Raw genomic sequence first — 72,089 nt, 5'->3', positions numbered from 1 at the left:
ACAGTCAGAAGCAGTCTCCTTATATCTGTGAGGAAATCTGTACAGACAGACTGCTAGACCACAGAAGACAGGCAATGCACCCTCGTGGGTTCTTGTGTTTTGGTTACAGCATGTGCCTCCACCAGAAATACTCATCTAGTTCTCAGGTCCTGAATTAAGCTTAAACATTAATTGTACTTGCTGCAATGTCACAAATAAATGCAGCAAGTTCCAAAACTGAATCACTCCATGTTGAACCCAGTCCTGGCAGATGCTCGTGTTTTCCTGGAACAGAAGCAAAACTGGCAGAATGAGGCACAGGCTGGACTTTGTGTCTCTACACCCAGTAGTAGAACTGAACTGGTATATTTAGAAATGAACAGTGATGAGACACAGATCCAATTCCAGGATGCCCAGAATCCTTCTCAGACCAGTGATCCTCATACAGGACTAATCTTAATTACTAGAGTTACCACATTATGGTCATAATTTGATAGGAAAATGGGATACCGAAGGTATGCCAGTAAAACCAGTTGGTTTCCACACTGTCCATTTAGACAACTGCAAATAAGCTTTGCAAATATGGGCAGTGAATGAATTTTTTCCACTGAATTCAGCAAGGATTTTTTTACCTCATACCTTTTTCGTTTACCAGTCCCATAAGCTAAATTTACTGACATGCTACAGAGAGTAGGACTAAAGCAGCAGGTATATGCTCATTGCTTTAATTCATTTAGTGAGTCCAGGTATAATAGAGATTTTCTATTACAGCCAAGCCTTTGTGACAGAGGCAAAACAATCTTACGGTAACACTAAAAATTATTATCACTTTCATTATCATAGCACATGGGAGCCTTCACTGACAACTGGAACCCATCACAGACAAATACAAAAGGGAGAGCAAGAAAGGAGTTTTCAGAATGCAGCATCTTCTATTTCAAGTGTCAGAGATAGCCCTCGAAAAATTAAATCTGCAAGGAACATGAGAGACAAGTTTTGCCTGAGATCTGTTTCATATTCTTATTGGCATCATTCCCCAGGGGCAAGTAATTTTGAGTGCAATACAAAGTTGATAATATGCTGAGTATAATTATAATGAGGACTGATTAAGTTGGTAGCCAAAGTAGAGTAGCTTTATATCTGAGAAAGCATCATAAAAGAAAACCACATTAAAAGTTCTAGGAAAAAAAAAAAAAATCCCTGCACACAGGGATTGACAACTAGTTCCCCAGTGAAATAACATCAAAGCTGATATATATTGTATGAAAAACAACCCACAAACAGAGAAAATATTCTAATTCTTTTAAGGTTTCCATGTCAAAAACTTAAAATCTGAATACATTAGATGCTGCAAAAGAGAAGAAAGTATTGACAGCTGTAGCTATTCCATGCAATTAAGTTCAACGTGCCCCATTTTTCAGTGGCTGTTGAACAACTATATTTGCCTTTGGAATTTTCTTCTCGGTTTCTCAGGAACATTTGGCAACAGAAACAATTTTTGAAGAAATCTTTTCAGGAACTGATTCATCCCTGATTCTAGGGGAATTACAAGAGCTAACTGGTATAAGGGCTGATTAAGCCAGTCCACTGTTTGAAAGTATTTCCTCCTTTTGTTTTCTGTTTTTATTTCACATTTTCCTGTAGTCTTTCTCTGGGTCTAACATCTTATTGTTTTGAATTTGGAAGAGTAAATTCAGCTGGATAAAATCACACAAAATCTGAATGTTTCTCATGTCTGAGTCGTGGTTCCTTGACAGGCAGAACTCATGGATACAAATTTTAATAATTATTTTTACATCATGCTCACTTAAACTACGAAAGAAAGAAAAGACAACCTGTACCCAATGTTGCAAAGTGGAATAATCACACAGGCTCTTGAGCCTAATTCTGTGATGGGCTGAAATAGCGACCCCAAAGCAGCAGTGAACTTTTTAAGTACCTCCCTTTGTATGGAGTCATTACAGTAAGTGCAATTATGGATGCTAAACTTAATAGAATGATTTAAATGCTGAATTTAAAGCATTTGCTTTGAAAAACCATCATTATCACACCAGCATGCTCCAGGTCCAAAATCATTCTAGTCAAAAGTATGAAATGCATGGGGTTTTTCTTTCCATTTTAACTGCATGGCAGATATGGTACCTGGCTGTAAAAATTCAGCACTCTGTAGGAGCCCAGGACCTTCTGGTTCAGCAAAGTCATGTCCCAGTTACTGCAGGCAACTCTGTCTGTCATTAAAAACAATTTAAAAGTAGCTCACATTCCATCTTTACACTACCAAAGCATTTTAGCCCTATTGCTTCATCGCTGAACAGCTGCTCTTCTGATTTCCAGCCTCATTGTATTTGTAGTTTATCCTGTCCACTCTGTCCAGCTGTTCTTTCCCTGATCTAATATTATCCTGGGTTACAAAGACCTTGGATAATGGCTAAATTTTTTAAGAAATATGCAAGAATGTATCTTCATGGTCTACCCAAAACGCAGAGGCTTTAATGAACAGGATACAGCCCCATGAAAAAAAAATTCCTGGGGCAGAAGAGATGCTAAGCATCATTGAACTGGGTATTAGAGAGCTGATGTATAAATACAGCACAAAAAAGGGTAATGCTGTCTTGTGCAGCAAAATGATACCAACACAATTAGTTCAATGCTGTTTTTAGAGTTTACTGAATATGACCTCTGCATTTTTCATCTTCAAAGGTTACTCCTAATTAGCATCCAGTGATAACATGTTAGAGATGCTTCTTTAAAAGATATCACAGCTCCAGCAATGAGTACTGACATGGTATCTATCAAAGTCTCATGGTGCCTGCAATTCTGACAAAAGGCACTCAAAAGGACTGGCACGTATCACCTTATTTGCATTTTTGCATTTCATTATGCTCATAATTGCATACCACCACAGCAATTCTTCCCCACTATCTCAGAAAACATTATCAGCAACGTCTGAAATAAATGCTTAAATGTCAACAATTGACGAGCAAGAAAAGCTGACCTTTGCAGGATCTCATTCTTCTGAGAATTGCCCTGGTATGACTCACTCCTTAACTTTCTGTTTGCGTTTGATAACACCAAAAGCACAGAGTTTCTGTAAGGAATGGTTCTGTGTGTTGGAAATAGAGGGGAAGTCAAAGAGCTGCAAAAATACCATCCATTTACACCACCAGTCAGCTGGGATAGACTGAACTGTTGCAAAACCAACTCTTAAGGTCACCAAAACATTAAAGTGGACATTAAAATTAGGCTACAATGGAATTTCTGCAGAATTGCTATACCCACATCAGAATTAAAGAGAATTTATCCATGATCAATATTATGCCAATGGACAAAACAATCTTTCTTCCACAATAAATGTTTGACACTTATAAATCACTCATCTAAACCCAAGGAAAACCAATCCCAGCCATCCACATATATTGAGTTAAAATTTTACTATCATTTTTGTTTCCACCATCATTTTGTGGCTCCATTTACCTTGATTTGCATAGCAATTTTGGTGCACATTAAAAAAACAATAAATAAAAAAAAGAAAAACCCCACTAATCAATTTTAGCTTAAAATAAATTACACCACCACAGAAATTGCTGCCACTGTCCAAAAATGCTAATCAATTTTGAAAATCTACACCATGGCTTGCATCCCAGATTTTTTCCATCCAATCCACATCAAAAAGAAATGATAGAAAATTATGTTCACATGTTCGACTGCTTGTTTGCTTGTTTTAGTTGAGGCATTGGTTATGCTTCAATGGCAAACTAATCGCCTGTTTGGACTCTCATCCAGTTTGTGTAACTTTTTTTAATGGCAGTATGGAGATGCTGCAGAAGATTTCAACTTGGTCCACAGTGAAAGATCGAGGTTCTCTAACAGAGGAAATTTTTAACATCACCTTTAGAGGTATTAGCAAAAAGAAAATTTAATTGTTTCGACCAGTATTGCATGCTTCTGTTGAAGGACTTCATTTCCCTATATTGTTTGTTCTAATGAGGCAAATACAACAAAACAGTCTGAAAAAAAGAAAAGCCCCTGAAGAGTATCAATTTTTCCAAGGCCTATAAAAAATCAGTACCCACAAATCTAGAAAGAAATAAATGTACCTCTTGTTCTCTGCAATTAAAACCACCTTGCAAAGATTCCTTGTCATAATCCATGAACTGGTCAATCTGAGTGTTCATACACAGTGTATACACAGGTATATGATGGCCCAGGATATCATCCAAGGTGACTGGAAGGATTAGACCTGCAGGTAAATTCCTATCTGAGATTTTCCTGTTGTTACCAGGAAAAGTGCCTCTACCTTTAGAAATAATTGACAAAAACCATACTGGAGAAAATACGAGATAGTTAACAAAAACACGCTTTCAGATTTCATTTATAAGTTCTATTTTGCACATTCTACAACACATGAAAGAGAATTGTTCTTCCAGAGCAAATCACTGTGTTGCATCAAGTCCTGAGGAGCTTCCTAACTTCACCTTGCTTGAACCACACATCTTTGCAATTGTTATAATAAATTACACAGTGTCCACATCTCTTTAAAGGCAGCTCATGTGAAATAAGGATGCACTGTATGTTGCATCACCCTTTCCTTGCTTAAATAAGAAAAAAATAAATGGGAAAATAATAGCAGTGGACTTGGATCTACCAACTATATCCATCATCCTTATGCACCTTGACAAATTTTAGTAGTACTGACGAGCATTTTCTGAAAAAAACTCCCAATGTATTACTCTCCCCAGTTTAGGCATTTAAAACATCACTTCTAAAAAGCACTTCAACATTATTTCCATTTTAAAATCTCCTAGACCTCATTAAGATCACAGTCTTTGTTTCTGGCTATTGAGACAACTAAAATAAAGCTGGGACTCCTCATTATAAAATATTCTGCCAAACGATTTAAAACCAGGCATGAAAAACTATCTATAAAAACAACTTCCCACATGGATATGATTAACAACCAAGATGGAAGTGTTTCTTGTTGTCAATAACAACTTCTAGTAATGATAAAGATGGGCCAATATAAATGGGAAAAAAAACCCTTGGAGCATTCTCCACATAAAAATATATCTATAAATCAATCCTTTATATGAAAAATAGTACTGGAATAATTTTAAGCCACTCTTAGGTTTATGTCTTTTTTGTCCAAAGTTGGAAAATGAATCTTTTTTTTTATTATGGTGTGTTTACTATAAAAACATTTGTCACTGTTCTTCATTGAGAGATAAAATGCTGGAAATACACGGTGCACTTATTGGACAATTTAACATGCTCAGGTCAGGCACTCTGAGACTTCACAGTAGCACAACAAGAGCAGATATTTGAGATGCTGGAAATCCAGATTATGGCTTTCAGAAGACATGGTGTATTGTTCACCCAGGTTGAAAGCAGATGTATGTTTATATACTTTAATCTTGGCTCAGATGTGAGCTACCATGTTAACAATTTTGTTGCCCAGGCTGCCCTGGCTTGGGATTTAAATAAAAACAAATTACAGGTCTTAACAGTGATAGATGGACTTCTCTTACATTTGTGTAGAGTATTTTTGCCTTAAGATTAAAGGCTTACGCATTTATCTGCATAAACTAACCCCTGGAGTAGGGTACTGCTGACATTTTCCAAGAAAAATGAATATCCTAACTTATTCCAAAGAGAAGACTTGGTATTTGTATGGCCAGAGTGACCTTTGCAAGTGCCCTTTCAGATTAGGTGCACTACATGGAAAATTGTGCTCTTACAGTACTCCATAAATCATACCTACCAATTTTCTTTAAAGGGGTATGTAAATATCAGTGTACCAGGTGGGTAAACAACACTAACCTCGTACAAATGGCTTGAAAATTGAAGAAAAGCACCTTATTTTGCTGCTGAAATTGCTTTTGAAGCCCAGCATCGTGGCTTGGGTTGTAGAATGCATGAAATGATTTGTGCACTGGGAATAGAAAATGGGTTGATGATAACCACACTCGACACAGTTCCTATGTTTCTGAGTTCTTTCGATGATCAAAGATATCATTGCTGTATATTACTTTTCTTTGCTGATCCCAAATGCATGTGAATTTCAAGTGACACACACATTATCTGCATGTTTCCAAAATGGACAGACAGCTTTTTAGTTTGTATTTCTCATTTGAGCTAGTTAATGCTTCTGGTCCAGATTCAGTCTGAGTCTCCTTGCAGTAGTTATGTAGCATTTCTATTTAATAAAACCAAGGCAGAGAAGTTCATGTGCAAAAGATGAAAAAATAATGTGAAGGTACAGCCTTTGAAACTGTCAGAAGAGTTATTTGGGTAAGTACTGAGTATGGAAGTAGGAAGATGTGTTAATTGTTGCTAAGCTGTAACAGATAATAGATGAGATTCTGAATCAAGAAAAGAGCCCTGGCTTTGGGCACACCAGTAGGGTAACAAATACACCACAGATAATAAAGCACCTGGGTGAAGAGCCAACTTCAGATGTGATCCCAACTGCAGTTTAACTCTTAGCATTTGTGACTTTTATTAATTCTGAAAGTGTCATTTCCACAAACGTGGTGGTGTTGTGCTGCTTCTCTCATAATGTCCCAGTGATGTAGCATAAATACCTACAAGAAAATTTCATAACTCCTTTTGGAATGTGCATTGTCAAAGCAAAATGTACAGTGTTCTCTGAAAGATCTCTAATCCCAGCCTTACCTTTAAGTGCCTGAAGAAACCAACTATTTGATTTATTGAAGAATTGCTTTGTTGACTATGAACCACAGTTGATATAAAGATGTGATTTGTATTCAAAAAATGTCCATGTCCTATGATCTAAGAATTGTTTGGGTTAAAAGGGGCCTTAAAGATCATTTGATTCCACTCTGCTGCCATGGGCAGGGACACCTTCCACTAGACCAGGTTATTTCCATGTTTTCCACTTTCAAAGTGGTGAAGAATGTAGCAGGGCAAACCTGCTGGCAGTTCACCTTAAATACTTTTCTAATAATTTTTTAGCCCTAATTCACCTGTGTCAATAAAATTATTTGGGATCCTTCTTTATCCTGGTGAATGGGAACACCAGGAATGAAGAGATTTCCATTTCCAGAAATTTCCATCAATTTTTGCTTTATTTTTACCGTTGAAATGGAGATACTTGATACTTTGCACTAGACAGGGTTTAAAATGCTCTGAGAAGAAGCTGTAATGTCACTAAAGCACAGCATGGGAAAACTCTGGAAAGAATTCCATTGTGTCAGGGTTAACAGAGGTGCCAGAAGTCCTCCACTCCATCTAGAATATAATGTTGAATATTTTTGGGTCCTGGGTTCATTCAGCTTCAGTTCATTTGTTGATGCTCAAACATTCTACATGTGACACCCTGGCTTCCAAAACCCAGCCCAGCTTCCAGATAGTTCTCAAGTATGGACCTTAACAGTGGGATCACAAGTGTATTGTAAGGATTAGAAGATGGGAGCAGGAACAGGATGTGTATTTCTTCCTCTTACCCACTAAATGATGTTGAAATAAGCAGCTGAAAATCGTAATCAGCCATTTGGAAAGATGAAGTGTGAGTAAGGAATAAAAACCATAATCCATTTTTAGCATCTGCTTAAGAAGATGCCTTAGAGTTATATGGTATATCAACATTCCCAGTGTCTTCCTTTAAAATCCTTAAATCAGCTCAGCTCAGAGTGCCTTTAGGGCATGAGGCAGAAGATAGAATTGCTCACAGGGAAGTATCTGAAGCATTTCTGAAAACAGATTTACTTTTCACAAGGGGAAATAAACCAAACAGAGGAGGGATATCATCTACCTCCCAAAGAAAAACAACACTGGAGGGAGAAGAGAGCTGCAAATGCTGTAAAACCAAGGCTTGAAGCATTTCTGGTAAATCTGTTCTCACTGAGAAGGGAAAAGAGGTCATGGAGGGGATGACAGTGTGTGAGGACATTCCCAGCCCACAGACCTCCCAAAATATCAGTGTCTATATCCCAGAGCTGCCTCCCTACCATCACTCAGTCATTTTACCACTGGTCCACCCAATAACTTTTTCAGCAGGGAGAGTTTACAGAGGAGATCCAACAGCAAATCCAATGTGCTTGAGGCAAGATTTAAAAGCAGCTTGAAACACTCCTGAAGTTTCAAGTCACAAAAGGCCACACAAACACCCCAGGGACACAAACTGCCTTGTTGGGATGTGCCATAGGTTTATTAGCTGTTATCTCCTTGCAGCCCTGGACTTGGTGTGCTCAGAAGCACTCTCAACTTCCCAAAGCTTGCTCTTAGCTTGGAGAAACAGTGAGACTCAATTTCTGCTCTCTACAGCCAATATCTGAAAGGCATTTGCTTCTTGCTGCAATTCTTTTGGTTCTTTTCCTCTATTTCCCTTGATACTTTGCACTAGACAGGGTTTAAAATGCTCTGAGAAGAAGCTGTAATGTCACTAAAGCACAGCACGGGAAAACTCTGGAAAGAATTCCATTGTGTCAGGGTTAACAGAGGTGCCAGAAGTCATCCACTCCATCAATAATATCAGGATGTTGAATTTCTTTCCTTTACAATTAAATCAGAGACAAACAAATATTTCAATGAGAGAGAGCACAGCCCAATTTTGTTATGATAAAAGTATGTGATACACTTAAAAAAATTATTTAATCCTCAGAACTTTTATTAATGGTTATTATTTATCAGTTCTCATCTATGTGTTGCACTGATACTGATTTAAGACAAGACCAGGAAGAATTAAATTCTGTACAAAGACTCATGTTACCATGTGGAAACTTGCACCATTTCATCTCAACCCAAAAAGATTCCTTGTAACAGAGAAGTGAATTACCCTTAACTTTAAAAGTCATAAGCAAACACCCATGAGAAACTCCACATTGTAAGAAAAAGAGGTTTTCCTGCAACTGAATTGTTTTTAAAAGTTCCCCCTTTTACAAACACATTACAGGAGCGATTTTCAAAGGAACTTTTTGATTTTTCTGAGACATGTCCAGCTATTGGCAGATTTAGATTTACTCACAAGTTGTTGAGAGTTCAGTGTGATTACTCTGAGGCATAAAATAAGCAGTAAACACACATGAATAGGCTCGAGACTGAAAACAATTCAGCACTCAGAGACAAGCAGAATATGAATATTTTCAAGGTGACTTCTTCACTTTAGAAGTATTTTTTGAAGGCAGCACTGTGTTGCACACAGTACAATGCTGCTGAGAGTATGGAAAATGGGCTATTTTCTCCAGAGGGGACTGGATATAAATATAATGTTATTGTTAGTTATCCATTTAAAACATCTTTGAGCTTAAGAGGAGCTGCATCATGCCAAGCTTTACAATTATACTCTACCTCCAATCTCCCCAGATCCCAACATCTAAGGTCTCATTCATTATCCTATTAGGTTGCCACTGTTGGGAGAGACCAAAGCCCTGCAAATGCTGTAAAACCAAGCTTGGAGCATTCAAGGCCTAATCCAGAGAAGTCACTGATTCCACCATACCATAACAACACAACTGAAGCCCGAGTCTTGCTTTCTCAAAATCACCAATTAAAAAAGAATATCCACTGGCAAAAATATCATCTTAAGATGTCTATTCTGCAAAAACCTTGGTAGGATATAAATAAGTTTCTTCTTACTGAAACCTCAAAACATCATATGACCTTGCATCTACTTGCACAACAGATAGAAAAAAATAAAAACCACTATATTCGACAGGCACTGCTAATAATGAAAATGTTTTCAAATGTAAGCTCTAGCTGTGTACCAATCACTGCCTAATCAGGGTTATGCTTTTCAAATTATATTGTGTCTTCTTTCACCTCCTGCCTATTATGCGAAATAAAAAGAGAAGTGCTTAGGCAAATCCTTGATTTGTTCACATATATTTTTAATATTAATATGTCAGAGCAGTGGCAATAATGATATTAGGCAAATGACGGAATTCTCCCCCCAGCTGGACATGTTAATTGAGAAGCCAAATTTTGGAGGCAAAGTTCACGTCTGTGCAGATGGCAGGACAATGTGGGATGGCAGCCCTAGGTCAGTGTCAATCCCAAACCCCACTCTAATGGCTCCCTTCTCTGCTTTCCCAACGTCAGCTGCTCCCTGGGCGGGGGGAGAGCTCGGGCAAGGCTGCCTCTGTGGTTTTTCCCTGCCCTTGACTCTGCTGCACGAATTTCACACAGGGAAGACGTCCCTGTGTGTGATAATAATAATAATAATAATAATAATAATAATAATAATAATAATAATAATAATTTAAAAAGAGGAATTTATGCTTCGAGGCACAAACAAGAAGGACAGTTCCAGTATTTCCTTTAGAGCTGATGCAGCTGCATTAAACCCAACACCAGACCCTTGCTCTGGCAGGGCTTCCTCCCGAGTTTGCTGACATCAAGGGCAACACATTTCCCAGAAGAATCCAGTCACCTCATTTTTCCTTAGTTTAATAATATTTTTTGGGGTGGTGTTATTGTATTTATTTGCATTTATATTCAGGCCACTTAATATTTTGGGTAGGATGGACAGATTTTAAGATGCTTTATTCTGCTTGAAGCATATAAAGGTGTTTTGCCCTTGTCAAAAGACCCCAAATATTGATCATATTTATAGAAGTATTATCTCCTTTAACATGATCCGTGAAACAAAAGTTGAATGTATATACTCACATGTTTAGAGAGGGATAGAGCTATACAGCATCACAAAAAGCCTTTAACAGTTTCAGTTTCCTAATATAATTATTTATTATCTCTAATTAAAATGCAGAGCTTGGCTTTCTGTGTGAGAGTAGATGAAAAGCCTTTTTATTGAAAAGAGCAACTATGAGCTCTAAATTTCTTTATGGTAGAGATAACTTATGTAATCACTGGCAACCTTTTTCAAGAATATTATCTCACTGTTTATAAAACAATACCTTTTTAGTTTCAAAATTCCCATTTACATATGAAAAAGAGCTTTATTTATTGATGCCTTTGACTGATGTGCATTCCTCTTTCAGGAATACCCTCTTTTTTTCCATCTTAAATATGCCAGAGAAGCTACTTTCCTGTTAGCATTACCTGCAGTGATATCTTAAAACAATTCTCTGCTTGAATTATTACTAAGTACAAAATCAGTTCATTCTTCAAATAAAATCATGTCATATATCCTTGGTTTATAATGCTATATTGCAAATGTTTTCTATTCTTATGGGTAAAAGAATGCAACTTTTAACCACAGCAGCATACATGAGCAAAGACAAAACCATTTTTCTTTTCATTTCTGTTTGTAAGAAAATCTTTAACACATCCCACAACATACACACACATATATTTTCTGCTTTTATAAATAAACTAGCTACTTTTTGCATCAGAATGATATAGGGAACAAAGAACTGAAAGTACATATCAGTAAAACTTGTCCCCATCTACATTAAAAATGAGTAATAAGCACATATATTAACATTACTTCTTTAATTTTCATATTTAAAAAATACTGCCTTTAATTTCTAAATAAAGAGGGTTTATATAATTGAAGGGAGATATATTTAAATGGTTCTATGATAAAATATCTGAAAAAAATATGGATTACTATTTTTCTTCTATTTCTGTAGCTTCCAACATACCTATGACCCAAATCTCACCCATCTGAAGCACTAACAATATTTTCTGATAAATGCACAGCAAATATGTGAACTAGTTTTACAGTCATAAAATACAAATATAGAGAATATCAGAGTGCAGATTCATGTGTGGCCAAATATCTTATGGATATTTCACAATTATGTAAGGCTTGGTTCCAAGCTCACTGCAGTCAAAGGGAAAACCTCCCCTGTTTCCACTGGGCTTTCAGTCATGCCCTTGACTCTGTGTATGTTTTCATGAAATGGAAAATATAATCATCTGTGGCATTGCCTGGTACGAGTGAGGGCAGAAAATGAGTTTGGTGATGCTGGATTTGTGTAAATCTGGGCAAGATCTGACCTTGTACACTGGCACATCAGAAAAGAATAGGTAATGCATTTAACTGAACATCTCTGTTGTGCTGTAATCATCTGGTCTTGTGTTTCACTAATTAATGACTGTGTAAAGCAAAAGAATTCAAATAAACATCATTTTAAAATCCATTTACTCTTTACAGTGCTTGCCTTGTAACTTTTACTGAATATTGATTATCTTTTAACTTACCTCCTCTCTCAAACCAATACCTCATCATAAGTAATTCCATTTCTTTTCTCCAGAAAAGAAACCACCAGTTTTACTTAAGGACATAGTCCAGGGCAGATTTTATGCAACAGACTCCCAGATATCTGGCTGGTATTTTTCTAGGCTACTGAAAAGCCTCTCTGGATGTGAATAATTATATATAAACAAACTACACAGGTTTTCAAGTAAATATGTACACGTACTCCATGCCATCTATCCAATTGTTCCAGGTTTAATCTTACAACTAATCTAGTCAAGGAATGAAAAGTAATAATCCATGTAAATCAGTTTAAACTTGGACAGTCAATCTAAATAACCCTGTACACAGAAAAAGATGTACATTGATCAAAAAAAAAAACCAATTAATACTCTTTATAAGCAGGAGATGGGTTTATACTAAGTTACCCTTAATTTAATTTGCAATATTGTTAGCTAGATTTTATCCTATTTAACAATTCAGATTCCAACACTTTTTGTGAGTGAAGTCTTTAAACAATATTCACAGTTTGTTTAGGGAGAATCTATGGGCTGGAGCCACTCAGAATGGATGCAGGTTTATAAAATCACATCACAAGAGCCAAAAAGCAATCCAAGGAAATGTGGGGAAATTCAGACCATTCCTTCAATTTGTAAATCAGATAACATTACACAGGCTTAACATTTGACATCAGATATTTTTCAGCCTCTTTCTTCCTGTTCCAGTTACTCTTAGCAACGGTGTTGAACACTAATGCAGTTTCTGCATTATTACCAATGGGAAATCCCTGGCATCAAAGGATTAATCTTAGTCTTTGTCTTGTTTTAGTAATAGGAAATAAATTTTACCTAGTCATTGTCCTAGTCAAGTCAAATAAAGAAACTGTATCTGCTGACAAGCCGTTATTATCACAGTCAAATAGATTAGCATTGATTTACTGTAGGTGAGAGCTGCTGAAGGGTCCGTTCTGGATGTGCTCTGTAGCAGCATGATTATTTACTGTAAACCTACCCCCTGATTTTCTCCTTAGGCCAGTATTGTTATTATTAAAGCTAATTCTCAGGGAATTATGGCAGCTCTCCTGGTCTACAGTCTTTGGTCAGAGACCTAAGCAGGTGTTTGCTTAATAATTTGGTCAAAGATCAGTGAGTGAAAGGTTAGGCCATGGAGGGGAAGAATGGAGAGGTCAGAGCACTTGCAGGAGGGGTCTGAGACTTGATCTTCCCGAGTCTGGGATGGTCGAACCTCAAGGTCACCCATTAGTGATCCTGCTTTAACGGACTGTGGGATGTCACCCATAAATTCACCGCGCCACCACCTTTAACCCTATTAATACTTTGACTACTGGAAATAAAAGCAAGGACCCAGAAGGAACCAGTCCATGGAGAATTATGCACAAAATGTCTACGAGATTAAATGTATCTAATAAAGCTACAACTCTTAATGCAGCTCTCCAAGGGAAAAACTTTCCCTCACTTTACCCTTTTATAGAGGTTCATTAACTGCTGCGTCAAGGTGGCAGATAAATAAAGACCCTGCACATGCAACATGTACGCACGCATTCTAAACAAACATATATTTTATGAGATTTTCTCCAAAAACTGAAGTAAAATTAACGAAAGTAGCAACAAAGCTGAACCATCTCCTGTTGCCAAAAACCTGTCCATGGATGTGCAGTCAAAATTTTATAATGAACACCCAGAAGTAGAGGCTGACAAACACTGAGTAGTCACCCCCTCTCAGAAGCAGAAATGTTTTCTCCTTTTTTTAGTCAATAAGTATGTTTTGACAGTCAAGTATTTTTGCGTGTAGAAGTCTGGGATCACCAAACTGTAACTGCCAGCTGGGGAAAATGATACTGTCTGTTTAGGAGTTCCACCTCAGAAAGTACTTCTTTCCTTCCACTTTCTAACTTCACTCCAAGCTAGAGGAGTTTGTACCTGCTGCATTAATCCTGAGTTCAAGGGTTTCAAATATTTTTAACATCTTAGAAAAAAAAATAATTTAGTCTAGTTCAGAGTTTCAAACAATTTCATATCAAAAATATGTGAAGCTGCTTAGTATCACCATACACCACAATTCATTTTGGGGCATCTCGAGACCCTGGGAGAATCATTGGCTGTGTCTGGGATCTCCTGGACTGCTTATGACCAGAATGAATTTATATCATTAACCAAAATTGTCCTACAGATGTGCACAGTGTTCATCAGAACAAATAAAGGTCCTGGTTTATCCAGAAGAGATTTTAGATCAGAACCAAAAGAGTGTGTAGTGGCTGTTCACAGAGAGATTTGAAGGGATGGCTGATGGAGGGACCTCTCAGCCATTTGAGAAATCAAGGAGTTTGGCCTGTAAAAGAAGTAACACCACAGGCCAGGTTAGGAAAATGTCCAGCCACTGTTATTAGGATTAGGATGTGTGTGGGACAATGAGACACTGAACTCCATCCCAGAGGGTTCCCAGGGACTCCTGGCAAGCAGCTCCTTCCAGTACAGGAGGAGGATACAGAACCTACAGGCACTGAAGCACCACATGGAGCAGAAGGGTAGGAAGGGTGAGACATAAAGGAACCAACCACTTGAGATAAATGAAGACATCACAGCAGAGTAAAAAGAGATAACAACAGACAGTTAGGTGCAGAGTGCTAATTGGGAGTCTGAACTGAATCAGTGGCCCCAGCCCAGCAGTAATGAAATATTCATAGACGGCCACACAACACTCTGGCAGTAAAGGACAGGTTGCTTTGCCTTGCAGGAAAGAGAATTTTAGTTTATCACTGTCCCCTTGTGTTCCCTACCATTACAACTCTGAGGCTGTAGGAAGGAAAGGCATCTCACTGCTGTAAAGTGTGTTTTCTCCATGAAAATGCCATGCTGGGCAACTTGGCTATCCAGGAATTAGATTATATAACCCATAGAAGCCAACCACAAAGGAAATTGAGACATCCTGAAACTTCACAGATAACCTTATCTAACTACCAGTCACCTTTTCTTTGACTTTTAGCAAATTTTAGTTTCCATGTCTTCCCATCTCATGAAATCTCTGCAAACATCTGAGTTTTTTCATATGTGGGCAGGAGGGAGTACAGTTTCAATAGAAATGTAACTCTGCTATTGATAAAAAATTCATGGGTATTTCAGACTGAGAAACTAACCCTGACAGAGACTGTCATCTCTTACACAGCATAAAGTGCCCACAACTCCCACAAAGATCAACAGGTTCTGGGCTCCATCCAGATTCCCTCAGATCTGAGCCCCTCATCCAGAATATTTGGCTTCAATTCATATCACTTGAACTCACATTGTTCAGATGAGCTTAAATCTTTGCACAAACTGTTTGCTCAATTGCACTGCATACCGTGCATGCTGCTGGGTGCACCTGTTTGTTTTGATAGCAAGCACAATAGGATATTTTGTGGGTTGAAATCATCCATTGTAACAAAACAGTCTTTTTTTAATTAAAAACAATTCTGGAAATGAAGACACAATAAGAATATGTAGGGGGAAAATCCTTTTATAACGATTGAAAAGTAAAATGTGTCAAAATATTTTTTGAACCTCGCAAGTAGTTTGGTGACACAAAGTCATTTTTCAGAGAGGAGTTGTGTTTTAATGGGCAGAAGCTTCTGTCTTTTAAATGATCTCTAAAAGATATTCTAAGTAAATCACTATTCTGTTTCAAAATAAAGATAAAATAATTATTAAAGGGAACTGTATACTTACTGCATTCCGTGTTCTGCTTGCTAATTAGGAAGGAAATGAACTTTAAAAAAATCTGATCAGGAAATAGTATTTCCAATCTACTTAATCACTATGGATTGGAATCCATTCACAGAGAGCTGTATCTCAAAATAATTCTGCTTGTTGAGTTTTCATTAATTAATATAAGAACAACATGCATAAAGTCTAAGCTGTAAGACAGACTGATGATGTTCATCTTTAATATGAAATCTTGCACTTTGGGTGTTGTTTTTATAACTGCCTGCAAGTAAATAGTACCTTTAGCCCCCAACCTTGCAGAGAACTCTACAGCAGATCAGGTCAAAATATTAAGTACTGTAAGCTAATTATAACCATGAATAGTTATTTTCTAGGAATAGTTTAATACAGTTTGTATTGCTGTGACACTGCACATTCAAATGTGAAATAACAGTGAACACAGAGAAAGTTATTCATGCAGAATGTTGTTGCAATAGATCATCTCCTCCTGTTCAGTGACAGTAGAACAGTCATTTGGACACTGGTGCATGTCACAAGCTCTTACAATGGAAAACAACTTTGCAGGCATTGTCCAAGGAAGCATTACCAGCTCCCCTCTAGATTCCAGCCTTTGCAAGCACAGAAATCTTTGACATGACAGAGAAAAAAATCTTCTCAGTGGTAACCACAGAGGTAAAATTAATGCAAGCTCAGCAAAGGACAGCTGAAGATCTGGAGCAGCTCAGGAGGGAAGTGTCCACCCCAGCCATGTGTCAGTCCTTAGGTGGATTCCTGGCTCTGTAGGACAGAGCTCTTGGCTTCACGTGACCTCTCACTGCATCAGGGAAGGTGGATTAGCCATAAACCAGGATAGATGTTGTTCTGTGGATTTGTGGCTTTCTTTGGAGGAGAGGAGACTGGTGTTTTCTTCCAGAAACCAGTGTCCTGCCCAGCACAAAGGCAGTGCCCTTTTGCCCCCGTTGCAGGCAGAGAGAGGGGATCGAACATGGTAAAATTCACTCCTGGGCAAGAGGCCAGAACATGGCCTGTGTACTATAAAGCCTTCAAAATAGGGTTTAAGTGGGACTTAAGTGGTGCATGAGCCTTTTGTTGGCTTTCTGCCCAGAAGTGAACTTTACCCACAGAGAATATTATGTGTTGTCCAAGCATTGTGTGCCATATATGGGTGCAGTGTAATTCCCCTTTGTCACCCTGACAAAACACCCTGCACTGCTTAAACCCAGTTGTTCTAAATGGTCCTGCTGCACACAACACAACCAAAGTGCTGCTAGCACAGGAAGAAAGTATGTCTTTATTTTAGAAAATTTTAGAAAATTTAATTTTCTCGGGACTTCCATATCAACATGGTAAACAGGATGGGCCCTTGTTACAGAGTGATGTGGTTTCTGGCATTTACTCATACAAAACAGCACATTCTGCAGGTCTTTAGTTTGAATTTACAAGAAGAATCTCATCTTTCGTGCTTATGCAGAATCCTTCATATTAAAATGTAGCTTGAAGTATTCCCACATTCTTCAGTGTGCTTAATTTTACACACGTGAGTAACCTTTCAGACTCAATAGAACTTCACAGGCAATAGAAATAAATTAAAACACTGTATATGTCTTTAAAGGACCCTAAAGTTGGTTGGGACTTGCATTCCTTGACTGAAAGCTTCTCCCTTTTTATTTCTATTTCTGTTTGGGTTTTTTTTCTGTTTGGCATTAGAGCTGTTTCTTTCCTGATTGACTCATTTTCCTTTGAGAGTTGTTTAGATAGGTTGCTGAGAAGGTTAGAAAAGACAAGAAACAAAGGTTTAATGACTTGCAAAATTATGCACAATACAAGAGGAAAACACACATCCTGAACATTTCCCAGCCTGATACAGTTTTAGCTGAAAAAAGGATGATGAGGAGGGAAGCAGAATTTGGAACAGAAACATGAGATGTCCTGGAAGGAATAATAAATCAAGATTTGCTATTGTAAATTCTACAAGCAGCTCTTAAAAGTGACCACAAGTAGTCTCTCTGATATCTAGAGAAGGGGTCCAGACCTGCTGACGGGTTTGTGTATACCAAACTGATTAACACTTTATATAATAAAGATAGTTATTAGGGGCTTTGAATTTGAGTTCCTGCATAGCTTTTATTTCTAAGTAAACAGCTGTATATTTTTTTTTTCTGATGATACTTGCTCTAAGTGGCACGTGGAACCTGATGATTATCATTCATTTTTATTTAGTTAGCAGATGGCTTCCAGCAGCAATTCCTTAAAAGTTTCCTCATTTATAAAATATGAAGTGGCTGGCCTAAGTTAAACCAATTAGTAACTTTCCTTTATCACTTTTGCAGGTGCTTTTTTCATTAGGAGATATCAATCAACAGCAGGGCAGTAAACATGCTAGTTCTGGTATTTGTGGAATGCTCAGATCATCAATTGAAGTACAAGCAGTTCAAATCTGAAATATTAGCAGTTCAAAATCCATTAAGATCAGTATCAGACAAGTTGTTATAATACCCATCTTGAAATGTATTGCACAGAATCAGCATGTGACGCCTTGGAGCTGAAAGAAAATATTTCCTGTTACTACAATGTTCATATAAAAACTCTAGATTGCATTCTGAGGCCAAGATAAAATGGTTTTCACCTGGAAAATGTTCCCTTTTTGTAATATCATCTTCATTAAAAGGGTTCAGCTTAGTTTCTTCAGCTCCAGATAGAGAAGGTAGAGAAAATGTTTGGGATGAAAGTATTCTTATGCAACACAGCTGAAAAGTCATTCGCCTATTTCTTGAAAACAAATATTTGGCCATACTTCTACAACCAGGATTTTTCAAGAAGATGCCAGCTTTAGTTTAAAAAAAAAACAAAGCCACAGTATTTGAAATAATGGACACGATTCAGACTTTTACCCACTCGAAATTAGTAACATAATTGTTTCTGCAGAACTGTATCAGGTACCTTTACAGTCTGAAAATCAATGTCTTTTCAGTTACACTGAGTGTAATGCAGTTGCTAGATTTTACATCAAGTAGGAAAAGAATAATATTTGTCTTTTCTGAATTGGTGATTATTAGAGAAGAACAAAATCCTGATTCTTTAAAGCTACAATATCAGGAAATGCTTCAACTCATAGGAACTGGATCCTGGCAGGATCAGGCCAAACATTCACCAGAAATGTTGGTGTAATAAATTTGTGTTTTGGAAAAAGGCAGGTTAAAATGATAAATGTCAAATACTGGTAGTTGTTTTAAAAAGGCATCTCCCCTGACACTTCACCCTCATCCCTTGCTCTCCCCTCACAGATGGCAACGAGGTGCACAGTGGAAGAAATTAAGATGAGAGTGTGTTGACAGGAGCAAGGACACTCCAGTTTTCATCCCTGCAGACAACAGAAATGACATCACATCTCCCCAAACTGACACATTAATAAATTTAGTATCACCTGAACTTTTCTGGAAAAGAAAACCTTTTACACCAGCAAGTTACCTGGTGTCAGCAATAATAGGATTCTGTATCCTACCCTGCTCCATATATGATGGCAGAATTACCTTTTGGGCCCTAACAAGTTGACAGGGGTTCATTTTGCTTCCTCTTTTAATGACATCTTCTTTGCAGGTGAACTGCAGATGTAATGACTTCCTCTTTTGCTTCTGAATACTCCTGAAATGTCATCATGACCCAAGACATCTCAATCTGGCTTAATGCAAACGGGAAGCAAAGGGTTTTTAAAGGTGAAACTGATCTTGCTAATGAAGAAGTATCACTCTTCATCTGGACAGGGAGCACAAAGCTTGTTAGATCGAGCTAGGTGAATGTCACAGGTTAGAGTTCAAGCATAACACAGAATTGTGACTAAAGATGTTATCTGCCATTTGTGTAGACATACAAAATCAAAACAAAGTAATGCAAGTCTAAATCTCAGTATTTTGAAATTACACAGAGATATGAAATAATCTTTTGCTGGAGAGATCAGCATTTTGAGGACCTTAATCATGAAAAGTTCAATTATTATTTTAAAAGAAGACAATAAAGATGTAAGAATATATGCCTGGGTTTTTTTGGTTTTTTGGGTTTTTTTTAAGAGGAGGAATAAACAGCAAAGGGAGATATTGGATGCTGGTGTAGCCCATTCATTTAACAAGTTAGAGAATTAATGCAAAACTTAATTTGTATATTTGTATATTTAGCTTCAGTGTTTCAGATTGTAAAAAGACATTCATTTCTAGCTAGGTTGCATGTACATATGTATATTTTAAATGCACAAGAGAGCAAATTAGGAGGTTCAGGTAATGCCTGGGCTACTTTTCCATACACAAGGGAAGCAGCTTGTACTTTGGACATACAGAAAGTTCCTTAAAGACAGTGAAAACTTCCGGGGAAAAAACCCAAAACCCAAACCACAGGGGAGAACCAAACACACAGAGATCACCTCTGCTGACTTTGACTCCCCACACTGCCTGCTCATCCCAACTTTTGTGGGAGATCACAGCCCTCCCACTGGGAATTCTGACTGGCTGTAGAAAGCATTAACTTTCAAAGCCTTTGCTGACTGTAGAGAAATGGTAGCAGTAGCAAAATTTAGCTCCCTTCTTTGCAGATATTTCCTACATGTTTAATTCATTTAATGCTTTGTTTACAGTCCAGATCCTGGTGATACTTTTCTATTTAAAGGACCCTACTGTTTGCAGGATTGCAGGATATTTCAGATGGACACATTGTGTGAATGGGCCCAGATTGAAGCTAAAGCAGAAATTGTTCAATGATTCACCAAGAGAAAATAAAAAACAAAAGCCTACTGGATTCAAACACTTGTCTGATTCAGGGAACATTTTAAAAACACCACATGAATATTTTAAGTGCCAAAGCTAAAATGGAGATTTGAAAATAAAAGCTCAGATTTTTGAAGGAATATTTGCAACATTCATTCAATCTTCTTGTCTACTTATAATAAAAAATATTGGTTTTAATATGAAGGTATATTTGAAATGATCTGATTTAAGTTTTTTGAGTGGTTTTTTTTGGAAAGTGTTTGAAATATATTTTGTTTAAGACACATGGACTTAGAAGAGCTTTTTCTTATTTATTCTTGACTTCCCAAAGACGTTTAATGGAATTTCCTACTATGAAATATAAAATCAAACAAGAGGGGATGTAAAAAGAAGACTTCTTGTTTGTAGAAACAATATCTAATGACTAAATATGGTGAGCTCAGCCCCTGACTGATATCCATGAAGATCCTTAGCCAGAAGAATGTACATAAATTAAACTATATCATAGTAAATTTTACCCAAAACAATGAAGCCAGTGTTTACATTAAAAATAAAAAATTCATTGTGTATCAAAGCTTAATACTAAATGACTCAGATGAACAAAATGGAACAACTGGAGGTTATACTCCATAGCAGTGGGTCAGCTTTGCAAAAACTATTCAGCAGAGTTCTCTAAAGGTCACCACAAAAGAGTATGAAGGAGGAGAGAGAACACTTCAACAATCAAAACTGAATTATGGAGCCCAGAAATCTGCTGGCATGGCCATGCCATCGAGATAAGAAATGGCTTAAAATATATCAGAACCTCGTACAATTCCTTATTACGCAACTGGGAACAAAGAACAGCTTTTATGCAGCAGCAAAAACTTCCAGGCCATACATCATGCAGTGGGTTGATGCTGGAGAACAGCCTTTATTCATTCCAGATCAATGAGTGCTATAGAATGGATGATAAACTTGCATGTCGAACCCCAAAGTTGCTATTCAAGTTGCTTCACGACAAAAAGCAACTGGCTGAATGCAAGATTTGATTATCTAATTCCTGATACAACACAGAAAATATGGAACTTTCCTTCTCACATGTCCGAGGTAGAAAAATTGGCTAATGCGTTTAATCCACGTACCTCAAAAGAAAAAGTGAAGTATTTGCAAATAAGTTTAAACAAATTTTCAATTAAAAAAATTATGAGTCATGGCCTCTGTGTTATTTTAGGAAAAACAAGCAATTACACTTAGTTCTAACAGGTGGAATAATGACTTTTTCACCTGTCAACTGACAGCTTAAAATTCCCACACATGTAGCCCATTTCTGTTTCATCTTTTCTTTGAATTTCAGCTGCTTTGCTTTTCAATGCCTGTGCTTTGCTGGTGTCTCCTTTGTGTCTGAAACTCTCACACTGAGTTCCGCCTCTTTGGTGCTGGGCTTTCTTTTCACAGTGACATTTCAACATAAACAGTCAATATTCATTACCTCAAAGGAGACTTCCCTCCTATTGCTGACCAATTAAATACCAGCTGAGTTAGGCAGACAAAGGTAAAGAAGTTGGAACACAAGGCTGGCTGGGGTATATTTCTTCTTCCCTTAACGGTGAAAAAATGGATTCAAAACAAAGAATTGACAATATTGGAAAAATCTGAAGCAGAGCAAAACAGTTTGTTCAGAAGTTAAGCTCCTCCTTTTTATCTTGCATGGTTCTTTCCTAGTTTTATTTAGTCTGTAGGAAGGAGCAAAAAAAAAGGCACATGTATCATAGGGACAAAGAGAAGTCGCAGGTATTCCTCTGCAATCTTACCTTTGATGAAATAGCAAGGATGTAACAAAAAATAACACCTAATATTTGATGCCAAGAGAAAGGGCTTTTCCCTTCTCATTCCCGAGATGTGAATGAGATTCAGATGTGTTCTCAGTGTTGTTGCATTACGTTCAGTTCAGTTCAGCTTCACTCCGCATTAGGTAAGGCTCAGCTCTGAGGAGGAAAATGCCCACCTAAACAGATCATGAGCAGGGCTGAAAAGGGACACTAAACTCGTGGCTTAAGAGGACAGCCTGCTGTCAGACTGCCCGGAGGCTGATCAACCTCCTCCTCTTCCCCGGAGTGGGAGGGGATGGGCATCAGTGGCACTGACTGCCTCCAGCCTTCAGGGAAGGAGCAGTTCCACCCAGGGCACCGAAATCCAGGCGCTCTCACACCGAGTGCAGCAGCACTGAATCATAAAAGTACCCAGCTGAGAAGGATGCAGAAAGCTCACCCAAAATGCACACCTGCCTCAAGGCAGGAGCTGACACCTGAGCTCCTCCTGACATTCTTGTCTGACCTCTCAGTGAAAACCTGCAGCAGCAGAGACTTGACTCCTCCCTTGGTGATCCATGCTAGTGCTTAACACGTTATCAAGTTCTTATTGCTGTTGAAAGTAGATCCTTTTTGCTATGAAGTAAACCTGCATAAATCCAAATCAGCACACACCCAAATGGAATTCAGAGAAAACATCAGAGTTGTTTTGGCCTGTAATATATTTCAAACACCTTGGGCATATACAATACATCTTGGGTGATGAAGCTGTTTAGAGAAGAACTTCAAAAAAAAAAAAAAAAATAGAGCAATTTTTTATAAGCTGTAACAATGCAGAAACTTTAGCTGTTTATCTTAACAAATGCATAATTAGAACAACCTGCCAAACAGAACGAAATAGTTTGGGATATGACGGTGCAAAGATCAGCAGCAAATGTGGTGCTAACAAAAACAAGTCTGAAATCAAAGGTCATAATGATTGCCCTGTACAAGATCAGGCTGAATTGTCACTGTCTGAAATAGTGTTGTTAATGATATTAAATTTTTCCAAGAACACATAAACAATTCTTTTCCTTCTTGTGAAACAGGTTTCTATAGCACAAAAGGGCCCAATCCCACAGCCTGCCCTCAGTGGGAGGTTTGCTTAACCAAGAAATGCAATGTCAGGCTTTCTCAAAGGATAAAAACAATACAAAGAATTGGTGTAGATGCTTTATGTAAAGGTAACAGCTTGAATCCCTGAAAGCATCCAGATGATTTTTACTTAAATGGATGTGACATTACCAAGAAAGAAACTTTATCCTCATGAGAGATCTTTATTAGCCAGGGTACTTAACCCTAAAGATGAGGAGAATTTAATAATCACAGGGTTGTTTTCTCCCTCTTTCTTTCATTTGTGCAACCAGCAGCTAGAGGGCACAAAAGAATGCTTTTACCTTATGATCTATCATATAAAAGAGCTCTACAGACTGAATAAACAAAAAAAAAAAAAAAAAAACCCAAAAAACAAATCACTGCTAATATCATAGCATATTACATGTTTTGTTTAGGATCTTCATCCCTATTCTCTTTCACAAGAAACAGTAGCAATTCAGAGAGACAATGGCATGACAAGGCAGGAGACTCATCAAAGACCTTTGTCCCACTAAGAACATCTATTTAAACCCCAGAACGTGGCAGGTATTTCACACTGCACACACTTGCCGTGAATTTGGTCATCATTACTTGCCTTAACTGTTTTGCAAAGCTCTTTGTTTAAAACTAATATAAACACGTATTTAACCTCCTTCATTCTTACATCTTAAATATTAATGCTGGCTGTGATCCTGCATTAATAACAGCTATTATTTTTGCATTAATAAGGAGCTTACAAGAATAAACATGGAAGTCATAGTGCAGCCTTCCTGTCAATTAAAAGGAGAGTCAGTTGTAGTTGCAGAGTGCTTTATCTTATCATTTCACTCAGGACATTCCCAGGTTCACAGATCTGATCTGAGCAGCTCCAGTGATAATAAACATGTAAGTACACAAAAAACCATCATGGCAAGAAAGCCACAAAGGAGGTTATCAGTGAGTTGCCAGTTTTGGACTCCTTCACTTTGGAAAGAGCATTATCACCTTAAATGAGGTCATTTATGTGGACAGTGTGAGCACAGAGCTTGACATTTTTCCACCAGAAATCCTCATAACCCCAGGAGGGGTCACATCTGTTGCTGCATGGTGGAAGGGGGGGGACCTTAACAGCAACGTGTGTATTTGTATGTGTGTATATATATCCATACAGTTAAAAAGCAAAACAAAACAAAGACCCTTCCCTTCACCCCTAATGAACTTCCCCAGCCCCTTAGGCTGAAATGACTTGGATCCGGATAGAGTACCATTTGCCAAATTGTAAATTGCCTACATTTATTTTGGGAGTGCACTAAACAGAGTGCTAATTGCCTTGTTTAGCACTTTCCCTTCTTTCATTTGCACTGGTGTAAAATCTTAGTAAATTAACTCAGGATTTTATTATGTAGGTAGCATTTGAACAACTGAATCAGTGAGAAAGAAGCATCAAAGGACTGATAAAAGAGGAGTTGACTCTACCCAGAATGCCATTTATATGTCCCTTGAATTAAAAAGGATGAAATTAACTTTTAATCCTTTTGCTTTTCATATAGCTGATCTTAACATAACGTGTATTACTCAGTCATTTTATTTGCATTTACTCATTTAAAAATGTTAATAACTGTGGCTGCAAAGCTTACTGTATGGGAATGTGCAATTGCTTGTATTCATATACATAAGTGTGTATGATTCCTTAGTAATTTTTTTGAACTGCAGCCAAACACAGACTTGAGGCTTCTGTTTATTGTCAAAGAGAACACCCTGAAGAGCAATTCCCATCTAACTGTTCAGTGGGCTATGCAAAATTAGCTGGTGGTCTCACACTTGTACACAGCACCAACGGTATCTTATTTTTACATGAAGTCCAAAGAGAAAACGTGGGCAGGGGGGAGCAGGGAACAATCACCCTGTTTGCACCACAACAATAATCATCTCTCCCACAGGGAAATGAGAAATATGTCGTTTATTCTGGCAGCATAATCAAAGATATTACTTATATAAACATGGTGTTTTAGACTAAAATCTCTCATCAGCAAAAATGCCCCCTTAAAAGCCATAGGCTGAGGATTTGAATGTGATAGCCCATTGCTCGTGAACAAAACTTCATGAAGAGAAAATTCAGACTGGAGACCTCCAAGCCCATACTCAGTAAATCTGGGTTCTGTTCTGAACTCACCTACTGGAAAATTTAAAGGGATTTCAAAAGCAAGGACTCATTTGGGGTGTTCTACTAACTGAACCTTAATTTTCCCAAGCTCAGAAAAGCCAGAACTTTTCTCTTTGAAAGCAGCCAAAAGTCTCATAAGTACAGAAATAATGGATAAAAGCCTGTTTGTTGCTGTCAGTAAAACACTGTGCTTACCGAAATTTCTCTTCTTTCAGTTTGCTTGTCCTTTCAAATCATGTATGTGCATACATGAGGAGCTCAGAATAAAACAAAATTAAATTATTTTTTAATGTTAGAACAAATTTATCAAACTGTTTAAAAGAAATAAGATGACTTTTCCTCATTTCTGATATATATTTTTAAAGGTGCTTTATTGATCATTTTCCCCTCAGTAGTTCTGATTGTAACAGGAACAGGAAACACGAAGCAACTTAATATTAAAAGTCAGCAATTCCTGATCCTTTGCTTTACATAAATCTTTGATTAAAGATTATGTAATTATTTTCAGGTACTCAAGCCTCTATACATTAAGGTACCTTACAAGTCACAAAAAAGTGATTGCCTTAGAAAGCAGCTCCTTTAATTTTCTTTTTTAAGCTCCATTTCCAGACCAACATTCTTTGGGAGGGTTCCAGATAAGTATCTGGAACTTTTGGATGCTCCTCCCAGTTGAACCACCCAGCCATTTGACATAACTATTATTATTTAACACCTGGCTGCACTGCTGTGAAGTGCAGTGTGAATAAAATATGATTTAGGGTTTGCTGGCAACTATTTGCCAACAAAACAAAAGAAATGTTTTCTAATGACTCTGCACATTTATTTATAATAGAGATCCAGAAGTGACTCCTCACATTACAGAGGTGAAGGAAGCCAGCCAGATGTTTCCACATCCAGGTTTGGGACCACATCTTCTTGCTGCAAGAGTCTGCAAGCAGGAGAAGTGGGTTACAGATTCATTTTTATCTGTGCAAAAATATCATGGTTAATTAGGATGTGATATCCCTGCTGCTGCTGAGGTTTTTTATATTACAGGTAACTCATAGAACTCATTGAGGCACTGGAACTCCGTGATGTTCCCTGCTGATAACATAGGCAATGAAAATTCAAACTCTGCATCAGGAAGTTTTTCATTATAATCTGAAAGTGTTGAATTTGAAGTACTGAGGAACAGACACAATGGGTACAGGAGGGGATGTAGCCACAGACCACGCAGAGCTCAGTGGATATGAGCAGGCTTTCCTCAAGAAAGCTGCATAAATCTGGCAAAGATGAAGTTAGCTCTGTCAATTCAGTAAAGAAGTGAGCTACTGAGCCCACTGAGAAGGGAAGAATATTTACTGCAAAAGGAATATCTGCAGAAGGAATATCTAAGACACAGGCTGAATAGTTCTGAGAAATGACTACGCAGGAGACTAAGGAGTGGATTTTGGTTTTAACCACTGTTTGACCACTTTGGTCTTACAGTTTCAGAAATATATTTTAAATGAATTCATCTAATACTGAAAAATAAATGGAAATAAACAGTGCTCTCCAGTCCTTTGAACTTCAGTATTTACTGACATGAAAAAATTAATATGGCAGGAAAAAAAAGGAGAACTTCTCCATGGATATATAGATTTCTTAGGTTCTAATAAAGACACTGATCTCAGGCAAAATGAAAATTATAAAGAATCTTTACCAAAAACTTTCATGCAGAGGTGTTGATCACCATTAAAATTTTAAGCAAATCCTGTCCACCTCTACTTTGTAACAGAAGAACATTCATTTAAAAATATATATATTATTGTAGTTAGAAAATGCAAATTACTTTACAAGCCTATCAATATTGCTCCTTATCTGCAATCATTTATACTTTTTAATACCAACAGGATTTTCTTAAAAGGCATAGTCTTCAAAATAGAAACACCATGGTTACACTAATAAAAGAAAACTGACCCCATCCAGGTATCTTCCAGGAACAAATTCTGATATTCCTTCCTTTTTTAATACTTTTAAACCAAATTAGTGTAATCTGGATCTACATGGAAATTCTTTTTTGTTTAAATAGTTAAGAGTGTGCTTAAGTCATGAACTAGCAATGAAATGTCACAATGTGCAGTCATGAGAACCTGAGCTGTGCCATGTGCAAGAAAATAATAAATACAGCTACTACAGTTGCATCAACCTTTTGAGGATGGTAGAGGATATTAACTCAGTGAAAAGTGACTGCATAGTGGCTATTCTGCTCACCTGGATTTTTAGGGACGTATTTTCTGTCTTGCCACTTTCTTCCTCTGCCCTTGTTCAGCTTCATTCAGCTTTTTTAACTCATTCAAGTCATTGGGATACCTGGAAAATCAAGCACCAGCTTTTAATCAGTCTTAGTACTTGTGACACTGAGTGAGGAGGGCTTTGAGATGACTCTGCTGCATCTTTTTCTTCAAAAAAACCCAAGAACCCAGCTATGTTTTTAAATGTCAGGGAGAGTTTTGCATAAACCAGGCACGAGACCAACGAATTCTTTCAAAAGAAAACAAACTCAGAAAAATTAAAGAACACAGAAAACGGAGTGAAAAACTGGGCAAAATTCTCTTGTGTCCTAACCAAGTGGGTCCTTTCCCTCAGGCTTGCTCTTGGATCAGCAGCTCAGTGACTTTCTAAATGTTGGCTGGTTCTCTCACATGCACTGGGCATTCCCTGCAGAGCCCAGCCCACTCCCCAGCTCAGCAGCACCGTGGCCTCAGCCCTTGCTCCAGGGCCCCTTTTCCCCTAACTCATCTCCTGTGATGATGCTCAGATGCTCTGGAGGAAGAAGAAATCTCCCCTGGCTCCAGAGGGCTGATGCAGAGGACAGCAGTCAGGAGAAGTCAAACATCTACAGCAGCCTCATGGGCTGTGCACACACACTGGCTTACACATCATGAACTCCAAACAGTAAAATGCACCATCTCCAGGATATTATTTCATAAATTATAATCTTCAAGCAATTACACTTCAGTTTTTTCCAAGTCTGCAGGGACCTACTGGAAATCCTGCCTTGAGCTGGGTCCCAGGGAGGGAGGCTGGAGGGTGACTTTGGAGGAGTCTGGACTGCCCTCACTGCTTCCATCTCTTACACAAGAAAACCAGCTGTGAGAGCAAGCCCCACATTGCCTCCACACACTACTGCCACACAAACCAGGACTATTTTTCACTTGAAAACTGCACTATGTTGTTGTAGATGTTGGTGAACTTAATGGGAAGAATGATGATGACTAACTCTATTTCAGAAGGCTGAATGATTGCTTTATTATAATTATGTTATAATACATTAATATGCTATATAAAAGAGGATACTAAATACTACATGCTACTTTCTCTAACTATCATATCTAACTAACTTACAACTCATGACCCTGTTCTCTAAAGCCCAGACACAGGTAGATCTGATTGGCTGTCAGGCCCAAACAATCTACCATGATCTAACCAAGCACTCACTCTGGGTAAACAATTCTCTAAACACATTCCACAAGAGAAAAACAAAGAGCAGAAATGGAAATTGTTTTCTCTTTCATTTCTCTCTGTGCACCTCAATAAAAAATCCTGAGAGAGAGAGAAATGTGCTTACCACACTATGTTAGTTGAGAGCATTGGTAAAAGAGCTTGGTATGATTTGCCATATTTCATGCCTGTAAATCATAGGACAAATTTTAGATTACTTATCCAGTGCTAGAGACAGATTAGTGACAGAAAACCAGAGGCATCCATAGGTCTTTACACCCAGTTCTGATCCTCCAGCAGCAACCAGAGGTTCCCCCTGGGTAAGCCTCAGCAGCATTGGATGTCAGCCACAAACAATGGCAGCACCAATGGGAAACAGTCAACAAAGGTTTGATATTTCATTTCAGGGGGCAGGAAAATTAAATCTGCAGTTTGTGACTCTTAGGAAATTAAGTCTCTATTAGGAAAGGGTTAAAGACAGATTATGTAAATAGGGATATTGTTATTTCTCCCATATGTAGCACTGTGGAGTGAAGACTGCTTTCTCTCCCTGCCTGTTTTTTTCTTTTTTTTTTTTTTTTTTTTTAGTTTTTCTTTTCCACAAATTGAGAGATTAACCTGGTCTCAATTGAAATGGCAGCCCATATCATACCTTCCCTTGATCTCACAGCATGGCTAATAACAGCTGGGGCCTACCAAGCAGGCTTCTTTATTTTTCCTTTATTGTTCCAGGCCACACAACCGTGAACCTTCAGCATGTTATGTACTTAAGCATGGTCAGGTTGATGTCATTATTTTCTTATTGTTGTGGAGCTCCCTGGGTGTTTGCCCATATTCATAGAGAGGGGCTTGTGTGCTCTTTGTAGGTTAACCTTTTAAAAAGGAGATGCTCGACCACTTGCAAATGTAGCCCAGGGCTGTGACATTGCACTGGCCGATTGGTACGCTTCAAAACACATATTAGCACCGCTTGTGCTATTTCATCTTTCTTTTTAATTTTAGCCCAGTCTTGTTAGATAAATCTTATCTGCACCACAAGTAAATGCTTGATAGAGCACATTTTTAAAGCCTTTAGAAGGAGGGGGAGAGAAGAAAAAAGTGTGGTTTGTCTGGGTCACTGTGTGCTTTGTCTGAGTCTAGGCAGAACTATTTGCCAGTTTATCTGTCCGCTGTCCCTCCATCCATCTCACCAGCCACCTCGCAGCAAACAAGCCACGAGCATTAATGCTGAATTGTGAGAGCTACAGGGAAAAGTGCTTCTCTGCATGAACCCCAGCCACAGTCAGCTTTTACAATCCTATAAAAATTGGTCTGCTTGCTATCAGTTCAGCCTGGGAAGCAAGCACAGCTCTCAATTGCCTCCAGCTTTGATGTAAGCACCCCACAATATTTCCGCTTAAACCATAGTGGAGGGAAGACACCTATAAAAATATTAATTAGCTCCAGTTGACACCAGATGAAGTTAATATACTATGCACCAGCTCCAATAGTTTTTATTAGGTAAGCTAATGTTTATTAGGATCATTAAAGCCTGAGTCATAAAAGGCTGAGCATAAGAAAGATGTTCCAGGTATTATTTCTACCACGTATCAAGTGTAAGTTTGTTAAGTTCTAGTTCCAATGTTAATTATTTTGGAATTCATTTTGCAACTACAAGCTTTCAAAGAATTTGGCAAGGTTTTTTCAGGCACTCAGCAGGCCAAACTGGAAATAAGTGAACGAGTGGTTTTTCCCCTACCTCCCTCTCACCTCCACTGGTTTCAATGAATTTTGGCCTGGTAACGTTTAAATGAAGCAGATAAAAACAACAGCAGAGATTACAGGCTTCATGTCTCAATTATTTCAGTAGTGTCAATTATGATAACGATAGTCCTGACACCAGTGTATCCTTTGCTGCATTTTCTTTTGTAGACTGGTTGAGCCTTTGCTTTTTCAGCCTGGGAGGTCAGGAAGGTGAGTGGTACAGCTGGGCAGCCAGCAGCCTTATGTATCTGGGTCACTTCAGTGCCCCAAAGGTGTGCCTGAAGTTACTGGTGTGATGGGAAGCACAAGGCCACCTGTGCTCCAGTGCATGAGGACTGGCTTTATGGTCACCACCACTCTGGATGCACAACTTACCCCTTCTGTAAAATCTGTGCCACTCAGGCAGGAGGTGAAACAAAAATTCTGCTGAGATCTTACAGGATGGAGCACGCTGGGCTCCACATCCATAATGACACCTTTGGAACTTCCTTGTGTCTTTACCAGCTACAACCAGGACTGTCCCCTTAATGCTTCTTTCAATTACTGCAGAAAGGACAACAAATAGATGTAATTTATCTTATTTCTGGAGTGCTTATTTGTAGCAGAATTCTGACTGTATAAGCCACCATATGTGCCTATATCTAAGCATAAGGATGTGTCCTCTCAATCCCTCACACATGACCATGCAAGGGCTTTTTTTTTTGCATGGATCATGATTTTACTCTTCAGACTGGAATTTCTTGAGCCACATAGAGCCAATCGGTTCTCTCTCTTTTGCCTGTAAGGAAAGAATTTAATATTTTGATGTATACAAACTTCCCTGGACAGTCTGGATTACTCCAGAGCAGAACTAGGAAAGCCAACGTTAAAAAGTTGGAATGGTCAAGGTGTATGATCCTGGTGCAAGTCTCAAGTCCCACTGAAGACAGAAACAGCACTGAATTGTCACTCTGGGTCTCCCTTTTTCATTTTCAGGCTTTATTTTTATTATCAAAAGCCCTTGGTTAGTCTACAAGACAATACTCAGTAATACACTGAATTCATTTTTCCCTGTCATTTTGTACCTTAGTAATTTCTCCTCTGCAGTTCAAGTAAATTTAATGTTCAGGTAAAATGGTTATTTTCTCTTGATACTAACACTGAATATTTCCTTCTATAATAAGACATTCCAAGTAATTGTTTTAATTCCCCAAGATGTGTGGAAACTTGTATGTACAAATATAAATGTATAGGTATATATCCATATATATGCCTCACTGAAATGTGAATGCCAGGCATATCCTTAATTCAACTTTGTTTAAGCAAATTTATAATCAAAATCACAAATGAATAAAAGTAAAATAAAAATAACATTTCTCCCATATCTATTTTAGTGGTGTGGTTGTAGAGAATGAAACACTGGTTTTGGAGTACAGCAATGAACTGTGAACTCATTAAAACCTCAACAGTCTAATCTTTTATTATCTTACACAAAATATCCCCAGAGCTGATCTCCTGTACACTTAAAATACCCCATTTAACTGAAGTCCACTTTTTAAAACTACTTTAATATTTTCCCAGATCAGCACAGATCAGCTATTTAAAACAGCAAGGTACACCACCATACTTATTTTGACTGAGACCCTTCAGGATGTTTTTATACCAAAATCTAGCATCATATTGCCTGATGTAGCAAACCCATAAAAATTAAGTAAACCTGTAGAAAAAATGAAGGGTTTAGTCCAAAACATTTTCTCCATATAAGTATTGTAATTTTTTACAATTTTTTGTAGACTAAAAGAGATTTCAAATTTTACTGACAAAATTCCAGTGTCTCTTTTCAAACCTTTCAGTTCCATCAAAACTAAAGAAACAACAATATTGCCAGAAGACACTATTTACCAGGAACCATGGGCTACCATTTGGAAAATGATGAGCAAGACGTCCTTTCAGATAGCACCGTGGTCTGTCTCTGGTTCCATCAGGTCTTTGCATATCTTAAATTATATTCAGAAATATGCTTATGCCTTTTTTTTTTTTTGAGATCTGATTTTCTTATCTGAACTCTTTTAACAAAGGTATTATGCTAAGTATAAAAGCTGTCCAATTTTTTCCAACCTTTTGCTTCTCTCTAAACCACAGTCATTTTGTTAGACATTGAAAATGTCTTGATTTAGTTGTCTTGCTATTTTGGGCCTGTCCTGCCCCCTGCAGTGGTAATAAGGATGGGGCTTCCTGCTGGGTCCTGAAGAATACCATTTCACGGCCGCCACATAGCTGGCGGCTTTTATTTATGGAGCCAAGAAAATGAATGGGTATTAGTGTCCAAACATTTCAACATGCTCCTGTGGCCATGCACAAAAGGGACTGATTTGCAGCAAATTTCCACTTATTTTCCAAAAGTATTTACCTTGAAGAAGCTTGGCTGATCGCTATAATGGCATAGCAGAGGGGAAAAATGACCATTTCAGAACCCAATTTTTATATATATTTCTGAACCTTAAAAGTGCTATACTTCTTCTGAATAAAGATAATACTCTTGGCTACGAGGCTTTTATGGATATGTGGCTAATGCCAGCCCCTTTTTCATGTGTGTCTTTACAGCAGATGAAATAGGCATTACCTAAAAGCAAGAAGCTTACCCTGCAATGGGGACTGCATGGGTGAAAGCTTTTGTAAAAGACAAAACTACTTTTGAACCTGCAGTTGGCAGCGTGGCACCTCCAGGAGGGGTACCTGCCTACCAGGGACAGCACAGGGTGCATTTGATACTTTTCTAAACTACTCCAGGGAATTTTGGCAAGGACTTTCAACTGGTGCTTCACTGGGTAACTGCACCGTGATGCGATCCCGAAAAAATGCAGACCTTGACCAGGGTATTACACTAGCAAAAACTGGTAAGAGCCACACGTACCCTTTAAATCCCTGAAATGTGATAACCACATGAGGCTGTTAAGATACACTTGCTGAAAGTTCTGTCCAGACTCTGCAAAGTTCAGGAATGCAAATCAAAATCTTGTGCTCATGTCTTCTTAAGCAGTTCCAGACCAGCTTTGTGGCAGCAAACTTTTAGGGCAGTCAGCATGTGGGTGTTAGATGACAGAAAGACTTAGTTAAATAAAATGAAAACTATTCTTAGTTCTGCAGGTGCTTGCAGGTACCCAATTTCAGGTGCAATTCCATGTATACACACTCACAGGTGGAGACTGCATGCTTGAAGGTCCCCACAATAATATTTGTAGGAAAACCACAACAAAAAAAAACCCACTGGATTGCTTGTACCATAACATCATCTCTGGGAAGTTCCCAGCAGGTAAGTTGTGAAGTCTGGATAATAGAATCACACCACTACAGTAGCTGCTATACAAGTTTATGCAGGTCACCAGATATTGCAGCCTGCAACCCCTCAGTGTAAGTTTCAAAAGAAACGATACAGGAAAGAAAGACTTGGCAATGACAATATCTTTGCGGTATTTTTTCCCACTGTATATTTTTTACTGAGATATTATTTGAAATATAAACTGTATTACTGCTGTGTGTGGTTGCCTCACCTGCATCAAAATGCAAAACTATCATAAATTATTTTCTAATTGATTAGTTGTATTTTATCTGTATTTTTTGCCTTTTATCCTGGAAATAGACCCTGCCTTTTCTCATCTGGCAATTTATAAATTAATATATTTATATTTGTATTATTTAATATATTAATTAAATTATATTAACACCCTTAATTTAGCTCCTGGTCTTCGGTGTACCTCTTTTTCTCCAAAAATCTTTTAACATAAATGACAAAACTTAGACAAGAATTCTATTTCTCCACAGTGTTCAAATACCTAGCAGAGTAAATAGACCCATAATGAAAAAAATCCAAAATCCTGTATTGCAGCTGCTTCACAGTTGCAGCACTTACTCCCTACTCCTTTGTTTCCTGTTCAGATTCATTCTAGTCAGAGTCTCCCCTCTCCTAAATCTATTCTCATTCAGGCAATCCCAAAGAAACAGCACACAACATGGGTAAATCCTCTGCAAGGAACAACTCTACCTCCTCCTGTTATCCCACCTTCAACTGCTGGTATCAGTTTCACTATATATATGAAAAAGAGATGGAGGAATGAAGTGGTGGAATAGAGAACAGGTAAAGAATCTCATCTGTTTCAACCTCTTTCGAACTATTCATGAGGCACATCAAGAGAAAGAGCAATGGATAGGTGAGAGATGCTCTTTCCTTTTTGTTTGCTCCCTAGAGTTTTATGAGATTTTGCTCCTCTCCACATTGCACAGCAGAATGCACCATGCACCAGAAAAGTGTAGGAAGGAATAAATAAAATGCAGCTGGAGGAATATCTACGAATGTCTAAGAAAGGAAAAATCATTTCTGTGCACCTCAGCTTCTCCCTCTGGAGAATAGCCATCATAAGGTTCACAACAGGGTGTTGTGAGGGTTTGCTGTGAATTCTGGAGGCATTGGGTAATTTTTAAATTTCCATTCAGTTTCTGGTGAAGTCTGAAGTCTGAAGTCTATATGAAGTCTTATTGAAAACCTCAGAATACCCTCACAGCTAATGTAACAATTTAATTTTCCGAAGCAATCAAGGCCAATCAAATAGCATACATAAGTGACCTGTTTTACAACAAACTATAATTTTAAACATTTTTAAAATAAGAATATGCCATTAGTCTCCCTACCTTGCAACAGTGCAATTAAGACCATGAACTGATGAATTATTGCATTTTATCCTGGTTAAGAATAAGCTGTCCTGAAAATTCTCATAGCCAGTAGTGCTTATCAAAACTTATTCTTCCCACTAAGCCTCAATTTCATTCTGTTGTAAAGAAGCAGGAAAACTTTAACAAAAATTAATACCTTGTTGTATCTCCTTTTCATAGTGTATCTTGGTTTATCAATGATTGAGAAAGTCTATCAAATCCTGCTCAAGGTCCTTTCTTCAATCATTAAAAGTGACTCATCCTCAGTTGTTATAAAGGTTTCATCTTGTCAGGATAGCAAAAACAAAAAAAAAAAAAGGGGGGGGAAGAGAGGGAAAGAAACAAATATTGCTTTTTTTTTTTTTCCTGAGGATAAGAATTACCTTTATCAAACAATGGCTTTGCATGTTACAGCATTAATTTTGCAATAAATTATAGTGCAGGTAGGTGGAATTGCTCACATTGCTTGACCAAAGTGTCTGACCCAGCCAGACCTCTGATTGATGGATAGTTTTTCATTTTCTTCTACTAGTCCTATCAGACAGAATATAAAAACTGGGTGAAAAAGATCCTGTTTCATGTAATAGTATTTTGTTATATATCATTAGCACTTAATTCTGTCACCAGTGCCATGTCTGTGTTAACCAGGCCTTTCAGCTTAATCCCTTCACACCTCAGTGTGACATAAAAGGATGTTGGGAGGTTATGCAGGGAGAAAATTAGAAGGGCCAAAGCCCAATGTGAACCTAATCTGCCTACTGCTGTAAAAGACAATAAAAAAATGTTTCTGTAAATACACTGGCAACAAAAGGAGAGCTAAAGAGGATCCCCATCCTTCAGTGGATGCAGGGAAAAAACAAACGACAAAGGATGAGGAAAAGACTGAGTACTTCTTTGCCTTATTCTTTAATAGTAAGGCCAGTTGTTCTCTAGGTAAACAATCTCTTGAGCTGGAGGACAGGGAGCAAAATGAAGCCCCCATAACCCAAGGAGAAATGATCAGTGACCTGCTACACCCCTTAGACACACAGGTCTGGATGGGATCCACCCAAGGCCACTGAGGGAGCTGCTGCAAGTGCTCATTGAGCCACCCTTTGTTATTTCCCAGCAGTCCTGGCTCCCTGGGGAGGTCCCAGCTGACATGAAGATGTAGTGGACTTGGCAGTGTTGCATCAACAGTTGGACTCGATAATCTTAAAGGTCTTTTCCAATCTAAGCAGTTCTGTGATTCATCTGGGACAACTGATTCACTGAAACTCTTGGTGCCAATCAGTGCAATAGTTCAGAGACCTCTGGTACATTTTGACTTGGCCCAGGCCCTACAAGGGCATGTCTCTCACAAAATTAAAAATGTGATTAGAGCATGATTAGAGCTATCTGGGGTCTAAGTTCCTTAAGTACCAGTCCCAGTGTATTCTCAACTGACTGAGTAGGAGCCCTGCTCACCTGAGTAACAGCTGCATATCAAATTTCACTGGCTGTTACTCCAGTACTGTTATCCAAGGTACTTTTATTTAGTTCAGACACATCCACCTTGTATTTTATTACACCTCTTCATGGCTGCAGAGAAGTTCAGGCTTGTTCAGGACTTCTTTTCACCGTGGCTTCCACGTCTTAGTGAACTTTACATCTGTACATTGGTGGTTTCTTCTGTTCAGGCCACAACCCAGTCTTAAGTCCGAGCTTGCCTTAAAAGCACAGCTATTAAGGAAAAGGTGTACACAGATTGCTTTACAAACTGGGCAATCATGAAAATGAAGCTCACTTTAATGCAAGTAGGTCTCATGGTAAGGGTTTAACAGTGACTTAGATGAAACCTTGGTCCTTTTCAGGGTGTTTTTAACAGAGTTGAATTTAAGTCAATATAGATGAAGGGTAAACTATTCAATGAGTTTACTTTGTTTTGCAGCTGCAGTTTTATTATTGTCAAACTTACTACTTGAAAGGGGAGAATGAGGCAGTAACTAATAAAATAAAAAGAGCACACAGCTCTGGCAGCAGGAATTTCAGTGGGTGGCAAAGCTGATCAAAAGATAGTGAATAGATCTGTGAAAATTTATGTCAAAGGACTCAAAAGTTACCAATTTTTCATCTTTGTCAACATTTCCATGACAATCAGAACCACAAAGTACCTGTAAAAAATACTTACATTCTGCAGAAAATTTATTTCTTGTATTGTAGTTTTACACATGCATAGTACATAAGAATTTTTTCACACATTTAAACTACCAGATCATGCTTGCAGGGTGGTAATACTTTTCAGATTATCTTCAGTGCATGGCATACCCTCTCACATTAATCTGTCAGATCATTCCAGAGACACTTCTGATTGTAATCTCTCCAAAATTGTTCCCTCAAGAAGTAAACTAACAACATTGTTTTCTTTAGTAGAAGTTTAGTTACTCTCAAAACCAGTCAGATTTCATGGAAGAGGCAATGGTCAATTCAAATGACCTAATTACAGTATATAATTGGGGCCCTAATATGTGAGATTTTATTTTTATATTTCATGCTAAAACAGCACTTAACCACATTTTGCATGTTTTTGCTTTCCAACCGAGGACTATTGTTGTGGTGTCTCTGTCTTTGTCCCTTTCTGACACACTGCAATATGTATTATTTGGATGACAAGTTGTTTGAGACATAAACTGGATATTCCTTAACTAAGCAGTGATGTATTTAAGGCAGCAGGCAAAATCTGGTGTCATAGAGAGATATTTTTTCACCCTTCTCCCTATGGAAGTATCTACTTAATTTTGAAGATCCTTCTTTCTGACTTTTATCTTAAGTGTAACTTCTTATTGGGTTGGTTTTTTCTTTGTTCTTGGGTTGGTTTTGTAGTTAATGGTTCTTTTAACACCTGGCATCTGCCATGAATCTTTAGTCTGAAGCAAAGATGCATTGCAAGTGCCTTACCTCGGCCACACTGAATGTATATCCAGAGACATTCCATGGGTTCCACTGGCATCCGTCCATATGTGCATGACTGTAAATGACGTGAAAAAAAAATCTGGCCTCTGATATGAAAAAGGCTATTTATGCACTTTCACAAAGGACAAAAGTCTTATAACTTTGGGTCTACACAGAAATGAGACACAAATATGTTAGTGAAAAGCCCCAAGTTTTCTAAATGTAGATGAGCACAGATTAAGAAAGCAGTAATTAATTTCCTTTGACCTCAAGCTGAAATTCCTTTCTAAAGCTGTCATAAAGAGAAAGAGGCCAGAGAGAAGAAGTGAAACTGTGTAACAATGCAATTAAACCCTTGTAATGAGGTCAGCCATTGGACTTGTTGCAACTGATATCATTATAGCAATGAGGAGGCATTATACGATGGCCTGATTTTTTTACAGGATTCATTTTTTTCTTTAACTCTTTAACAGTCAGATATGTATTCTATAGCATTATAAAATAATTGTTGTTAATGACCAATAGAACAGGCAGAAGTTCTACTGTCTTACTGTTTCTTAAGTTCTTTTTATGGATGCATGGAAAAAGTCCATGACAGTGGAGCATGGGACAGTTTGATGGAGAAAACCTTCCGCTCAAACTCTGCATTGTATTTGATATTGGTGCTTCTTCCCAGAAAGAAATTCTGTTCTCCTCCACAATGAGAGAAACTCCCAGCAATCTGCTGACAGCTGGTGAAGGAGAATATTTGACTCATGCGGGAGTTGTGGTGCTCAAGGAAACATGAGCAGACCTGCAGGACTAACCTGAATCTGAAAGAATCTCAAGTAGTCTCGATCTCACTTGAAACTTGTTGATTCATTGAGGGCTCTTGGAAAAGAATCTGCTCTGCTGGAAGAGTATTCATTGTTCTCATGTGTTCTGCAAATATATGTTTTGATTGGTTAGGCATTAAAAGAAATAAAAACTCAGGAAACTCAGATTTCGGCGAAGAATAAAGGAGATTTAGATAGGGTACATTTTACATAAAGCTTCATTAAATAAACAATCATTTTTCAAGTGGAAATCTAAGTTTAAGGTATTTTCCCTTTTTTGAGGGACTGTCTTAAGTACTGGGTATGCAAATGACAACCACTTCTGTTATTACCTCTGTGACTCACCTGGATCCACTGCAACTGAGTTGAACTGTGTTACCTTTTTCCTAATACTATTCATAGATCAACTATTCATAGATCAGTAAATAAGAATAATATTAGTGATAATACTAATAATAATAAATAAGAAGCTGTGGTTGTTCCTTCAGCCTGTGCCTATGAGTGAATCCTTACTAGGATTTGTAAGATAGAGATAATTCAGTTTAAAAAATCATTTGGAATTATGAATACAAAGTGGCCATGGGTCTGAGAAGATGGAAATACCTACAGGATAAAGAGAGAAAAAATTAATGAGGAAAAATGGTAGTTTACTGGGACCTTAAATATTCATATCACAGTTAGTCCTTAAAAACAACTGGAGTAAACCTGAAAAGAAAAATAAACTGGGGGACTTATAACGCCACAGAGAGGAGATGATTTCTTGATGAAGAGTCAATTTATTGACTTCAGTGGGCCAAGAAGATTTCATACTTGAGCTGGCTTTCTTGAGGCTTCAGTTCCTCTGTCAATACCCATATGAAGGCATAAAAAGGAAATTCAAACTAGTATGCAGTATCTCTTTGTCTTCCCCCCCTCCATTCCTCAAATTGTGCAGCTTAAATCAACTTGAATAAAGAAGTTTCAAGCACCTTTACCCTTCCTGAATAAGTTCACTGTCCCCTGTGTGCGTATTATACTTTTAAAAGAACTATTAGAAGATGGCTTCCTAGTTGGGAATAAAGAATAGGCACCATTTTCTTGCACTCAGAGGAATGAGTCACCAGTTCAGATCCCTTTCCTTTCACTGGTGCACTGAGTGATTATGTGCCTCAGTTTCCCCTCAATGAGTATGATACTACTGACCTCTGCAGAGAGCTGTAAGCTATCTCTGAACCTCTGTATCAAGTGTGAAGCCACAGCATTATTAAAGATATTTTATACAGGGGAAGCTGAGTGACGTCCTAGAAATTGTCATTTCTCTCCAAATGGATCACAATATAATATTTCCCCCAGAAATACATTTATTATTTAACACTTTTCTGTGAAAGGTTTCTTTTACATTGCAAATGCTCAGAGTTCTTTCATAGGTCTTAGACTATTGACCCTTTACCTTAAAACATGCTATTAATGCTTAACGCTGTTATTAGTATTCAGGGAAGTAATGATTGGTACTAAAATGGAAATGTGCAGTAAAAACACCTTCTATTTTGTAAAATAATTATGTAGCCTAATAATTATTTCATACGATTCTTTTTGATTGATAGGGAAAGGGCACCAAGAAGTTTGGAATCACGATTCCTTAAGGTCTACATTCAAATTGCAGCCACCAAAACCATTGTTTCCGACAGTTACATTCTCCAAGAACGGCAACAGGATGATCCCTGGTTCTGTTTGGATGAGGGTTACATCAGATAAGGGATACTTAATTAGCTTTTTTTTTTGTTTGAATGGCAAGGAATTATAATTCTATAAAGGGCAGCCCCACATTCTTGCAATTTCCAAGTAAGTCACTGGTACCCTGGAGGTCAAATATAGTTCAAGTCTGCAGTGAAGTGAGACTACCTCCTTCCACTCTGCTGTCATCCCACCTGACCCTAACCTGGTAAAAGCATCCCTAGTGATGCCAAAGAGGCCTTTCCTTTCTCTGTCTACCAGCTACTCTGGTCTTTCACATTTAAGGCTGCCAGATAAATGTCAAACCTCAATGTTCTTGTGATGTTTAATGGGAACCAGGCTGAGAGTGCTTGAACTCATTTCACTTTAGAGAAGTTTTTGTCACTTTGACTTAGGTGGAAAAACAAGTTTTAGATCAATAATGTCCATAAATGAAGTGCTGGGTTTTCTTAGCTGATTTGCTGCTTGCTAAAGGAAAAAAAAATTGAAAATCTACCTGGGTGTTTGTGCCTGTGTATAGTATAGAAATAGCTGCAAGATTACAGTTCCATGTTTTACAGAGTTGGTTAGTTCTAGCTCTATTCTTTTTTTGAGTGCATAATATTAGCAAATTTTATCTGAAAAGCAACTGCTTTTCTCACAGATTTTCAGATTCAGACAGCTATAGCTGGGTGTCTGTTTGCATGTATAACTATTTTAAAGTACTTTGCTGGGCCTGTTTTGTTGCCAGTTTTTCCTTCAGATGCTGTATAAAAATTTCAAATAAAAAATTTAAGCCAGGCTTACTACTCGTGATACTACAGCAATGGATTGGAAACAAAATGAAAATTACAGTTGTAAATAAGGATTATAAATGTACAGAGATAAATTAATCATTTGTGAATAATCTTAAACATATGTTAACATGAATTTGGAAGTACTGAGACTTCTTTCCCATAGTGATGCTTATGCAGACAAGGACTTCTGAGCTTTTTCTCCTCTACATTTACTAGCAGTGATTCCTAACAGAGGAGCCAACATCCAGCAACCATAAGATTCCTGCCCATCACTCAGCAAACCTGGGAGTCATTCAGATATTAAAGTGATAACTGCCACAATAAAACTTCAAGGCCTTTTTAAGAGTTGCTAGAGGAAGAAAGGAGACTCTCCTGCCAATTCCACTGCAGCTTCTCAGCCATGAATGCTCTGGGTGGAACACAACTGCTTTCCTGGATCCCTATTTCAGTTCTTACATGACCACTGAAAGACATCAGCAGTGCCAATAAAAGCAGTAAAACACCAGCAGGATCAGCAGTAGGAGCAACAGCTGGCCAGATACAAGAAAGGAAATAAAATGTACCATCTGAGGGTAATCAAGGGATTAGTTATGATTCATGAGTCACAACTTCTTTCTGGATAGACTCCTGCTTTGATCTAGCTACATATGGCCCTTTGCTCTGGCTCTGTGTCGAAACAGCAAAAGGAGAAACACAGGAAGTGTTAAATGGAAGCAGTAAGTGTGAGATATTCAGAGATATTTATACACTCTCTGCTTTGGGACAATTAGTTGGATTCAACGTTATGTGGTTTACTACATAATTAAAATTCAGATAAGTTTTTACTTCTGTGGAAGAGATTACAATATTAATAAAGAATGTCAGTCACCTACTGAGGGCATTACCAATGATGTCAGGAAGTGTGAAGATCAGATCCCTGATTCCCATCTAGGGATAAAGGAAATTTCAAATGTTGTATGAATATTTTGTCACTTTTCTCTAAACAATATTGCAGAAAGTAATGAAGTATTGAAAGTATCACCCTATTTCAAATTTAAATTCTTCTGTTTTAATTTCTATTAGCTCTAATCATCTTGGGGTTTAAGCTACAGCAAAACATTTCTGTCAGCAGTAAAAAATGTCTTGCAGACCAGGAGTGAATAAACTTCTAGGCTTCTGTCAGAAAAGTTAAGTAAACTCTCCAAGTTTCTCAACAGTTCTCAACAGGGAAAGTATTTTCAAGATCTCAAATATTTTATAGATATTCAGAGGGATGCTCTGGATTCCCACATCGCTCTGGATTCCCACAACATTCTTCTCAGAATCCTCTTAAATGTGTTGTGTTTTGGTATTTAACTGACCTTATTCTTTTTCAATGTTCCCCTTCTTGTACATCCAAGAATATCATTTGACACAGATTTTTTAAAACTGATTTTAAATCTGATTTGTAAGGACTACACTGATTTTTGGATTACACTGATTTTTGGACTACACCAATTTTTGTAAGGAAGCAATTCAGCATCAAATCACTCACAAAATTTTAATTCTTTCACAGCAATTGCTTTTACCTGTTAAGAGTTGATATAAATTCTAAAATCTTTAACAAGTCAGTTCTGATAGTGTTATGTTTTTGGTTGAATATGAAACTAGTTCAAAAATTACAGTCTTTTTTCAGTTCTATAACACACATTACAACTCCTCCTCCAGATTACACAACGATGCAAACGTATATTCCAATAATAACAGTATAGACATGGTTTCATATACGCCAAAAATATAGAGATCCTATATATAGAGGGCCTATATTTAGCCTCTACTTCCATCACCCTGTGAATGTAGTGCCAGAGGGAATAATTAAGGGGCAAGACTGGTTGACCTAGACAGGGGCTGACCCGCCCAACAGGCTTTCAGACTGAATTCTCTGGTCTGCTAAAGAAGAAAGCCTCACAAAGTGTCTTTAAAGCAGCCATGGAAGACAAGAAGACGGCTCCCTAGTGACTCTGTGATGATGTAAGTCTGTCAGAGATGGCTCAGCTATTTGCCATCATAAGGCATTTCCTGCCCCCAGCATAAGAGGACAGTCACAAAGTCATATATGGAAGGCAGAGTGGGAACTGAATGTGGTGAACTTCGCTACCTTAGATCCTTTGTCAGGAGAAGTAGGCTTCCCTCTTTGTAACCAGAACCATGTGAACCTGAATCTCCAGATCCCTGTGGTTTCCCACTTTGTTCTGTGGCTTTGACATACCAGGAAAATGTGGCTTGATGGTTGTCTTATCCAAACAAGAAATCCATCTCAAGCAACAACCTGTCAGACTTCTATGAAATCTGAGTTAGGTATTACCAACCTGTTTTCAAAATGACCACCTGCTACAACCCACTCCAAATGAGAGGACTTCCACCAGCAAAACCTGTTTGGTGTCTCCAACTCATCTGTTCCTGAGCCCCTATGCTGAAGCTGTGCCAAAAATACTGCACAGGGGTGGCACTGGGGTTTGACCATAAGGATTGTGTGGAGGCTCATTATTTCACACTACCACTACTACAGACAAGTCATCAAACTTCAGTTTACTGATTGAAACAATCTGAAGGGGTTCTCCAAATCTACTCAGAGATGAAAGTCCTTGTGTCAATTCATTGATCAACTTCGGTTTATCATTAGGAAATGTAAAACAATACATTTGCAGGAAAGATATTCCTTACTAGATCCACCTGGAGCCTTTCAAGATCAGAAATTAAAAAGCACATAAACTCAGTCCTTCCAATTAGGTACAAATGTCTTTTTCTCCTCTCTTCCTCAGCAACTATAGGACTTGCACTGGATGTGACTAAAATGGCATATTTTAGCCTACTACCTGACAACATTTCTGATCACAGAACTAACAGATTCAACAGATTATCAATTTCTGTCATGAGTTATGCCCAATTATGCACCCCCAAAAGTATTCTACAACAGCCCTTTCCCAGAGAATGCCATACCCTTTACAGGGTAACTTTTTCCTGAGCAATTCCCAGCTCAGGGAAGAATGTAGGACATGAAGCAGAATTCAGTCTGATCTGAAAAAAACTCCAAAAGCCAAAATTTCCACAAGCCCAGTTGCCTTGTAATGAAAATTGAGGTTTCCAAGCTTTCCACAGCAGACAATCTCAAAATGACATTCAAAAAAATGCATTAGATTTCAGGCATTAATGGTACAAAAACATTTTCCCATTCTCACCATATTTTTTATGATTTCTCTTACTGTATCCTAAGTGTTTGGAGGTTTTCTCCCAGTTCAAAGGTACATGGCTTATACAGTCCAACTTTCTCTAGAGAAGGCTATCATATTTCAAAGGCACAGTTTTTAAGGCTGCATAAAAGCCTGTTAAGGAAACTACCTGCCAAATTCTGTCTTATGACTAAAGCTGAATTCCAACGTATACTCACTCATGATCCCTGTAGAGCCAATGACACTTCTGGTCCCTGATCATCAAGTTCCAGTCCTTTGACATTGCAATTATTTTTTCCAGTAGGTTTTTTTAAAGGCCATTTTTAAAGAAAGGATGAGGTTTAAAAGGAAATGTTAATGCTTTTCTTTCTTGACTGTCTGATCAGACTGGCTGGGAAGAAGGAACTGGTGTACAGTTTTGTTCCTGTTAATTTTGTTAATAGTCTTGTTCTGCAACTTGTCTGGGTGCTTTGAGACTAGTGCTGGTCTTTTCTCCTTTTTTCCCACTGACATGCTTATGCCAGGGATATCATTATGACATTCTGTAGTAACAAGCATTCTTCTGTTCAAATTTATATCAATTAGTTTGGGACAGTAATTCAATCGGACGGCCCACTGGATTTTGAAAGACTTGCAACCATGTCAAAGTGGCGACCTTTTTCCTCCACTCTCAGCCAAAAGCCATTTTTTAACAAGGAGCTCTTGAAAAGAAATGCCACTTTGATAATTAGTTATTGATCACGGACAATGCGGTGACGAATACCATCGGATTAGCCAGACGCCAGTGGGTCGCGACACGAGGGTTTCCTTATCGCAATAATCTATGGAAAGAAATATAGAATAAAGTTCATTAAGGCTTCTGTTTTGGGGACATAACCCAGATAGCTTAACTTCCATATTAAAGATAAAAATGCCAGTTCTGGATGCACTCACTTTTGTTGTGAACACGTTAAAGAAGCTTCTAGTTAGGCAAAATTTGTGAAGTTACACTCTTCAAGCAACTACATTTAAAATTATTTTGATAAATTAACCCTGCTGTGGCCAGCAGTGTTACCTCACTAAAACACCATTATCTTTCCTACCCTAAAATGTCCATTAGAAACTATTTGGATCTGTGCATAAAAACACCGTAACAATTATAGACTTAAAATATAATGGACTTTTCTTTCACCTAATTTAGAAAGCATTTCAGGGCCTGCCTGAAATTGCTTTGTGTAAGTTATTTAATAGAGAAAAAAATGGCAAAGAACAATTTTATTGCACTTAAAGAGCAGAAAGGAGGAAGGAATCCATTAGTTTTAGGGTTTCTTTCCAGAATATTAATGAAACCTAGCTTTGCTGAAATGTGCAAGAATATACAACTACCTGTGCTATAATTTGGGCTGACTTGAGAGACTATTGGATTAGTACTGAAGTAATACAACTGTTTTTGAGGTATGTAGGATAATGTTAGAGTCCCATTGTAATTGAACTCTTATAATACCATAGGTGATACCCATACATGACTGCACTATCCAGTACTTCACATTAATAAATATATTAATTACAGGTCATAATTTCAAATTCAATACAGGTCTTTACTCCTTCACAGACTTGTCTAAAATAGATATAATTTCAGTGACAATGAGATAAAAAAAAATATTACACTCATAGAACAAAAAAAAAAAAAAAATTCCAGAACGATTGGCTTAAATAATGTCACATAGGATATCTGAAATCTTCAAGTCTAAAAGTCAAACTCAGATTACTTTGTTTCTCCTCATAAATAATTATTTTCTTATAAAATGATAATTAATGGCATTTCAACAGTGTGACTAATCTAATGCTGCAGTCAACACTGCCCAGATCTAAGTGATATTATATCCACTTACCATTGCATAATTCCTGTTTCAGCACACAGCACTATAAAATGGACACCAAGACAAGAACCTCTCAAACCTGAAAGTTTTTTTCATATAGATTTGGATTCATATTGATGGGGAAGCACAACATACCCATTTCCTGGGTAAAAGGCATCCATTCTTTCCAGGGAAAAAGAATTTCATTTAGGGTTTTTTTTTATAGACTGATGAACACATTATTAATTTCTTCTTGTATCCAACATTATTTTGTAAAGTTCATTATTAATTAAATGTAATTTTATTGTTGTTATTAAATTACTATTATTTTAATTTATGACAAATTAGCTTTTTAAAGAGCTTCCAGAAATTAATTTTTATACTGCAGTGTGTATGAAAACATTCTAAAACTGTGTGCAAGGTAACAATTAGAACAGTTACTCATTAACTTCATAAAGGTAATCTGTTCTAACTTCCATGATCCGAAGGTTATTTCAGTTTACTGCATGAAATACTCATAAGGAGGAAACTACAATTTCTGTACTGTGTGCCCACAACAAAGGTAGCATGATACAGAAGTTAGAATTCTCTTATGGATAATTCTGCAAGCAGGATGTTTGTGACCCTTTCCTAATGTTACCTGGTCATGGAGACTTTGGCAACATAACTCACCTTAGAAAGGCTTGGGTTTCTGCCTATTGTGAACTGTTATTTTATGGGTCAGATTAAGAGCATTAAAAGAATAATTCTAACACAGTTCCAAGCTGCTAAGAGGGAAACCTGAAGCACTCCTACTGACAGCATGCAGATGGTTTCTGGTGCTTCCAGTCTTTTTGTAAGCAGGAAAGACCTCTTTACCTCTTTCAGTAACAGTATGATACATTAGTATGAACAGTAGGATTCATTAGTACCTCTTATTTAACCACGACAGCTTATGCCTAAATGTGTTCACTGCATGATATAAAAAAGATCCAAAGATCCAAAATGCACATGCAGAATCACTTGTGAACACAGAACAAGGATAAACCATTCCAGTGCAGTGTGCCTATCTAGGTACACTGTAACCTTTCTCTGCTTTTTAGTGTCTGGACCCTGGATAGTTCAGAAATATTTCCTTCCCTGCTATGCAGACAGGGACATTCCTATGAGGAAAGATCACAAACACATGGGACATCTCTCCTTCCTGAACCACTAGCCATAAGGTCTGGAAATCTTCCGAAAAGGATAACGTTATTAATATAGACATGATCATCATTCAGAAAAGCAGAAGATAAACCTCTCTAGCTGTGTCTACACCTTGCAATCTCACCTCTGTGCATCATAAGGCGATGGAAATACTGTCTGCCAGACACTTGTTTGTGTAGATACCATGGTGATGGGTGTGTGATAAGATACAGATTATTTTTACAACAAGGCAATAATTCTTACTTACCTATTTTTATCAGGGTATTTGGAGGACTAATCAGTTAATGTTTGCTCAAATCTTTGAAAAGCTATATAAGTAGCAAGTATTATTAGTAGCACCTTATTATGATATTGACTTTACCACATGAAACTGCAGTACTTTCCTCTCCTTAGGTGTAAGATTGCCATGACGTGTTTATATTCCCATAATGTGTTTCCTTTTGAAGGTGAGTTGAACAGCTTATTGTTACATGTGACCCACAACATAATTTATTTACATGAGCCAGGAGACTCAAGAAATATATTCCAGGGACCTTTCCAGTTAGACTTAATGCTTTTACATTCTCAGTTTGTCCTGAGCAGCATTTGTTGACATGCATTTCCGAAAACCTGTATGGCCAATCCATACAGCCCTCCAGGGCCCTGTGTTTTGCTGCACCAGTAGGCATGCTGTCATTGCTCTGGCACTGAAACACAGCTGACTGGAAAAGCTGCTATTCCACCACTGAATTCACCACATTTGGAAGTGCCTTGTCCTGAGAGCAAAGGCTGGACAACTGTACAAAGTCTGCAGTCTAGGTCAACACTTCAACCAAGAGCCAGCCCGCCCTCCCTCTCCCCCAAAAAAACCCACAAAGCCACCTGATCTGTCAAGTTTGCTCTTAGTATCCATATTCCAGGCTGACAGATATTTACTCTCCTCCCCCCAGCCCTTACATCTGGATCAATGGGGACAGGCTTTCCACCCCTCAGAAGATTCACTTACATTAAGTGGCGAGGTGGAAGCAGTGAATGAACAATAGATGGCTGTCAGGCTCGACAGCAGGGCATGGATGTATGAGTGTGGAGCTGACAGCAAGGGCCTCAGAGGGTAAACTGCTTTGCTGGAACTAATTAAACAGATGAAATTATTACATGAATATGCAGATGTTGTTTACATTTTACCATATGGTATTATTTCAGGTAATAACTCGCAGGAGGATCCCTTCCTCTCATCAAGAGGAAATGAGTTGAAAAGGAGGCTCCACGTGTCACCTTTCAGTTGCTAGGCAGACATTGATATGGCAGGCTTCTCTCCGAGTCCTGGGGAAACTCTGCTCCTTGTAGCTATGTGACACCAGAGAGGATTTGCATTCCTCCTACTATGTCATGTTGGAAGAGATTCTCTTTTATTAAGCATGTGTGCTAAATTTTTACCATTACCCAAAGAAGATGAGCACTTTTCCAAATGTTGATTCCCAATGTGCTTTAGAGCTGAGGTGCTGCCAATCCATAGTCCAGAGGTAAGAACTGACAGGTCTGTCCAATCTGTAGAGGCTGGAAGCACATTTCTGCACTGGCTGACATATGGCTGTGCTGGTCAGTATTTACTGCTCTGCCAGCCTGAAGAGTGGATACAGAGGTGTTCCTGTTCAGAAAGTTTACATTCATCACACTGGAAAGGCTGTTCTTTAGAATTATAGAGACACAGGACTACCAATGGTCCAAAAATTTACTAATTATATGATTTAGGGCAGGTAGTCAGCCAGAATCTGACACAACAAATCTGCTGTAGAACCCAGGCAAAGATATGTGCTGAGGACAAGCAACACTGAAAACCTTTTTAGAAAGTGTTAACTATGGAAGCAGGACAGTGAGGGACCATAGGCAACCACGGGCTGCTTTGGGAGCTGCTTGCTACTAGATACCTTCAGGGAGGAAAACTGCAGAAATGTAGCCATGCTCACACTGTCTGCACCCAGTCTCTAATGAAAAACATCCATAAATCTTGAACAAATAAATACAATTGGCAAACAAGTCTAGCAACCCTACTCATTAACTGATCAAAGTCTTCTACTTCAAGACAAACATGCAACTGTCCTGTCCTTTTACTACTATTCAAAACTCCTATCCTAAACCAATTCAATATTAATGGAAGTGATAGCTCTTTTGGGCTGATTCAGCATCTCATTTCTACAATGACCATTTTTATATTCTCCAAGGGATAAATGGCACCACCTTTTTCATCATATGCACAAAATATCTTTATATTACTCTCTTTATTGCTTCTTCTAAATGTTCCTGGCTGATATGTGGGCTGACCATATTGATCTTTCCCCAAAGATTCAAGTACCAGATATGTTTCTGCAGCTCATTGATAGGGGATAATGCCAAGTTACATCACCACTGCACTGACAAATTAGTTGCACATTCCCACTGATACATTTGGCTTTCAAATATCTTTCTTAGGTACATCATTTTAATAGATCACTGGGGTCACCAGTGGCCCATATCATTTAAGATGCAAAGACATGATGTCAGTGGTGCAAAATGTGGTTTTGGTTAAACTATCATACTGTGTTTTTTAAATTAAAAAAAATGTTTTCTCTTTACCACTATTTCCCCTGTTAAAAAAAAAAAAAATAATCCAACTGAATAGCCAGTATAAGTTCCTCTGGCCATTCTGAGTGCATGGAAAAGAGAAGAAAACCACCAGGTCTCCATGACGTAGAGGTAGCTTTATAGAGAGCCAGTGCTCTAAGTTCAGAAAGGATTTCTCTGACTTACTCTTCTGACACAAACATTTAGCAGTGTAATAACATATATATCAAAACAAACCAGAACAGTTCACTTTATGTACACTCCCTTTGGAGAGGAGGTGAGAAAACAAACACAGAACAGATGTTAGTCATGCTTAATGTACTACTGGAGGGTACTTGGATAGTAAGGTGATGAATATGGTAAAAGAAATGAGTATTCTCTTCTGCAGCTGCTGTTCCTAACAGACAAAATAGCAATGAGAAGTGCTTCATTCCTCTGCTCATCAATGCACCAGCCAACAAAACACTGCAGAAAAGCACTCTGGATTTTCCTCAGGAAACCAGCACACACAGCAAATATTGCTACTAATTACTGACTGATACCCACCTTTCCATCCTCATGTGGTATTGTTGAAAGTTAGCTTTGATCACACAAAAATCCACATTCCTCTTCAATAAAATAAATCACTTCAGCAGTTAGGACAAGTTTCTGTAAATTCCCAGATTATTTTGTCAAAGACTTCGTCTTTCTAGTTTTATTCATAACATCACATATTAAACTACACAAAGAAATTTTGTTTCAGAAAACTATTAATTTTTCACTAGAAATGAGTCCTCTGGGTCACAGGGCAAGCCACAGGTTTTGCTGGGCACACAGGGGGTTCATTTATCTCATCCCTGCCCAAGACCTGCCACTGCACATTTTTGTCTAACCACAACCACATCCTTCCTGCTGCAAAGACACCGGATTGTGGAGCAGTTTTGATCTCTCCTTATGAAGTTTTCTGTCTGCCCACAACATGCACTGGTCCTACTGAAAAAAAGCCTGGGGAGAAAAGTAACAGCACGGAAATAAATTCAAGAACTTCAGTATCAGGATAAGAGAAGACCTTGCTGCGAGTGATCAGAGGTGTGGACAAGGGAACAAATGAAACAAGAGAGGAGCTGAGAACGTCCTGGTGTTGGCAGCCAGGGAGGTGGAGAGTGGCTGCTCACAGATCACTGAGCAGGCACTGCCTAAGGCTGTTACTGCTGAGCAGAAATCATGATACAGCTATTATTAATAGCAGTATCATAGTGCTCAGAGGTTTTTCAGTGGTGCTAGAAGCAGCAAATGAGACATCAGATGAGGCCTGGAGAATAAGGTCCTGCTTTATGGCTCCCATCTTTTCCCATTTACCTCTGTCAGAGTCTTTGTCCTAGCCTGCATTACTTCAGAACCCGATCTGTTCTATCATCTGAACACAGACTATGTAAGTAATGTGCAAATGCAAGAATAAGCATATCTATCTAACATCCCTAGAATTCAACTCTCCTCTCTTCTCCCCTCTCCTTTCCTCTTTTCCCTTTCTATCCATTTCCTTCTATATAGTGCAACAATGAATCACTATTGCTCACTCACTGGACTTCTTTTCCCTGCTCACTAACATGTCCAAAATTCCCCAACTCTGTCTTCTGGTTGTCACACTGTCCCTTTAATGTTATTGCACTGCTCTCCCCAGCTCACTGTCTGGGTGTTGTGAACTCATGTGGACACAACAGTGCTTTCTTCATGTCTGGAAAACATCCAGCACATTAGTGTTATTGAAAAAATAAAAAGTAGGTAAACTTTGTTTTCATTTCTCCTTACTTGTCTTTTGTTCTTCTTCCAAGAAACCAACTCCACTTGGCAGGCACTACCTGTGTAAGATAAGTTACTAACACCGTAAGACATACAATTAAATGTAGCGTGTTCATCAAACACACATAATTCATCATGCAGATTGAGCTAAACTGTGGCTCCTTACCTCCACTAGAAAGTCCCAGTGAGCAAAGGGCAGCAGAACATTCATTCATTTTCCTCATACCAGATTCTGTTCCAGAGTTTCATACTTTAGTACTTTGCCACCTGAGGTTTCAACTTTCTGTAGTGCATGCAAAATGAAGTCAATCAAGCCATAGCAAAGATCTGACCCAAAGTCTCCTGGATGAAGGCCCAAACCTAGAGATTAAATATTTCAGAATACTTTTCATTCAAAATAAAGGAATATAAAGGAATTTATGTGTGTTCCTGACATGGAAAAACCCCAGTTGTGTAACATTTCTCTTGTCCTGATCTGTGCTAAAGAGGAAAAATTAATGCCAGATCCAGAGCTGTGTTGATTTTAATACAGTATTTCACTTTAATGGAAGCAAGACATCAACCAATTTTGTCCTTTGTGGGTTTTTTGTAGAATTTGGTTTGGGTTGTGCTAAACTCACAAAGTAAACCAGAAATCTGCGAAACATAACCGTTGTCTTAAATACCATTCCCAAAACTTCCATGTCTTCTCAGAGCTGCATTTTGTCTTTCATGTATCACTGAAATAACCATGGATTTGTTACTCACTGGACACCATTCTCTGCTCTGTGCTGGTCTGAATAAATACACCTTTGAAATAATCTGTGTTCTAACTGCATACACAGACTGTAAGTGTGGGGACTGTAAGTCATAAGTCCCTTAAACTGACACCATCCACACCCTACTCTGTACCAGCATTTTTCAAAAAACCTTCAAAGAGAAAGTCAAACTCTTTAATGGAATGAGAGAAGTGATGGAGATATTATCATCTTTGTTAAGTTTTTATTCCAGTACTGCACACATACAAAAAACCCCATACTTCTGAAGCATTTTACACAGTGACTAATGCAAAATATTTCAGCTGTGTCAGCATCCATCCAATTCCAGATTACATTTTGGCATTTCAGACAAAAGACATCCTGGCAAAAAATTAAACTGAGGAATGGGTAATATGATTATGACAATTTATATTTGTAACAGTTGTGAATGGCAGCATCAGTGCTTACTAATCCTTTGATAAATTCTTGTTACCTTTCAGTTCCCAAATGCATCTATGCAAGTATAAAGCATATTGGAGGCAGATGCTGCAGCAGATGAATGTGCTTGCCAAGCAATGCTTTGTTTGTTGCTTCTTTTTTTTCATCTAGGTATTCTTAACTGTCATGTTACAAGCACCAAATAGTTCTTACTTCTGGCACACTTCATGCTCTGTTCTGGGACATAAATAATACAGCTGGTGCTTTTGCCCCCTCACTCTTCTCCCTATTCTCTTTTACACATCTTCATATAAGGCTTTATCTTGCAGCCTTTACTTAAATGAGCAAAACCATTTACTCCAGTGGCACTAACCTGAGTAAAACAAAGAGCAAAAAGCTTGAATGAACTGCACAGTAATTCATATTTTAGTCAATCCAATAAAGCTTTTTTTTTTTCCCTCCTCCTTTCTTAACCTTGAAATATCATAATGGAATAAATAAAACAGAAGAAAAACTGATTTTAGGACAACAAAGTTTAAAATTGTGTTTCTCTTACAACAGCTCACATGAACAGGAGCACCCTGTCTGCTCTATACTTTTAGATCTTATAGGCAAGAATAGGAAAAAAAACACCAAAATCTGGAAAACTTTCCTTAATTTGGAAAAAAATTTGTCCACAAATATACAACTTATTGACAAAATTGCATCTTTTACAACTTACTAACAAAGTTGTATCTTTTTTCAGTTTTACATTGTCTCCCATCATTGAAAAATCAGACCATTTTTAACCTAAATTTCACAGGCTTGCTGGCGTCTTTGGTATTCACCTGTTCTGCACCATAAATGCCTGCAGGGATTTGAGTCTGGGCTTTTAACGTGTTTTGGAATTCACTCGGTTTTATTGTTGTTATCTTCTGAAATTAAAGAGGGGCTGGTTGGCTGCATAGTGAACACAGAAAGGGCATCAACCTCCTGGATTACTTTGCAGACTGTGTCTGGTTTTGAAGGTGAGTGTACACACGTGCACGCAGGCATGTCTAAGAGAGCACGCATGGATACAAACCATATTGTCACAGAAAAAGGCTGGAAAGGTTTGGGAGCTCAAAAGAAATCTCTTTCCCCTCTAAACTGCTTTATTACTGGCATTCCCTCCCTCTTGGGCATGTGTTCAGCTGAGACTAGGCCAAATTGGCAGTCATTTCCAAAGCGCTTGGCAGCCCCGTGATCCCTGGGAGTTTTCAGCTGACATCTCTCTCCCCACCAGTCTATGCAAGGGTCAGTGGGAGACCTGACTCCCAGGCCTGGGCTTGCTCTGGCTGTGTCATGAGTCAGGACCAATATAAATTAAAACCTTAAAGCCATACTGTGAAGGCATTCTTTACCCCCTGAGGTATTTTTTTTTTCCCTGTGACAGATTGCCTTTCTACTAGTTTCCTATTTTTTCATTCTTGTATAATACAGTAGCAAGTATGCTCCTTTGAGCTGAAGAAAAGGGGAACATCTGGCAAAGAGAGGGTTAAACTTACACCAAATTTTTAATATTTTTGGTAGATTTGTTGATGCTCAACAAGCAGGAGTGAAATAATAATAATACTAGGGGCTGCTTATCACTTACAAACAATAGTCCAATGACAATGTTCACACTGACGGAAAAAATGGGAGTAGAAATTAATAGTGACAGTCCTGCAGGAAACAAGGGAGAAATTGGATACCAAGTTATAAAATACAGACTAATCCAATAGGCACATGCTGCTGTTATTATATTAATATTGTTAAAAATATCAAAGCACTTTAAAAATGGAATTGAACTGTAGGTAGATAGACAGTATTATTTCCACATTTTTTTAAATAGAAATTTTCACTCCTTGTTTGGCTTGGAGGCATGGATGTAATTTGTTGCTCAAAAACCAGTAGCTGAATGCTGTGAAAAATAAGACTCGGGATTAAAGCCTCCCATCCGAAGGACAAAATCAGGCTACACTGAGAGCTCTCTCTGTTATTAACAAAACCATCTGAGTCACTGCAGATATGAATTTCACTGATGTTGTTCAAAAGTGGGGTGGGCTGTGTTTATTTAGTTAGCTAGATGAACAGGGAAAGATTGTATTTCCTCCGTGCAAAAACAAACAGTGAGAAACCCAACCAAACTCACGTAAATAAAGAAGTAAACATGAACCTTGACACATCTCACCTGCTGATGAACCTAATCCCACAGCCTAGGCTCAGATAGGTAAAATCCCTCAAAAAAAAAAAAAAAATAAATCACTGGGCTTCATTACATAGCTAAAGTGCATAACATGGGCTGTACATCCTGGAGGAAATGACCACAGCACTGGCATCAGGAACTCAGGGTGCTGCTGCAGCTGCTGCACCTTGCAGGGCAGGGGCTGAATCCTGATGCACACACCAGAGCCTGGGTAACACTGATGCCTCACAGGAGCGTAATTTCAGCTGAAATGGGAGGATTAGGGAATCTATGTGGCCTCAGATAATGCCTTGAGAAGGATGGGGCTGCCTGGGATGATGCAAGGGAACACTACAAGCGGCTTCTCCAGGTGGAGGTGGAGGATGAGTGTTGCCTTGGTGGCTCCCCCCATCAGAGGTGCAGAAAGGAGGCATGAGAAGCACCATTGGTACCCGAGGCTGGGTGACAGAGGCAATACAAACAGCAGCTGGGAGCAGCCAGGGTGGGCAGGTGGCTCCATGCTGCCTAAAAGACCCGACCAAAATCCACAAAGCAAATGCTCTCTGTTGCCTCAAAGCTTGTTCTCTTTTTCAGCTGATTGTGAATAAAAATATGTGTTCCCCTACAGTGACTTCAAGCCAAGCCCACGACCTGCTGGCTTTCAAAGAGGTTTCTCCATGCAAATAATCTCCCTGCCTGCTTTTAGCAGGGATGTGCTTCCTTCCCCTCCTGGTGCTCTGTCAGATAGACCTTCCCTTCCCACCAGACACCGAGACTTGACTTAATAAGCAAGGGGGGTAAAATATCCACTCTTTACACGTAGGGTGTCCTGAGGTACATACAAGCGTCACTCTAAGATGTGATAAAGTAATCCAATGCTGGGCTCAGCCTGCCAGTTCAGGCCTAAAGGGATTTGATTCAGTGTCAAAACCTTTGGCTCGGGAGGTCACTCTCTCCTCTTGCTTTTCTTATAACAAAGGCAGAGGGGTTGGGGTGGGGGGGAGGGTTTCCTCCTCGTCTTCTTTTTTTTTTTTTTTTTCCTTGGTCTTGTGAATTCATCAGCTGCTGTTTGTTGAGCAGCGGGCCTTTATTCCGCCTGCTGAAACATTTTCATTAGATGGAGGCCTCTGAAGTGCGCTGGCGGCTGGGACCGCGCGAGGACAAAATCTTAGGCCTCTCCAGAAGCCGGCTGATTGAAATCAGCACTGTGTCAGGGGCTGTCATATCTCAGAAAAGACATAAAACACACGGAAACATCAATAAGCAACAAGCCTCTGACAGCTCTGAGACATTCCAGATGACAAGAAGAGAAAAGGGGTAAGGTTAGGGCTCATGGGGGATATTTAAAATGCCTAACAGCCAGCCGAAGTGTTGGCAGGCTTCAGGGAGGCCCAGAAAAGACAAGATAAAGTCTATCAGGTTATCACCTGGTTCGAGACGGATCCCTCACAGCAAGGCCACAGGGATGAGACAATGACACGACAGCTTTTTTCCTTTTTTTTTTTTTTTTACTATTATTATTATTCTTTTATTATTTATTTTTTTAATGTATCAGAGAAACAGACTGCATTTACACCGAGGTTACCCAGACAACGTTTGTGCTGGAGAAGATTAAAAAAAAAAAAAAAAAGAAAAAAAAAGAAAAAAAAAGGAGAAGAAATGTAAAAGAGGGAGGACAAAAAGAGAATCCTGCGAGTTAAAGAATTCTGCTTCCAGCTACCATGTACAGAAATCAAAAAGGATTAACAAGTTTTTTTTTCATTTAATTTCCTGTACACCAGACGCTTTTGTTAAGAGATCAGAGATATTGCTATTTATTGAATTTTTAATATGATCTTTATTAAAAGGCAGCACACATGTTTAGTTTTCCTTTTTTTCTTTTTTTTAAACATGCATGGGTATAAAAATCAAAGCACAGGAATGAACCATGGTTGTTTGATTTTGGTCTCTTTATATTATGGTGATTCAGACTCTTATTTAAATTTTAAAATAATAAAAACCCAGCCCACATAGAAATAGCCCCTCATCCTCCTTTTAACTCACATCTATTCTGCTAAGTAAGCAATGGGCCCAGAGCAGCACTTTGACCAATCAGATAATGAATTCTGCCTTTGGAGTCAGCGTTAAGACCAAGGAATGAGGTGTGTAGCTGAGTAGAAAGGGCTTTGTGTAATTAAATCACCACTGAATGTGCTCATTTATTACATGCAATACCCCCAGGTTAGTCTGCAGCATGAACTGTATCACTAATGAAAGGAGTAAAAATCAAACTTGTATGACCCCCTCCCACACCACAGTTCGGGGTGTTAAAGAACTGGGCCAGGCTGGTCCTGGAAGAACCAAGATTTCTGGAGTAGAACCTGTTTTTCCCAGTCATTTGCAGAACACATCAAACCATCCTCTCCCAGTGACAGTCAACAGCAATTCCAGCCTCTCCTTCCTTAAATATTTAGCATGACATAAATATGGCGATTTCTTAAGGTTAGTTTTGTGCTAAAATCTAAGCAAATATCCTGACCAAAAGAGAAATACTTTATTTTCTATCTGCAGCTCTATAGATTTTCTTTAGAACCTTTACAACCTGCAACCATTTAAAAACCAGACTAGACTAAGATTTCATGAAATGTCCTACTTGTTTGTTTGTTATGCTGCTCATATTGAATCCATGGGATTCAACCTTGTTTTCCTGAGTATAAATATTATTGTTCTGGTCTGAAGCTTGGGAACTTTCTTCTGCCAGACTTCAGTTCTGGATGGCCTGTGAATTTGCTTGGTCTTTCTGACAAAACACTCTGTAACCTGAGCCAGTGACCCTCAAGAGTGAAGATGGGCATGATCTACCACCTCATGTTTCGTTTCTTTTTCAGGCAAGGTTTTCACTTTCAAGAATGCCAGCTGGATTTCATAGTGCCTGTAATTCCATATATATTTGTGCAACTGTTTTGGGAAACTTTACCACGACAGCCTTGTGGGTTTTGTTGATCATAACATCGTAGCAGGGCAGACAAATTAGAGGGAAACTGCTGGTGCAGCCCTACAGAGCCAGAAGTGCAAAGAACAGCCCTGAGGAAGCTCCAAAACCTAACCATAACAGACAGGCCTTTCTTCCTCTTATCTACAGGTTGGTGCTGCTCAGATAATGCAGCCTCTAGGCTTCACCTTCCACAAAGTGATTTGGTAGTGATTCTCCCCTGTGGCACTCACTTGTTCTTAAAACAAATTACTCGTGAAGTTTGAAATCTCTGGACAGCGAGGGTCACATATTTTAGGAGGATATACTGCCTGGGAGTCTCTAAACTGCTTCACACAATAAAGGAAAAGTCAGAACTGGCTTAAAGATCTACTCCAGTATACAGCAAGTAGTCAGCCTTACACAGAATCAAGGGAAGGCCCAGTATTATAAAACATATTTACATAAAACATTTCCACACGAGCCCCAGGTTTATGAAAGAAAATAAATAAGAAGTCATCAATTCCTACTTACAGAAGACAAATTGTGATTTTTTCCCTTGTTTGTTGGAAGGGTGTATTCTGCTGACCAGCACGGCACAAAGTTACAAGCACCAGAGGATGCAGATCACTCGGGTTCTTTTCATCAGCCTTTTAGATCAAAAGCACTCTCACAAAAGGTGTCCTGAGCCTGAAGTGAGGACAAGTCAAGTCTCTTGACTGAATGTAACATGTGTCAACCTGGACACCTTCTGACCTGCCAGGTTACTTCTACTTCTGGCACCAAGAATTCCAGAGAGGATACCTCATCTGTATCTCTTCTTTTTAATAGAAAGTTGGAGCTATATCTAACATCAGAAGTAATTACTCACTGTATCAATAATTGCAAAGGGTGGTATGCAGATCACAGATGGCCTGTGGGGAGCAGCAGGCACAGACAGAATGGGCCAGGTGCTATTTGATGTTGGTAGAAGTTAGAGCCATCTTCCAGCTTGGAACAAGAGACTATTACAGGAGAGCAAAAGTGAGCTTCCATATACGCCCACACCTCACCTGTGCTTTCTAAAAACCACCTGTATCTTAGGATCTAGTCAAAAATCTGAAGTGATATGGGCTTTTGTCTTTTTTTTTTCTTCCCCTACAGACTTGACAAGTATTTTTCCAAAGGTAAATGCTTTTAACTTTCCAAAAGAAAACTAGTTTTTCTACAGTTCAAAATAAATGTCCACTTTTTTCCTCAGTGTTTTGAGGAGGAACTTTTTTTTCAAGTGCAGTGGTCAAAACAGGAGTCTCTTCTATCACTAAAGAAAAGAATATCACATTTATTTTTTTCTGTTTTTGTCTTTTCTGATTCTTCTTTTGAAATAATTTTTGAAGGAATAAAAATATCAAAAGACTTTTTCCCCCCTTGAGATTAAAAAAAAAAAATGGTACCAAAACCCCTTACGTCTTGAAAAAAGTCCAGAAGATGAACTTAAACACAAGGTTTTTGTTCCTCTGTGTGAAGACTCAGTCTGTGGAAGCTGCACTGAAAACCTGCCAAAAAACCTTCTTAGGACTGAAAAATCGGGTTCAGTGGTCACTTCCTTTTAAGTGTGTCTGGCAACCAGCACTATTTCTATGACTCAGGCAGAAAACTGATTTCTATGATTATGATTTAAAACACCCTAAAATAAGAGAGGATATACAGAGGAGCTTCTCACTGCAGTAATGGCAATCTGTCCTGAGCCACTGGATTCTCAGAACCTCGAGTAGATCAACTTGAGACTGCAGCACCAGTGAGCTCTGGTTTGTTTCACATGAGGAATTTTACACAGAAGTTTTCAAAATGATGCACTAAAATTTCAGTGGGTAACTAAAAGAATTACAAATAAAAACAGTGATTCATTAATAGCTCACTTGTGTCTCAGTGAATTTGAAGATAATCCAGAACTGTGCTGAAATTTTAGATTCTCGTGGGAAGCCAGACTGAACCATCACTACAGGTGCCACAAAGGGGATCCATGCCAGAGTGGAATTGGTCCCATTCCTCTTGCAGTAATGAAGAAGTGATTTCATTAGAGGCCAACATGATTCATTAATATCAGTCACTCTGCATTAATACAGGATGATATAGTCAGAAGTGGGTTTTCTCCCCATTTTCTTCTATGCATGTGAAAGTATGGTCTGAACTGGGAAGGCCATCTTGGTGATCAGAGCTTGGTCTGAATGCCAATATATTGTCAATCCCATAACACCCAGGTCAGCTTGTCAAACCCCCTAGACTAAACCAAAAAAAAAAAAAAAATCCCATAAAGTGAGGTGAGGATCTTACAGATAAAAAAAATTAGTAATTCTAGTGAAGAAGACTATGCAGCTGCTGTAGCAACAACATATAGACATGAATGTGTGTGCCTCCCCCTGCAAATGCTTTTGACCAGCACCTTGCAGCTTGTTGCAATGTTGTCTTGGCTTTGACTGCAAATACAGTAGCTCTTGGAGTGCCATCACTAGCAAGGTGAGCAGGATTTACTATGCCTTAAAGTAATTACACGCAGCTTCAAATTCAATGAGTTCAGTGGCAATGAAAGTCCAACAAAGCATCCTGTTCACAGAACATGTGTGCCTGCAGTGCAACGCTGCAGTCAGAACTGTGAAAATACCTTTTTAATGTGTGCTGGGGATTAATTCTCATGAAATGGGAGTGTCGTCCTGCTGAATTTCCCCACACAATCTCAGTGCATGCCATCAAGTACCACTTCTTGAAGAAACCTGTTAGGTTAGTTAGTGCCAAAAAAAAAGCCACTCATCAAGCAGTGTGACTGTTGTAATTTGGAAGCTGTGCTCACTGTCCTCTGTTTCTTGATTTAAGAGCATTATGAAACTATGTCATTTTGGTGTAGTCTTTTTATTCCCATGGTAATTTATGTCTGTGGGTAAGGATTTTATTTTATCTAAGCCATGGTGCCAGAGTTATTTTCCGAAGCTCTTGAGTTTCCCTTTGATGCTGTTGAAATTAAAACCAGAGCTGCAGATAGTACCCATGCTGTTTGTCACAGAGTCAGAGGTTAGAATGCATTTGCTGCTATTTATTGTGGCTCATCGACTGCAATCATTGCTGCTGCTCTTCTCATCATTGATACAAAAATATTAATAACAGACAACAAGAGTGGCACATAACTGACTTTGTCTGGCACCATCAGCATTATAAAAAACACATTAGACAAGTATCTGCAAATCTCTCCATCCTGCAGTAATCTTACTTGCCTTGGGAAAATTTTAATTAAAAAGATGAATTCCAACCTTAAATATTTTATTATTTAGACAAACAATTTGCATCTTTAGTAAGTAAACACTAAAAGATGTTTAAAAAGCATTTCCTATGTATAGATGGTGTTATAAAGTCTAATTTCTTTCTAAATTACATCAAAATTTTTTATCTGTGCTTAAACAACTAATCACGTAAAGAGCTAGGCTACATGTTCTTAACTACAACACAAAAATTTTGTCTAACTTATCTTCCTGTCTACTTGGCCCATCCTAGGTCTGAAATGACACTTTCTGAGAATTTCCTCAGGAAAAACACTGGTAATTTTTACATTAATAGATCAATAATGGCCACTCACATGAACAGACCCCTCAGGGCAGGTCTGTAACACAGCCCAAGGTGACACAGCTGTGAGTGATGACAGTCACCAACAGGTAACAATGCCATGGCTTCATCACCTGCAAACCTCTGGGAAGCATCTCAGCCTATCCTTGAATGTAGAGCTGAGCACAGCTACTCCTCCAGCTTGCTCTTTATGGCACAGGAGACTTTGCAGACATCTATAGGTGCAGGAGACCCTGCAGAATGTTAGTTTGGGATTTTAGTTTATTTTCACTCTATAATTTTAAAGCAAAAAGAAGCCCATCACGTTTCTGAGTCTGTATTGTGTTGAGTTGGTTTTGTCCAGTTGGGAACTTCCAGTCCTCAATATTTCTTGGGGCTTTCCATGCAGGTTAGCAAAAAGAAGAAAAAATAAAAAAGGAAATAGGGATTTTTCCTATTCCACAGGATGCCTTTGGTGCTCTCTATCCAGAGAGAGGCACTAATGCTGTCACCCAGCAAGATCACAACTACACTTGGTGCAACACCTCTAGTGAGTGGCCCCATGGACCAATAAAGGACCACAAACCAGGAAGGACCAATAAAGGACCACAAAGCACAGCCAGGAAGCTTCACTCTGGGACATAACTGTGAACACTTTCTAGGAAAGGAAATGTAATGCAGGGAGAGAGGAGAGTACAATTTATAGAAGCAGCTTTTATAATCCCCATTCACAGATGCCTCCAGCATCAAACCCCAGCCTTTTATCCCCAAAGGTAAGTCAGAGCAGAGAGTTTATGCAAAAAACTGCAGACAGAAAAAATAAAGCATGAACATCGCAAAATTAATAACAAATGTACACTTTACAATAATATATAATTAGCCTGTCTTAATTACCGCTTCACTACCATTTAGAAAAAGGTGATGGAAGTTCAATAAAATGAGGTGCTTTTATTCAACAGTAGTCAAATTAATTTATACACTCACATTCTCCTTAATAATTCCACGATACAGTAGATTTCTTTATCCAGATTTTGGAATATATCTATGCAATAGTTATCTCAGACTGCAAGTACTGTTGCAAAATTCTGATAAATTCTGGAAGGAATATTATTAGAGGAGGAAAAGTCATTTCGTTACTTGCCATGAGTCTGATTATGCATCCTACAATTCAGTTAGAAGATAGAAGTGCTCTTTCCTTTTAAAAGAGAGAAGAAAAAGGTCCATCAGACCACTATATGAGATATTCCATTTTTCTAGTAAGAATGTACTATCTATCTGCAGCAAATCTGCTTCCAACATAATCTTTTGTTGCTCTTAATTATCTAAAACATCCAAGCCAAAAGCTTCTGCCTCCTCTCCATCACTGCAGAGGCATGAATATTTTCAATACCTCATATCTCTTTAACTCCACTAATATGAAATATCAGACCTGTCTGTTCCATCTGAGAATACTCTATCACATCCTTTGATGGCGAGTACCAGAGATGCTATTTACCTATTCTGTGTTGTCTTTACACCTAATCTTGACTGAGGTTTCAATAGCAGGATCTTGTAATAAATCTCTCTTCCTGAAGGAAAAAAACCTGCACCTACAAGCATTCAAGTGAATGACTCTTGATACCAGTCATGAACTTAGAGATGTTGCTCTGAGACATAAAAAGCTGCTTCTAAGCCTAATAATTTGCCTGTGATCAGCTTAATGAAAACTTCACTTCAGCTCAATGTACAAATATATATTTACCATGCAGCTATCTGTGCATGATCATAGAATATTAATGCACCCAGTCAGAGGGCAGAATAAATGTTATATCTAAAAGAATTTAAATAAGATTTTTTTTTTTCTCACAGATTTATTGGGATGCTCAGTGTTTAGTGCTTCTAAGTGAAGATTCTAGAGACTGAAAAGTCAATTCTCTGCACTGACTGCTACCTTTTGGCTTCTCATTAGGGCTTTCTACAACATAAAAACCAGGAATAGGTGCCAGCAGATCAGCTTGATTACAATAAAATTTGAATAATTTTTTTTCCAGGAACTTCTAAGTTTCACATCTTTCTGATCCATCTTAATAGTTGCTATTTTGCTGATGACTCACATATAACTCTGATTTAAATAGAGCTAAAATGGAAAATACCATTAAAAGCTTTGTATTTTTTTTAATTTGCATTTAGTTTCTGAACTGCTTCTGACCTATGATATTTTCATAAAAGTAGACTGAGACAGAGAACTATAACACTGCACATTGCCGAGGATAAATGACAAAGAATTTCTTCATTTGGAAAATGCTGAAAACCAATCAGGCTAATTTTTCCTGTATTCAATCCAACATCATATGCCCAACCTGACAGTACAATGCCATTATACTACTACAGTTCCATTATGCTGCCAAATCTGCCACAAACACTAATATCCAACTTTTTCCGAGGTTTCTGTAAAGACTTAATGCAATATTTCCACATGCACATGTGCATGGTTACCAACTGATAAGAAAACTAGTAGCATTCATTAAGTATTGCTATAAATCTCTCCACTGAAACAGCAATAATATTCCCTTCCAGCAACCACAATAAATGTAATGCTTAATCCCTCTCTGTGATATTGTATAACTCTAGCCTGCAGCTAGACTTCCACTGTAGGTGGTACTGGAGAGGATAACTCTGCAGTGACAGCACATGATGTGTTCTTCTTGTCCACTATGGGGAAGTTATGGAGTTTGAAAGATTTTTTTTTTTTCCTTCCAGAGAAAAGTCAGGTTTTAGACAGGGATAAGAAGGAAGAGAGAATCAAAATGTTTAAAGTGGTGCAATAATACTCTTAGTAGGAGCTATGAATTTTTTAGATTCCTTTTTTCCCTCTAAGGATGCACACTTGATCTGTGCCCCTTAAATTTCACTTTGTCCTCATCTTTGAGGCCCTCTATAGATCTGTCTTTGCTTTACCTTTCTCAAGCACACTGAATCCTGTAACTACCAAAACAGGAAATTCACAAATATTTTTAAGCACATTCTGCAGTGTCTTGTTTTGACCAAGAAAATAACGAAGTCAAAAGTATCTTTTTCATTACGGTTTTGAATGCCAGATCACAGAAGTCCAGGCAGCTTCAAAACAATGTCCAGCACTTCTGGGAATGCTCATCTATAAAGAACCCCTTCCTTTTTCTTAAATGCCCATCCATTTTCCATCAATACAGTCCCTGTTTCCCAAATGTTTCCATCTGTCACCATGGGCCAGGAAAGCAGGTGTTTGGTGCATCCTTGTGGGAGGTGGGACCGTCCCATGGGCAGAGATCCCCAGAGCAAAGCTTTCAGCACCAACACCTAAACTGGACATCCAAATTCCACACCAGGCTAAGCCTGATGTCCCAGCTGTTTATCCCCAAAGGAAATTCTGACTCCTGCAGCATTTCCCTCCCAGGGTGGAAGGTGAGGAGGACGACAGGCAGAGAGGAGCAGCATGGAGCATCCTCGCAGGACCAGGGCACCGGGTCAGGGCAGGACATGCCCTGCAGCAGGGAATAAATGCTGCTCTGCAAACAGCACAGAGCCGGCCCCGGGCTGTTGTGGCTGCAGCGAGTGTGTGACAGCGAGCCCGGGACTGGCAGAGCCCTCCCGGGCAGGGGCTGGCACAGCAATGTCAGGCTGCAAGCCTGCCCTGCTGTCTGCAGCCTCTGGAGGCAAAGCTTCCTCCCTCCTGCTCTGCTCTTACCATAGGTGTGTGGCACAGGGCTGGATTTGACCTAAATTTGATTTATTCATTTTCCCAATGCTTTACAGGGTACTTAAGCCGTAGGTCAGCAAAGCACTTAATCACATGCTTAACCTTAAGCACATGCTTAAGTGCTTAATCAGGGCCTTGTTGCTATATAAAGCACAAAGCTGTGACTCAATTTGAAGCAACTGAGTTTAAAAATTGAGATTCCCCCCCATCCTCATTTGCTTACCTTGACGTACACATATGAGCCAAATTATTCATATTATATCTGTTTAAATATATTCTAGTCTGAAGTCTAATTTAGGAGTTTACAACCTGAATATTGGGGTCCCTATAGGATTTGTGCCTATTAAAAGAATTACACTCCTGGATGCAGAAAGTGATGCCCTTCCACAATATAACTGTTGCCATATATTAACATTCTCCTAATTCTGATGATTGACCTAATAAAATAAAATTTAAAATTTTTTAAAGGATTATCTTTAAAGGTAAACTCAAAGTGAGCCATTCACATGTAATACAAAGATACTACTTATAGCAAAATGCACCCATATGCACTCTACAGCTACATATGCAGTCTCAAGATTACTATTTTAAAATGTGTACTGCATCCTTATCTAACTTGTCCAGTAGGTGCAATTATTTGTAGAATTTGTTCTACAGTTCGGCAGGAAATTTTCCTTTTGCTCAAACAGTTCAGATTTGCCTCTGCTGTGATTTTCTTCTGACTAAACATCCTCTAAAACATTTTTTTTATGCTTCCTAGAATTACTGGCACTCTGACTATAATATCCTGTTGGATGGATACCATGAAAGCTGCTGGCTTTGGTAACTACATCTAGAATGTACAGAATGTCATATAAAGGGGGAGGGAGCCTGGACTTTAAATCAACAATAATTTTCTGTGAACTGGGAATGGTCTTCCGCATATTTGCTGTTTGATATTACCTTCTTTCCTTCTGTTTAACAGGAACATCATACCACATATATTTGATACCATTATTAATTAGGAATGTATGTGGTCCAAAAGCTTTAGACAAGACTGGTAAAAAACTTTTTTTTTTAATTTTTATTTATAAACCAAAATGCATTTAGAAAAAGCTTCAGCCACACTATGACGCAATGGAATTCTCAACTTCCCAGATGAAATAATCAATTCAGCATGAACATGATAAACCACTTATAAAATATTTTCCACTATTCCATTAAAGGAGCATATTCCCAGCATCCTTTAGAAAACATGCGGTATCCTTTCTCTATGCTATTTCTACATGACATATCTTGCTCTTCTTCCCCTAACTTGTAAGAAAATAAGATAGTAGAATCCTAAGTAGTCATTCACACTAGAAAAGTTGTCCCCTCCTCACCTCCTTCCACCAGTTCAACTGCTTGTTCCAGGCTGAAATTAGCCCATCCTAAATTTTGGTGAATTTCATTCCACTGCAAAAGGATGATTACTTTGTCTCCCTAATCAAACAACATAGAACTACACAAGAAATAGGGACGAAATGGCCACATTCTGCCTGTTATGGAGAGAAAAATCACATGGTCACCACCCAGCACAGCACACCATTTCTTCTTTTCAGCTTCACACTACACCCATGAGTTGGGGCTTCCCAAAAAGAACCATCACTCTCAACTGTCCTTGAGTCACTACATCTCACCAGCTTTGAGACTTTTTAAGACAAACTGTTTGTTATATGGACACAGTCAAAAGAACTGTATTCAGATGGAGCAGAAATTCCTGTAAGACTGACATGGGAACATTATCTTCTGACATGGACTGCTGCTGGGAAGTGGCTGAGGGAGCTTCTGAGGGACAGCCATGAGGCCCCACTCTGGGCTCCAGCCCAGAGTGAAATCCTCAGGTTTCTAGTAGGGGATGAAGCTGGAGGGCTTTTACTGTCTGCCCTGACATTTTGATACTCATATTTCATTTTAAAAACAACCCTGAAAATTATTCCAAACAAACTTGCAGCAGACTCTTACTTTGCCCCAGTCAGTGCTGTGGAGATACCTGTGATGTATAATAGTGTTAAATCAAATCATGCTCTACTCAGGGGCTGGTGAAATCAATGTTTTCTGTTACAGGATTGGTGCTTGGTTTAGTTCCACCCATTGTATCCTCAGCACAGCAATAGCAGGCTCTCAGTAAGATGAACCCCAACCAGTTATTAGTTCATGGCTGGAAGCCATCAGCTCCACTTTATACAAAATCCCTGATTCATCACTGACTCTCTCCATCCTCACACCTTTCAACTCATGCGTCTGAGGTAAATACAAAGTGAAGCAGTGGGAAATCATCACCAAAGTTTCTGCACTGAGTTTTACTGCATTTCTCTGCCGCCTTTTCATTTTTTTTTTTCCCAAAACCTTAAAAATAAAAAAAGAGCTATTTTCTTGTGGAGTTTTTTCCTTCAAAGATAATAGTAGAGGCTTCAACAATATCTCTGCCAAAAAGGAAAACTCCTTGAACCTTGACTTTCTGTCCTACTACACATAATGAGACAACTACTTAAACTGCATTTAAAAAGTGCTGAGTAGATGAACTCAATGCCTAATGATGTTACTCAGCTTGTCGGCAGCTGATTGACACTAAAAGTAATAAATTAGAACAGAAAATGATTTTACAAGATCCCTGGGATGACAGACAGGCTAAGTGTAATATCCTCCATTACAGTTGTCACTAAATTTTATACAGTTCAGATCTGAACAGCCTCGGCAGGAAAGTGGAACAATTTCATGAGATAGATCTTCAGATGATATAGAGTAGCATAAATCCTCTGAAGTTAAAGAAGCTATCCTGATTTATGCAGACAGGGATCTGGCTCTATATCTTTATACACGCTTCTGCTCAAGTACTGGAATGAAATCATTTGTTTTCCCATGCAAATCTGGGCAGAGAAAAGCAGAAACCCTGTAAGAGAGGAATGCTGAGGGCTGATGTCTTGGCTGTGTTTGTTTCTATGCCCCCCCTCCCTTTCTCCTTTTAAAAGGACAGAAAACAGTATTTAGAGCATGGCATCACTGATTTTGTTGGCTGCCTTCATTTCAGGGAATCCCACTATAAATCCACAGCTCTGCAGAAGCACCTTTTGAATCATTAGCATTCACTGTCAGAATCCTTTGTAACGTCTTAGGATGTGTAAAAGCAAGACAAAAGGCAAGCATGTGGATACTCCACCAAGCTCAAATAGCCATTATGCCATTATTGTTTGGGGTTAATGAAAAGAAAGAATAAAAATGTGTATCTGAGCCCTAGCTATCTGTAAAGTCTAAATGACTGGTCTGGTTTGGGGTGGATTTTTTTTTGCTTTTTTCTGATAAACTTCCTTTCATAAAACTTTTCTTGAGAAGAAAACATAGTCTCTTCACGTACAGTTTATTCCAAGCTCAGGGATGACTGTGGATAATTTTAATTCTGCTTCATTCAATGAGCTCTTCTAATGCAATGATTTTCTCCATGGAAGACCTTAACCACAGTGGCCATTTGCAGCTGATGATTTTTTTTTTTATAAATAATTTATTAAGCTATTGCAGACTTATACTTTTTGCACTGAGAGAAAGGAAAAAGAGGAGGGGGGAGGATTGCATCTTAAACTCTATTTACAAATTTACCTTGGCAGGCCCTCTTGCTGCCAATAGGAAGCCATGTTGCATATTTAATTTGCTCTTTTGTTACAATGGGGCTTAGGTTAGTTAATTTCAATTTTCGATTTCAAAAGCTATCAAATATGGCTCAGATGAGAAATCAATTTTTCTCAGCTGCCTCTGTTTTTGTCATGGGGAGGTTTCCCATTGGCGAGGGGACAGCCACGTGGCACAGCAAGAGATTAGTTCACTAGACCCCGTGTTTCAGCCACCTCAATTACTGGCTGCCTCTTGTAATTTAGCCTTATAACACCTAATTTCAAGATAGAACTCATATTTAATTCATGAAAGCTTCCACAAGAGTAATTGTGAAATAAATTGCCATAGAAAATATCCATTTGTGACTCGTTTTAATTTTGTATGCTACTAGCACGCTATTTGTTCTACTTGTTTAACACTTTAGCACAAACATATTTTATATTGAACTTTATGGACTGCTAATAGGTTATTATTTTTCACTGTTTCCCCTTCACGGACACACCACTCAATGTCCCTCTCCTTCATGCAGCTCTGGGTCTGGCAACGTTGAAATAGATGCACTAAAACACAGAAACTTGTAATCTCCTAATTATTGACTGGATTGTTATGATCTGTTCATAACTTTAAAAGTAGCAGATAAAATCACAAGTGATGGTTTGTAAATGGTAGTTAGATGACAAGGATCATTTAAAGGGCCAAGGAATAAATACAGTTTAATTTCTCTAATGTTTTAAACAAACCCATTCATTACACATATTGATGTTGCATGCTAACAGCAGTATATGTATTTTTAATTCTTTAACCAAAATAAATGTTTCCACTGTATACACACCATTTTGTCCTTTTCCTCCCTGTTGCTATGACAACAAGGTGGGTGAGGCCTCCTCAACTGCCAAACTCAGCTGTCATCCCTTCACCCTAAAAGCCTTATAATTGCTTTTATTTGCATACGACAATTAGGCAGGATGGCTCACAGCAAGAAAACCAACCTTTCTCTCCCCCAGTGCACACAACGCCAGCCTGTAATTTATAAAAGATACACGCCATGTGGTGGAGCACTAAAATAGAGTGATGAGTCCTTTCATCTGATTGTAAGCTATTAACAAAAGAAAACATCCCCTTTCAGGCTGTAAAAAATGCCTATCTGGTGTGAACCTGGAGAAAAAAAAAAAGGGGGGGGGAAATAAAAAAAGTTTTGCCACCTCCATGCAGACCCTTCACATTCATTATCGTGTTGAACTCAGGGAAAGAGTCTGAAAGCAAGAGTTGCATTTTGGTGCTTTATGAACAATGGAGTGTCAGCAAAATTGATGATGTGGTAAAACTGGATGGGGATTTTTGTTCTTGGCTTACGTCACACCCAAAGATGCCAACGTGAGATGATAGTGCCTTGCTGAGAAGTGCTGCATGGAAAGCATGAGATGGGTCAGGATGTCAGATGAAGACAGTGTAATGAGAAACTAGAAGTTCAATACTTTTAATAGTTCTGTTTGTGGGAAATAGATTGTATTGCAAAAAGTACTAAGGAAAAAAAAAAAAACTTCCCATGCTTAAGGAAAAGCCCCTCTGTTTATATGTCAGGCTGATGTTGGGGCCTAAATGTCTGCACAGCTTATTCATATGAAGAGCCAGTGTCCAGGTAAATGTTTTTATTTAAGCTTTTTATGGCATGCTGCTGGTTTTAACTTTCATAATTACAAAAGTGTCTTTCTTTAAGCAACTCCTCTACAACAGTCTCTCATCCTATCTACTCTCTTCTGGAAGCTCTTTATGCAATATTTGTCACACCTGAGATGATTGAGTATCTCCAATCCTGAAAAATCTCAAAAAAGACCCCCCTTTCCCTTGACAGACTCTACATCTACAGTTTCAATGATAAAAGCACAGTGCAGCTAGATTGATCTAAAAATAAACCAGCTAATACATTACAATGGCATTACAGCACACACATTTTTAAGCCTCCCTGACTTACCTTCCTCAGAAGGGCATCCCTGTTGAAACTGGGTGGGGTGGGGGGGCTACACAAGGCAGTAAAGCAGAGCAGATCCAGCCCAGCTCAAGCACAGGGCTGACCTGTTGTGTCCCTGCAGCCACCCCTGTGACCTGCTATTAATGATGAGGATGAGTCAGGAGCACAGTTTGCAGGTATCTCCTTCAACTTTGCCCACCCCACTGCTTCAAACTCCCCTTCAGCACACAAGATTTACCCAAACTGGTTTCATTGAGCGTGTGGAAGAGGAGAGCAAGTTTGGAGGGAGAATGGAAAAGAGAACAGGGGGATGGATGTTCAGACATGGGACATGCAGTGCCAAGTCCTCTCCTGCCCTCCCTCCCTCATTAGCTCAGGCAGGTGCTCACAAACCACAGCACACAACTTCGAGCAGCTCTTTCCAGCTTTTACCAAACACAGGGAGCAAGGAAAAGTCAACAGAGCACAAATTTCTCAATACAAAGCCTGAACAAACCAACAGTTTTGGCAGCAGGTTCAACTCACCCAGCCTTGCCACCAACCCACAGCAGAATCCTGACAAATCCCCAGCACAGGCTTCAGCTTCTGTGGC

Source organism: Vidua macroura, chromosome 12 (assembly GCF_024509145.1).
Source record: "Vidua macroura isolate BioBank_ID:100142 chromosome 12, ASM2450914v1, whole genome shotgun sequence".
In the NCBI taxonomy this organism is placed as follows: domain Eukaryota; kingdom Metazoa; phylum Chordata; class Aves; order Passeriformes; family Viduidae; genus Vidua; species Vidua macroura.
Note: the sequence above shows the minus strand (reverse complement) of the source record.